Source organism: Camelus ferus, chromosome 1 (assembly GCF_009834535.1).
Source record: "Camelus ferus isolate YT-003-E chromosome 1, BCGSAC_Cfer_1.0, whole genome shotgun sequence".
Lineage (NCBI taxonomy): Eukaryota > Metazoa > Chordata > Mammalia > Artiodactyla > Camelidae > Camelus > Camelus ferus.
This window is the reverse complement of record NC_045696.1, coordinates 48,244,504-48,316,592: the sequence shown is the minus strand read 5'-3', so window position 1 is coordinate 48,316,592 and position 72,089 is coordinate 48,244,504. Positions and strand designations below refer to the sequence as shown.

The following is a 72,089-nucleotide window of genomic DNA, read 5'->3' as shown; positions in this document are numbered from 1 at the left end:
AAGGTCCCAGAACTACATAGAGTTCCAAACAAGGTGAACCCAAACAGGTCAACAGCAAGGCACGTTATAATTAAAACGACAAGAATTAAAGATAAAGAGAATCTTAAAGGCAACAAGAGAAAAGTAATGAGTATATACTAGAAAACTTCCATAAGACAGTGAACTGACTTTTCAGTAGAAGCTTTGCAGGTCAGAAGGGAGTGGCAGGATATAAAGTAATAAAAGACAAAAACCTAAACCAAGTATACTCAACTAGCAAAGCTATCATTCAGATTTGAAGGAACAATAGAGTTTTATAGACAAGAAAATCTAAAATAGTTTAGCACCTCTAAACCACCTTTACAAAAATTCTTAAAGCAACTTTTCTAAGGAGAAAAAAAATACAACTAGAAACATAAAAATTATTAAACGAAAAATCTCATTGGTAAAACAAACATATAGTAAAAGTAGTAGAAAAACCATTTATACAATGAGTAGAAAGATCAAAAGACAAAATTAGTGAAATCATCTACATCCACAATAAGTAGTTAAAAGATACACAAAACAAAAAATGTAAAATATGATGTCAAGAATTTTAAATGTTGGGGGATAAAAATGCAGGATTGTTAAAATGTAATAGAACTTAAGAGATTATCAACATAAGATAATCAGTACAAAGAAACAGAAAGATATTCTGTGTTCATGGGTTGGAAGAATTTATATTTTTTAAATGTCCATACTACTCAAAACAATCTACAGATTTAATGCAAACCCTGTCAAAACACCAATGGCATTTTTTCATAGAACTAGAACAAAGAATCCTAAAATTTAGAACCATAAAAGAAGTCAAATAGCCAAAGCAATCTTAAGGAAAAAAACAAAAACAAAAACAAAAACAAAAACTAGAGGTAGCACACTCCCTGCCCTCAGACTATACTACAAAGGATAGCCATCAAAACAGTGTGATACTGACACAAAAATAGACACAGAATAATGGAACATAACAGGGAGCACAGAGATAAACCCACACATACGCAGTCAATTATTCTATGACAAGGGAGTTAAGAGTATACAATAGGGACAGACAATCTCTTCAATAAATGGGGCAGAGAAAACTGGCCAACTATACGTAAAAAAATGAAATTAGAATATGTTCTCACACCATATACAAAAATAACTCAAAATGGATTAAAGACCTAATCTTGTAGAAAAGAAACCATAAAACTCTTATAAGAAAACATAGGCAATACACTCTTTCACACAGTCTTAGCAATATTTTTTTAGATCTGTCTCCTCAGGTAAAGGAAACAAAAGTGAAAATTAACAAATGGATAAAGAAGATGTGGTATATATATGCAATGGAATATTACTCATCTATTAAAAACAATGATTTTTTTAAAAGAAACATGTCTTTACATGCAGACTGAAAGGAATAAACTTTATTCACTGTTTGAAAGCTATGCTTTCCACAACTTCATTCTAGCCTTATATATACTAGTACTACAATTCACTGAATGCAGGACTCACAGAGTATAACTTCTTATCACTATAGGAACACTTGTTTCCAGTTTCTTTCTTGCAGTACGTAAGAAGCATAACGTAGGATCGAGCCTTCACATGCCAATGGTAAAGAAGATCCACTTATTTCGTGATTTGAAAGCCAGGCTCTTTGCCCCTTCAAAGTAGCCTTATAAGCACTAGTTCCACATGTCTGTTATACAATTTACTACATGTAGTAGTCCCTGAGGATAACTTCCTTTCACTGAAAGAACACTGTTTAAATGTTCTGTAAGGTAGTTTGTGAGAAACATCTATTTACATAATGTAGAATCAAGCCTTTGCATGTAGATGGCAAAGAAGGTACCCTTCCTTCCCTGTTTGAAAGCTAGGCTTCTTGCAGCTTCAATTAGCCTCACTTGAGCTACAGATCTGATAAAAATAATAAAATTTTGCCATTTGCAACAACACAGATGGACCTGGAGGGTATTATGCTTAGGGAAATAAGTCAGAGAAAGACAAATACTAGTATGTTTTCACTTACATGTGGAATCTAAAAAGTAAAACAAATTAACGAATATTAGAAACAGAAACAGACTCACATATATACAGAACATGAGGAAAGGCATGGGCGAAGGGCAAAATAAGGGTAGGGGATTAAGAGGTACAAAATGCTATGTATAAAATGTACTATACTAGGATATACTGTACAGAACAGGGAATATAGCCAGTATTTTATAATAATTTTAAATGTAATATAATCTTCAAAAATATGAATCTTTATATTGTACACCTGAAACCAATATATTTTGATAAATCAGCTATGTTTTAATTTGTATATGTAAATGGACTAAATGTTCTAGTCGAAAGGCATAAAGTGGCTGAATGGATAAAAACCAAGATCAATATATATGCTGCCTACAAGAGACTCACTTCAGATCTACAGAAGTGAGTCTACACACAGATTGAAAGTAAGGGGATAGAAACAGTTTCTCCTTGCAAATAAGACAAAAAGAAAGCTGGGGTAACAATATTTGTATTAGATAAAACAGACTTTAAAACAGACTGTAACAAGAGAAAAAAAACCACATAATGTTAAAAGGATTGCTCTAGCAAAAAGATACAACAATTGTAAATATATATGTATCTTAAATAGCAGCACCTAAATACATAAATCAAATATTAACAAACATAAAGGGAAAAATGGAAAGTAACACAATACAGTAGGGGACTTTTAACTTCCTACTTATACAAAAGGAGAGATAATACAGACAGAAAACCCAAAAGAAAACACTGGATTTAAATAACACATTAAACCAGATAGAATATATACAACGTATATTTATGTGTGTGTGTGTATATATATAACACTAGCTCCAAACATCAGCAGAATACACATTCTTTTCAAGTGCACATGGAATATTGTTCAGAATAAACCACATGCTGAACAAAAAAAAAAGTCTCAATAGACTTAGAAGATTAAAATCCTAACAAGCATCTTTCCTAACCACAAAAGTATGAGACTAAAATTCAACTACAAGAAAAAAATGCAAACAAAAACACCTAGAGGATAAAAATATGTTACTAAACAACCAATGACTCAATAAAGAAATTAAGGAAGAAACTTAAAAGTACCCAGATAAATGAAAATGGAAATACAACAATCCAAATTTATAACATACAGCAAATGCAATCCTAGGAGAGAAGTTTATGGTGACACAAGCTTACCTCAGGAAACAAAAAAAAAAAAACTCAAGTAACTAACCTAACTTTACACTTAAAGACCAGAAAAGAATAAATAAAGCCCAAGGTTAGTAGAAGAAAAGAAATAAAGATCAGAGTGAAAATAAATAAAATATAGATTTAAAAATAGGAAAGATTAAGAAAATTATGCTGGTTCTTGAAAAGATAAACAAAATTGTCAAACCATTAGCCAGAGTCATCAAGAAAAAAGATAAGGTCCAAATTAAAAAATCAGAAATGAAAGAGAAGTTACAATTGACACCACAGAAATACAAAGGATCATAAGATATTACTATAGACAATTATACACCAATAAATGGGCTTGGTGCAGCCATTATGGAAAACAGTATGCAGATTCCTTAAAGAACTGAAAATGGACGTACCCTATGATCCAGCAATCACACTCCTGGGCATATATCTGGAGGAAACTCTAATTCAAAAAGGTACATGAAACCAATGTTCATAGCAGCACTATTTACAAAGCCCAAGACATGAAGGCAACCTAAATATCCATCAACAGATGACTGAATAAATAAGTTGTGGTAGATAGATACACAGATAGATAGATAAAGATATAGATATATAATGGAATACTACTCAGCCACAATAAAGAATAAAGTAATGCCATTTCCAGCAACATGGATAGACCTGGAGATGGTCATACTAAGTGAAATAAGCCAGCAAAAGAAAGAAAAGTTCCATATGACATCACTTATATGTGAAATCCAAAAAAAAAAAAAAAAAAAAAAAAAAAGAACACAAATGAAATTATTTACAAAACAGAGAGAGACTCACAGCCATAGAAAACAAATTTATGGTTACCATGGGGAAAAGGGGATGGGGAGGAGTAAATTGGGACTTAGGGTTTGTAAATATTAACTACTATATATAAAATGGGTAAACAAGATCCCACTGTGTAGTGCATGGAAATAGTTAATACCTTGTAATTGCCTATAATAAAAAAGAATATAAAAAGGAATTTATATACGTACAAATGAATCAGTACGCTAGAAATTAACACAGCATTGTAAACTGCTGTGTTAAATTGTAAAAAAAAAAACAATTATACACCAATTAATGAACAACCTAGAAGGAATGGATAAATTTCTAAGAACTTCTCAGGACTATATTAGAATAAATAAATAAATAAATAAACAGATTGATTGCCAGCAATGAAATTAAATTAAAAAATGAACAAAACTCCCAACAAATAAAAGTTGAGGACAAGATGGCTTCACAGGTGAATTCTGTCAAGTATTTAAAGAGTTCACACCTATCTTTCTTAAATTATTTCTGAAAGTTAAAAACAAAGGAATACTTCTGAAGTCATCTATGGGGCCAGCATCACCAAAACCAAACAAAGTTACCACACACACACACACACACACACACACATATAAATCACTAGGTCAATATCGCTAATAAAGATAGATGCAAGAACCCTCCACAAAATATTACCAAACTGAATCCAACAATATACAAAAAGGATCACACACTGGGATCAAGTGAGATCCATTCCAGGGATGCAAGGATGGTTCAGAGTCCACAAATTAATCAATGTGATACACCACATTAACAAAATGGAGGATAAAAATCACATGATCATCCCAACAGATGCCAAAAAAGCATTTGACAAAATTCAACATCTATTCATGATAAAAACTCTATGGTACAGAAGAAACATATCTCAACATACTAAAGGTCATTTATGACAATCCCACATCATACCTAATGATAAAAAGCTAAAAGCTTTTCCTCTAAAATCAGGAGCAAAAGAAGGATGCCCACTCTTGCCACTTCTATTTAACATAGTATTGTAAATCCTAGCCAGAGCAATTCAAACAAGAAAAAGTAATAAAAGGCATTCAAATCGAAGGAAAGAAATAAAACTATCACTATTTGCAGATTATAATATGCAAGTATGTTATGACATATAGAAAACTCTAACGTCCCTATCAAAAAACTACTAGGCTAAGATGTGAATCCATTAAAGTTGCAAAGTACAAAATTAATATACAGAAATCTACTGCTTTTCTATTAATTAGCAAATAGCTATTAGATAGAGAAATTAAGAAATTAATCCCATTTACAATTGCATCAAAAAGAAAAATAATATCTAGGACTAAATCTAACCAAGGAGGCAAAAGACTTGTACTCACAAATCTGTAAAACACTGATGAAATAAACTGAAGACAACACAAACAAATGGGAAGATATAGCATGTTAATGGATTGGAAGATTTAATATTATTAAAATGACCATACTACTAAAGGCAATAGACATACATATATTTTAACAATATTAAGTCTTCCAATCCAATGGCATTTTTCACAGAACTAGGACAAATAGTTCCAAAATTTGTATGGAAACACACACAAAAAAATCCCAAATAGCCAAAACAATATTGAAATGAAGAACAAATCTGAGATATCATGTTTCCTGATTTCACACTATACTACAAAGCTACAGTAATCAAAACAGTATGGTACTGGCACAAAAACAGACATATAAATCAATGGAAGAGAAGAGAGCCCAGAAATAAACCCATACCTATATGGTCAATTAATCTACAACAAAGGAGTCTAAAATACAAAACGGTGAAAGACAGCCTTTTCAATAAATTATATTGTGAAAACTGGTGAGCTTACATGCAAAAGAACTAAACTGGACTACCTTCTCCACTATACACAAAAATAAATTCAAACTGGATTATAGACTTATATGTAAGCTTGTGATGCTTAACATCACTAACCATCAGGGAAATGCAAATTCAAACCACAATGAGATGCCACCTCAAACCTGTCAGAATAGGTATGATCAAAAAGACAACAAATAAGTGTTGGCAAAGATGTAGAGAAAAAGGAATCTTTATGCATAATTGGTGGGAATATAAATTGGTGCAGCCCCTATGGAAAACATGGCAATTCCTCAAAAAATTAAAAATAGAACAACCATTAGATCAAGAAATTCCACTTCTGGGTATTTAACCAAAGAAAATGAAAACACTAACTCAAAAAGGTATATGCACCCCTAATTTTTATTGTAGCATTATTTATAATAACCACAATATGGAAACAACCTATGTGTCCATCAATAAATGAATGGAAAATATAGATGATGTGGTATATACATATATAGTGGGATATTACTCAGCCATAAAGAAGAATGAAATCTTGCAATTTGTGACAGCATGGATGGACCTAGAAGGTCTCTTGCTATGTGAAATAAGTCAGGCAGAGAAAGACAATTACCACATGATCTCACTTATATGTGGAATCTAAAATACAAAACAAACAAAACTAAACAGAAACAAACCCATAGATACAGAAAACAAACTAAAGTTTGCTAGAGCAGACGGGATTTGGAGGGCAGGAGAAATAGATGGAGATGTGTAAGAAAAACAAACTTCCAGTTATAAAATAAATTAGTTATGGGGACATAATCTACAACATTGGAAATATAGTCAATAATATTGTAAAAACTTTGTAAGGTAACAGATTGTAACTACAACTATCATAGTGACCATTTGAAACGTGTATAAATACTGAATCACTGTACAGGAACCATACCACAATAAAAGTGTTAAAAATAAATAAATAAATATTGAATCACTACGATGTACACCTGATACTAATATGCTATTGTACGTCAATTATACTTCAATAAAATAAAAGAATATGTGGATTACAACCTGCTGAATAAAGTGGCACAAGACACCCACACGGGGTCAGCAGGTAGTTCTCTCAGCACCCAAATTTCCATTTGGGGGAAGCAAAAACCCTGGGGTCATTTTGATTGGAGGCACAGTTTTAATATATTCACACAAAGGAAAGAAAGTCACAAGATTACTTACAGATCTCAGAAACAGGGGGTGGGGTATATTTGTGCACGTGTGTGCATGTGTGTGTGTGAGAGAGAGAAAGAGAGAGGAAGCATGATGAATGAACTGAAGTAAGGGCAATCCTTCATCCCAGGTCACAAGTGAGCAGGAGGAGATAGCCATCAGGATAGCAGGCACCCATTATTGAAAGGTGGTTGGGGTAAAGGTCAGTAACTTCACAGGCTCAACTCTGACTGGTTATTTTCAAAGGTGTCCCAGGCAAAGTAAAGCGGGAACTTGTGGCAGGAATTCTAAGCTCAAGTCCTTATCGAAATGGCCAGAAGCTCAATGTGAGCAGGGTGATCCTACCGTAAAATGCCTGCTCAAACAGCAACTCAAAATACGTGTTTTCTGATCAAAGGTCATAAAGACGTAAAGCAGGAGTGATACATTACTTCCTCAATTATCAGTGGGGTAGGGAGGGATGCTCTTGGGGAAAATAAAAATAAGGCAGATGATCCAATACAATTTCCTTAATTTCCTTGTAAGCATAACTGGATCACCACACAAACAGATTGTCTTCTCAGAAAAGAATCTTTACCTTCCGAGTTCTTTGAGTAGGATGCCCCTGATTTAGGGTTGCCTAATGCAAACACACCTAAAATCTATAAATTTATTATTCATGTATCCCTGGAGAACACCACACATACCCTGGGGTATATATGGGATATGTTTCATAACTTAAGTGCTCTCAGTTGTGTGAGGTGACCCTCGAACTTTATTAGATACCTCCTCATTTATCATTCTGATCCAAAAAAAAATGTGTATTCAAGGCAGAAAGCAAGAACCTAGGGAGTCAGGCTATATATAGAAGACTTCTATCCCATATTTTCCCTAAACACTTGATTGTTTGTAATTTTGGTATTAGAAGAAAATTTGATACTTGGGTGAGGGGGTCAAGGGGAAGGGTTGATAACAGGGCAAAACCAAGTGGTTAGAAGTAATTATAGTCAATATATTAGTTTTTGTTTGAAGCTATGATTTCATGGGCACTTACTGCATTATTAAAAATAACTATTAAATTAAAATCACAGTGAGATATCACCACACAACTGTTAGAATGGCTATCACTTAAAAAAAAAAGAGTTAACAAGTATTGGTGAGGATGTAAAGAAAAAGGAACCCTTGAACACTTTGGTGAGAATGTACACTTGTGCAGCCACTATGAAAAAAAAGTATGGAAGTTCTTTGAAAACTTAAAAAAGTAATTACCAAATGATCCTGTAGTCCTACATCTAGGTATGTATCCAAAGGAAATTAAAACAGGATCTTGAAGAGATATCTGTACTCCCATGCTCACTTCAATATGCTTCACAATAGCCAAGAAATGGAAACTAAGTGCCATCAACAGATGAATGGATAAAGAGAGTATGATACACACACACACACACACACACACGGATATTATTCAGTCATAAGAAAGAAGGAAATTGTGCAATTTGCAACAACATGGATGTACACTATGCTAAGTGAAATACTACGCCAGAGAGAGAAAGACAAATACTGTCTGATATAACTTACGCATGGAATCTAAAAAATATATATATTATTTTAAGTCAAACTCATAGAATAGAAAAGTGGTTTTGTCAGGGGCTGGAGGTGGGCAAAATAGGGAGAGGTGGGCAAAAGGGTACAAACTTTGAGTTATAAGGATTAAAGTCTAAAGATCTAATATAAAACATGGTGATTACAGTTGATAACACCACTTTGTGCAGCTGAAATTTGCTAAGAGAGTAGAACTTAAATGTTCTCTCGAAAGAAGGAAGGAAGGAAAGAAAGAAAGAAAGAAAGAAAGAAAGAAAGAAAGAAAGAAAGAAAGAAAGAAAGAAAGAAAGAAAGAAAGAAAGAAAGAAAGACAGACTGATTATGTGAGATGATGAATGTGTTAATTAACAAGTTGAGGTATTCTTTCACAATGTATACATACATCAAATCACCACGACATACACTTAAAATATCTTACAATTTTATGTATCAATTAATCCTCAATAAAGCTGAAACTGAAAAGATAAAATTCAAAGCATGCAAAGAAAAAAGTTATCTAAAAATACACATACATCACACATATAGATGTAAATAAATAGATGTCAAAAGTAGGCTCACCCCAGTACTGTTATCTGGTCACATCTCAATAAATCAATGAAGTAACTAAATAGAAATACACATTTCCAGAATCAACTACAAAAAATATGAAGGATATAAGACAGTATCTTAATTAAGTTTTAATTCTTAATAGTATAATAGATGCTATTTGGTATACATGTCCTTCATAAATGATTGGATTTAGTGGAAATTAACACTTAAGAAGCAACAACCAAATTACAGAAAAATTCAGGGGATGGGAGGAACATGTACAGTCTTCCTCCATCCTCTCTCAAGTTCATTCAGTAAAGTGATGTAATAGCACAAAAAAGTTAAAATGAAGCAATCAACTTCTAGTTAAATATGGCAAATTTACTAAATACATTTCCTTCCATTCCCTTTGGAAGCTATCTTTGAAATATAATAATCTGGCATGATTTATACACTTAAAAATAGTGTTGGCAGCTCAGAAAAAATACCTCTATTTCTGGCATTTAGGATGAATTACCCTCATGAACATCCTGTTAGTAATGGAAGGAAAAATTTGACTATAATACTGCTTCAATCTGAGGGAGAGAAAGATATAAACAAATATCTGTCTAAATAGTAGATTCTATAATGAAAGTGTGATCATGATGATGTAGAAAATTTACAATTAAAATAACTAGTAACCTCAAGACTGGTTATATAGACACTGGAAAATGCCAGCTCAAATAAATTATTCATTTTATAATGAGCACAAAAAATCTGGTAATTAAACAGCTAAATTGACACACACACACACAAACTCATACATGAAAATATTATTTAGGCAATGTATGAAAATGTCAACAATAGATAAAGACTTTCCACAACTGAATTATCATAAAATCAAATAAATAAATAATCACAATATTTAATATTTGCAAGAATGTGAAAAATGTACATTTATGCATTGTCAGTGACAGCATATATTCATATAACTTTTTTGGATTACAATTTAGCAGTATATTTTTAAAATCATAAAATCACTCATATCCCTTGATTCTAGAATCTTAACTTTGGGGAATTCATTCTATAACTACAGATTAACTATTCTACTGCTAAGTTAAATAAACTTGTTGAAATTTCTAAAGTGACCATTAAAAGAATAGAAATCAAGTACATAACTTCCAAAGCATAAAAAAGGAATATGAAATATAATTCAAAAGTCAATCCAAAAGCAGGCAAATGAAATATAGGGGGAAAATAGATAGAGAGAAAGCTAGACCAAAAAAACAAATAAACAAACAAACAAAACAGAAGGTCAGAACAAATGAAAGTATTTCTGTAATCAAAGTAAATAAAATTTACAATTTAAAATAATGTCAGAAAAGCCTTATCAAGACAAAATCCAGTCCCATGCTGTACACAAGAGGTGTACTTGGAAAAGGACAAAGACAGATGAGAAAAAATGTAGAGGCACAATGGAAAATGCCCAAGCAAGCTCCAGATGGTATAGCTACATAAAAACATTAAAGATGGGCTTTGAGACAAAAAGGTACAACTAGGGATAAAAAGCGTCACTACATAAAGAAACAAGACTTTTTAAGTTTGTAAATGCTTAACAGATTCATGTAAGTAAATTACAGAGAAATACGAAGGAAAGATGACTTAAACTAGAAGCTTCATATAGTGACCAGTTCTTGAATCAAAGGTGGGGCAGCAGCAATGGTTACACTGACACTGGAAGATAAGTAGTGGCACCCCTGGTTTTATTACCGTTTATAAGCAGAACATATATAAATACATTCATTTTACATATGATATTTCATTAAAATAGCATCATAATATAACACACAGTTAAAAGGGCAAATCTGAAGGTAAGAGTAACAGTTACCAAATTGTATTAGAATATAGAATACTTGTCTTAGTTTGCATATACCTTGAAAATGAATTCAACCTCCTTCTTACTCCACACAAATTACAAGCACAAGTTTGACATTAGATAAAGCAATATAGATGAGTGATGTCTCTGTTATTAAACAGTCAATGAACGGAGAGCTTTTAGGATATTAGAATACATTTTGCTTTTTAACTTGTTTGGAAATTGGAATTTATGTCACACAATTGCAGAAACCAGAAAACAAAGGAGATCAAGAACATCCAAAAGCAGAAAATGACAGCCCAAATTTTAATAATTCCCACAAGTTTGAGTTATAAAGTTTCTGGTATAATAAGTATCCATATGGTCTTTTATCCACACTTAAGTTTTAAATTCTTACAAATAATAGTACGAACCAAACCATTCCAATTTGGATACATAGTATAGTGAATGTAGAAATGATTTTTTTCAGAGAAGAAATCAAATGTTGAGTACAGATATTTAATTTTTTAATCATTAGTATTTTAAATTTTTCGTGAAAGCATGTACTTAGAGATACAGAATGAAGACATAAAAATTCTTTACAATGGAATTTTCTTCTTTTCAGTGGATGGCAAAAGGTACACTTTGCTTGAGATATAAAATCAATTATATTTTAATACTAAGCGTGCTTCTATTCAACTACAAATACTTAGACCAGATAGGTATATTTATTCACTTTTTTTCTGCTGAAAAGACTGGGGAATATAAACACTCAGAAAGTCTACGAACCTCTAACTAAATATAAACACTTTCTTATGCGAGAAGGTAGCTTTGTACTGTACATTACTGAATACTTTATTTAATCAAATCTTAAATGGAATAGGTGATGAATTAGTGCAACTAAAGTAAGGGTGAAGGGTGGCACTGCATTAACTCTGTGGAATGTAGTTATAAGCATTCTCTATTTAGTATTATTACTTTTCTACTTATTTTCAGATGTGTGGTCTGTGACCTCTGTTCTGAGTTCAGTGTAGTAAAATTTTAAAAAGGATAAAAAATAGTGGAAGGGTCTAACAGAGCAGTATAAAATACATTATGGCCCCTCAGTAATGATGCTGTAATTCTGTTGGAGAAAGCAATTCTATTACAGTCCTTACTTTCAGACACTTCCTTTAAATGTATGGAAAAACAGAAAACTATTCCTTTCAGCTAGGATTTTTGTTCTTGGCATGTGCTCAGAAATGACTGCTATTTCCTGACCATTTTTAAAGAAGAGAGAACACACTATACACACATATACACACATATATACCCTCACACATATGTGCATTGACACACATATATCTCTATACTTTGACAACTTTCTTTAAAACACATCAGTCTTGTCATTTTCATTTTATAAAAGCATAAGGATTATCAGCTTACTGAATCTGAAAAGAAATCTCAAGAGTTCAAATTGAGCTCCCAGACAAGAGTGTGAGTGGTTAGTAGGTTCTTATTTTATTGTTTGAGAAAGATTCATGACCAAGTAGTACAAGTCAACCTCATTTTGGATAAAAATAATTGCTTCAAATTTACTCACTGAGTAACATTTAGCACAGAATCAGTTCACATACCTTCTCATTTGTAACAAATCTTCCAAGAATCCTGATGGGCCAAAACATACTGTAAATAATGAGAATCTTCACTTGTACTATGACTACATTTGATTTCTATATAAATACATGTTTTTTTGGTTTTTTTTTGTTTTTGGTTTTTGGTTAAAGATACTAAATGGTACTTGAGTGCTCCTAACCAGAACAAAGTACCAAGGATTTGTTTACTCATCTGCCAGAATTTTTCCCTCCTAGTCAATATGCTGATTACCTTTAGAACATAAAGAAAATTCCCATCTTACATCCAAGATAAGGTGTGCTCTTTTAGAACAAAGAGATGGCTTTAAAGACCTTTTTCAGTGTGATAAGTCTATGGAGCACCTATAATTCTCTATAATTCTCTAAGATTGTATTTGCAAAGATCCTATCAATGCTATTTCTTTACAAGGACCCAATAACAATGTGTTCTGTCCACTGACTAACTCATGCCAATGTTATTTATAAATAACAATAATTGATGAATTTTGGCCTGTTTTTCTTTTTTTTTTAAACAGTAGTGTTATTTCCTAAGATCAGGATTCATGGGTGTCATTATGGTAGTTGATTCTGTTCTTTTCCTGGATACTCTGCCCAACTAACTACTCAGAGATAGTGGCCACCATAATTCAGCTACCTGGTAAAACACATCAAAAGACTGAGACTACTAAAGAAAGTCAGTATTTTAAAAATCTTTATATTTTACAAGAGTTAACACATGACAGGAATAAGTCAAACTTATTAAACATGGCAAGGAACCTTGTCAAACATTTAAGAACAACTATGTATCTATAGGCATCTATGACATGCTGGAATCGTATAAAAGGCAGGAAATTTTGGAATCAGATCTGGAGAGAATCTGGCTGCTTTACTTAAGATGAGCTATACAGCTTTCCTGAGCCTCGCTTTCACTCATTTATAAAATTAGATAATAATGCCTAGGGCTAAAGGAGAAAAATAAATGAGATATGCATATAAATTAGGGGTCAAATAGTAGGCCCTGGACAAAATGGTAACTTTCCTGACAACAAAGATGAAGAATTTAGTTTTGTAAGAATGGATGAAATAGAATAAGAAAGTGTTAGAAAACCTTAAATTTGGAAGCTCTTCAGTTATGATTACTGAAGGAAAATACCACCTTCAAAAGAAGAAAAAAAAACCTGATGGAAGAGATTATAATTACAAGTATATATGAGATGAGAATGAAAACAAAAATGACACAAATCTGCTGTAACATGGGGGGAGTGGTGAACAAATCTTGAACTCACTAGCTTAAAAAACACACTAGAAGAAATAAATAACAGGCTTAGTGATACAGAAGAATATATAAATGATCTGGAAGACAGAATAATGGAAATCACTGAATCAGGCAGCAGAAAGAAAAACAAATTTTAAAAACAAGTGTAATATTTTTGAAAATAAGAAGAAACAAAATTTGAGGCAAGTCCAAAAACTGTCCCCAAAGAACTGGAAGATAACCTCAATTGAAATTAATTTCCCAAACACAGGCCCAGATGTTTCACATACTTTCCATAACTTCACCTCATCTATTGGTTCCTAGTGTTGAGGAAATAAAATTAATTCTACAGTTACATGTAAAATTACATCTAATTTATCCTTCTATATTTTAGCACAGGCATTTGAAAAATTGAGGCAAAAAATGAGTGAGACTAATGCAAATATGAGTGCATGAGAATTGAACTGACACACAAAGTACTGGGGATAGGTGCGAAGTAAAATCTACAGTTACAAGTATCATGTGTATAACTTTTTTCCATCTTAATCAAGATGTACTTTGTAATTCAGTTCATTTAAGAAAGAATATTGCATCCAGTATAACCAGTGGCTCATGGTTAAGCCTGGTGTAATTCTCAGCACTGGAATTAATAGTGAGGAATATCATTGCGGGTTAAAAGATAATTCCTTCACCAAAATGACTGCTGTAGCTTTAAAAGCCAACATGACACCCACCACTTACAGGTTTGTAGTTGAGCCTAATGGCCAGTGCTATGCAAAAAGCATAATCCTTAAAATATTAAGGATGTTAAAACTGCCCGTCGGTGCTTTGTGAAACTAATGACAATGAAAGTTCATACTAACACATATGAGGAAGGTTCATTTATTCTCAAGCAAATATAATTTCTCTTTTTCTGACTGAGTTAAACTCCAGAAACTCATCCACAAGTGGGAAAATTACCTTGTTAAAGTAATTTGGTTGAAGAACAGCAGTTATGCTTACTCTGAATATTTGATTCGAATCTCTTCAGTCATTTACTCGTTTATTTGACAAACTTTGAGTCCCTATTATATGTCAGGCATTGAGAATGCTAGTAATTAAAAAAAGAAGCAAGTTGTGTTAACTTCTCATTAGGTATTGAGCAAAAATCCAACTTACCAAACAGACTAGCTGGCAGAATATTGCTTTGACACTTTTACCTCAAGTTCTAAGCTCATTTCTCTGCTAGACATGTTAAAATAAACCAGGTATGATAAACATGATAAATAAACTAGGTATGATATTTAATTATTAATTAGTATGTAAGATATATTAAATCTCAGATCTGAGAAAACAAAAATATGTAAAATTGATTAGGATGTGAAATACATAAAATATCTGACTGAAGTAGCCACACACTGAATTTAGTCATCAGATCACACAGCACTGATGAGATTTATTATTTAATTAATTATACTTTGAGACTAGCACAACTCAAAAATATAAAGAAAGGTGGCATTAAAGAAGCAGCGGTAAATGACCTGTTTTGGATGCGGGGTGTCACCAGATTTTAGGAACCTTGGTGTGTTAGATCATAACAGTGCCACTGAAGAGTTTAGCATCCAGTTCTGGAGAACAGGTGCATAAAAGTGTTACAAAATTAAGACAGTATATCTTAAAAATATTGAAAGAGTTGTATGGATAATTGCTAAACAGCTCTGAATGAATAGAAAGTTCACAAAATGACAAATATGGTAATTTAGTCTTAAAAATGTAGGTGCTGAACTTTTAATCCTAGGAATTTATTTTAATAAAAAGTTGGATAGGACAGATGGAATCACTCTAAGGTTTTCCTTAGAGTAGAGGATGGAAACTCCAAGGTTTTCAGGTAACGACTAGTGCTGTTAAAAAAAAAATAAATAATTAAGAGAAGAAAATAAAAGATAAGTTAAAAATTTTAAAAGCCACAGATACTTTTGTGAGTGTGTGTTACAGGAAAGAAACAGAGACTGGAAATGGGGAGGGCACTGCAGTAAGATTGGTTTGGTTTTATATTTGAAGAATTTGAGGTGCCCTGCAAGCAGTTAGGAAGATGGGTATAAATTAAGACTCCAAATAAGTATGTGGGCAAGTCATGAGAGATTTAAAAGGTATGCCTTGCAGAACAAGAGGATGCTAAAACTTTGTAATAAGATGCTTACAGGCAGGAGCCAAGAGTAGAAGTACCCAGCAAGTTTTACAGAGATGTCAGAGAGAAAGAGGGCTAGAATGTTCCATTTTTCAGGGAACTGTGGGGTAATCACTAAGAAGGCAGCAGGTATATGGCAGTGGAGAATTGCTAGCAATGGAATTAAAGGGCATGAAAAATTCTAGGTTGGCCTCTGACGGAGATGAAAAGGTGTGCATAATCATGGTAATCACAGCCGTTTATGCCAGCTTATATAAGCATTTAATTAAAATAAAATGGCATTTATACATGTATACGTGTGCATCCTTGTATACGTGCACACATTATCTTGCTAGGAATCTTAGGGAAAAGCAGAGAAAGAAAATGAGAGACATAACAAAACAAAAATGTGTACCTTACTAGCCAGAATATTTTAGAACCTGGTATGTCAGTCATCCAACCCTCTACCTCCAATACAAATATTTGTTGTATAAGCCTGATCAGAGAAATAGTCCATCACGACTTAGCTGGAACGTTATTTAGAGAAGAGTAAGACGAAATTGCTGCTCATAGGAGCCAGGAAGGGGGTGTTCTTCCAGCATAGCCCTCACCTTTGCTTTGAAGACATTGCTCTGGACTTTCTTTCCTATAGCAGGGATGGAATCCGCCCCCCCGCCCCGTTCCCATTTTTGTGACTATTGAAGAAAATGAAGTCAGGGGATATCCTATAGATTCCACAGAAACAAAAAGGGAACAAACACTTGTGGAGCACCTTTTATAACTGCTGTGTGCTAAACCTGGGTTGTCACATTTCATCCTTACTACCATGCTGTGCGGTGAGTAGGATTAGATGAGGAAATTGAGTTTAGAGAGATTATATGAAATGTCCAAGAGAAACAGTCAAAAGCAGAGCTGGAATTCAAAGCCAAGTCTCTGTCTTATTAAACATCCTTCTTTTCACGGCCTTACCTCATTAAAATTAATTCCAGAGCCCCTTCCAGGCAAAATCTAAAAGATGGAGCAATGAAGGATTAACCATTTGTAAACTGCAGTGTTTACCTATCTCTTTTCCCAGCCTTGAGGTCTGGCACTTGATTAGCTATGCAAGTTAATAAGTGTCACCAACTGTTATTACTCCTTTTCATTTCTAAAAATCCAAAGTCCTTATAAAATATTCTTAATTTCAGTGAGATAAGATTATCTTGCCTAAGGACAAGCCAGAGATGAGAAAACGCCACCTTCACTGGAAGGTTTCCAACATCAGGCTAGCAGCTTAGACCTGCCTGCATATAAATATACCTGAAAGAAAACCCCTTAGAAATAATGACACCTAGATAGCGTCTAGGTCATCCTAGGATAAAGGAGCAAAAAATGTCCAAATTATATTTTATAACTTAGAATTCTCCCTAGATGAATTAAAACCTCAGATTTCAAATCTCCGGTTTCATAAAGCGAAGCGTAATTAAATTTTGAACATTGATATAAACTTTTGTTACTGAGCTACCTGAACTTTGCTACCTGAAAACAACAGACAAGCAATCTAGTAGCTAGCTAGACACCTCTCATCCATAATCAAGCATACTGTAAAGCAATGGAGCAATGGTATTCAGCGATCCAGATTACTAGTCATGAGATGCTCGATCCTTTCCACTTGGGAAAATCAGTGCTCGCTCAACAACTTGGCACAGTGTCAGAGTTTCATGCTAACGCAACAGTATTATCTTTAAGTGGAATATATTAAATTCCAGGCTACTGAAGGTTTAGCATTTTGGATGAGGATAGAATGTTAGCACTTATGTCTCTGTTTGCTTGATTATTTATTTTTGCTAACTCTAATCCTTCTTTCAAGTAAAAGTTAATTATTCCTTCCAGAACTATGCCAATTGCTAAAGTCTCATTCTTATTGTCTTGCTTTGTTTCTGAATAGGTCCAACATGTAGAAAACATACAAAACATAAACTTTGAGCTCTGTCATTCAAGTGACATGGCCTTGTTTTAAAAAACTCAAAGACATAGTCTAATTTAAAATTAGACAGCACTAATGGATTTGCAATTCCAAATGATTCAGCCTGCCATACTGGAGCAATAACTGCATTTTTCACATACAAAGATACAGTAAGGAATAATGAATTCATTACCTGAAGAAGAAAATCAAAAGGTCTGAACTTCTGTGTGGTCTCCTCCCCACGACTCCTTTCAGGACGTCAATCTATTAGACAGATATAGATGAAAATGTTTTATTCTTGGTAGCACCTAAATTACAGCTAAAGGTAGAAATTCTAGGTTTTATGACAAAATATTGCAATTTCAGTTTCACAATGCTTCTGTTTTTTTTTGGTTTGAATTTACAGACTATTAATTTTTCCTCTTTGTGTTTGTCACAGTATATTTTTCTCATTTCTCATTTTCCACTTTGAAGACTTTGACGATAGTTCTAGAAAACATTTGAGCTCTGAATTTCACCTTTTTCATAGCAAATAATTAATGTAACTTTTCTAAAGCTATGATATTTACATAATCACTTAAAGACACAAAAAAGTTAAGAATAGTTTCATGTTTAACATACAATTGAAAACTTTACAGCAAAAGCCAAAATAACAGAAGTAAACAAACACACTTGACAGGTCACAATTTTTTTTTAAATCATTGCTCTTCAGTCCATGGGTAGAAATTTTTGTTGGTCTGGGATGAAGGAAGAGAACATTAGAAATTTTAACACTATACCTTTATTGAAAATTTATAATTAACACGGCAAATAATTCACCCATTTAAAGTGCTGAAAACAATTCAATGTTTTTAGTATATTCACAAAGTTGTGAATCATAACCACAATTAATTTTAGAACATCTTCATCCCTCCAAAAAATTATTTTACTATTTAAGAATCACCCCCAATATCCTCCCAAACCCCCAATCCTACACCACAGTGAATCTATTTTCTGTCTCTATATGTCATACAGAATGTGGTATTTTGTGAGTGACTTCTTTCATTCAGTGTAATGTTTTCAAGATTCATCTGTGCTGTGGCATGTATAAGCACTATATTCATTTATATTGCTGAACAACATTCCATTATATGGATAGAGCACATTTTATTCATCAATTGATGGACATGTGGGTTGGATGGTTTTTACTTTTGGGCTATTATAAAATGCTGTTAAAATAAATAAATAATGCTGTCTTGAGTACTTCTGTCCAGTTCTTGAGTGAACATGGCTTTTCATTTTTCTGGGGTATATGGCCTAAGAGTGGAATCCTTGGGTTGTTTGGTAAAGCTATGTTCAATCTTTAAGGAACAAAAGGACTGTTTACCAATGTTCCTGTATCATTTTACATTCCTATCAGCAATGCTTAAGGGTTCCAATTTCTCTAATTACTTTCTTTGATTATACCCATCCTAGTGGGTCTGATATGGTATTTCATTTTAGCTTTGATTTTCATTTCCCTGTTCTTGCTTTGGCAGCACATATACTAGGATTTTCATTTTCCTAAAGTTTAATAATGTTGAGCATCTTTCCATGAGCTTATTGAGCATTTTTGTATATTCTTAAGATAAATGTCTATTCAGATCCTTTGCCTATGTTTAAAATGGACTGTCTTTTTGTTATTGACTTGTAAGAGACCATCATATTATCTAGATCTAAAAATCTCATATCAGATGCTATTTGTGAGTATTTCCTCTATTACATAGGTTTTATTTTCACTTTCTTGACAGTATCCTTTAAAGCACAAAACTTTTAAACTCTGATAGAGACCAATTTATCCATTTTTTCTTTTTCCACCTGTGCTGTCATGTCATATCTAAGAAGGATTTGCCTAACTCAAAGTCACAAAGTTTACTAGTAAATTTTCTTCTAAGAGTTTTATACTTTTAACTCTTATGCATACATCTATGATCCATTTTGAGTTATTTTTATTTATGGTGTAAGAAAGAGCTCTAACTTAATAATTTTTTATGGCAGTACTTCCTTCTCTTTAATGGTTGAATGGTATTTCAACCAAAAATGAAAAAAAATTGTTTTGTTTCGAATACATATTATATATATATATATACACACTACATCTTCTTTCTCCATTCATCTGTTGATGGACACTTAGGTTGTTTCCATGACTATTGTGATTTCATTTTTTTCAGACATATATGTAGAAATAGGATTGCTGGATCATATGGTAGTACTATTTTTACTTTTTTAAAGAACTTCCATACTGTTTTCCATTTAGTGACTGTACTAATTTATATTACTATCAACAGTTCACAAGGACTCCCGTTTCTCCACATCCTTACCAACACTTGTCATCTCTTTTCTTTTTGGTAAGAGCCATACCAACATGGCTGAGGTGCTGTATTATTGAGTCATGATTCAGTAGGTATGGAGTGGAGCCTGAGACTCACCCTTCTGCCCAACCTCCAGGTACATGCTCATACTACTGATATATGGGCCACACTTTAAGTAGCAAGTTTCTAACCTATTAGTAAATCATCTTTCTTTCTATTGCCTCATTGGCTACAAAGCAGGATGCTAATGTGTTGCTTCTTTATCCATAGATTTCTCTAGGTGTTCATACTAACTGACTTAGGATAAATAGGGTGATCAGAATAAGACTTTACAAGAATATCACATTCCCTAATAATAAGATGAGTTAGTAAATGAAAATATTTTATAAACTAAAAATTATTGTATGCAGTTTGTTGTTCTAAATGTTGATACATATTTGAGTAACATAATAATTACCTATGAATATAAAAGTAAAGCAAGGTTGGCTATGTCCAGCTGATACAGGTTTAATTTATACTGAGAGAGTTAAAACTTCTGGGGCAAGATTCTACTCATCTCTTGTATTAGTGGGCTGTCTGCCATAACACAATACCACAGACTGAGTGGCTTAAACAGCAGAAATATATTTTCTCCCAGCTCTAGAAACTGGAAATCTAGGATCAAGGTGCCAGCAAGGTTGGTTTCTGGTGAGACTTCTCTTCCTGGCTTGTAGATGGCTGCCTTTTCACTGTGTCCTCACATGGCCTGTCCTCTTTGTACATGTACTTCTGGTGTCTCTCCCACTCCCTATAAGGACACAAATCCTATTTGATTAGGGCCCCATTCTTATGACCTCGTTTAACCTTAATTACCTCCTTAAAGCCTCTAACTCCAAAACAGTTACATCAGGTATTAGGGCTTCAACACATGGATTTTGGAGAGATACAGTTCAGTCCATAAGAGATATCCTTCTGTCTTTCTGTTTCAATCTCTTTATGACAGCTTCAATGCTTTCTCTCTGATTGTAAAGCCAAATACAGGACACTTATAGCAGACCCCAGTGGTACAGATGAAAAATAAGAAAAAAAAATTTTGTTTCATTCTCTTAGCAGTTTTCCCTTTATCCAATTGCATAAATTATTATAAGCTACTCTCCTTTTATTAGATAACCAGCTAATAACTGTTTACTAATTTATAACATCTATATAAAACCAACCCTCTATAATTTTGAAACCTGTCCTTAGACACAGCTAGCCCTCTTTGAAAGAGAGCATGACCCTTTCTACAGAATGAGACATTTTAAATAACATTAAACAAAGCATAAGAAGATTATTAAGCTCTGATAGAGTACTCTACAATTACAATTTTCTCTTAATTATATGCTGCTCTGACACTCAATAGAAAATGCAGATGAACCATTTAATGCATGCATAAGATCAAATTTGAATATCCCCACTAAAGATGCCAGTGTATCTCCTATTAGCTCCTTGCTTAAGTCTTGTTTTCTTCCTCACCTTCGGCATAACCTTATTACTGGAACAGAGATACTGGCTTTAGGTTTTTAATACTATAAAGCAATCAAGAAAGAAAATATCTAAAACATCATTCAAATAATCATTTTTGAATTGTAAGCTTATCTTGACATTATTAGAGTCAGGCCAATAGAATTTTGCTCCAAGATGATAATCCTTTTTTCAACACAAAGTCTACATATTATAATTTGTGCATTCTTAATCGTGAAATAACAACCATGGGAGGCACTGGTCTGATTAAAAGACAAGTGTATAATCATAGAAAAAGACAAATCCAAATTAAGATTAATTTTTTTCTTCAATGTCTCCCTTTAAGAGTTGTCTTTAGAAAGAGTCACATGGGTACATTTTGCAGGTTCTCTGATGTCTGAGGTTCAAGGCAATTTGAAAGGAAGGACGGTGCCAGGATGACTTCTGTTCAAATGCAAACACACACACACATACACACAACACACCCATTTCCCTGGAGACCAATTTCTTTAAATTTTTTATTTTTAACTTTAATTTATATATATATATTAGTTCCAAAATGTTTTCCTTGAGGTGGTTTTGTTCTCTCAGCTGGCATACTCTTTTTTTGAAAAGTCATTAAGGGTATAAATTTGGAAATCTACATTTGAAAAGAAGCACCAATTTTATTTACAAAAACTTGTTTTCATCAACGCTAAGCAGCAGAGTTGTGTTGCCATTCCAAACATATTTTTGAAGAATTAATTACATCATATATCTATTCTTGGAAACAGTAAATAATAGAAAGCAAATACAAAGGTCTCATCTTTGGTCTTTTATGCAATGATATGTTTGTAAATTAGGTTGACAAATTTACCTAGCCTTCTTTCTTTTCTACTGCTTACTGTCAGTATAAGAATGAATGACAAATTGGTCTTAATCAAAATTGAAAGATTCTGCTCATCAAAAAACACCATCAATAGACCTAACATGTGACCCAGTCATCCCACTCCTGGGCATATATCCAGACGGAACCCTACTTCAAAAAGACACCTACACCCCAATGTTCACAGCAGCACTACTTACAATAGCCAAGACATAAAAACAGCCTAAATGTCCGTCAACAGATGACCAAAGAAGATGTGGTATATTTATACAATGGAATACTATTCAGCCATAAAAAATGACAACATAACGCCATTTGCAGCAACATGGATGTCCCTGGAGAAAGTCATCCTAAGTGAAGTAAGCCAGAAAGAGAAAGAAAAATACCATATGAGATCGCTCATATGTGGAATCTAAAAAAAATAAAATAAATAAATACAAAACAGAAACAAACTCATAGACATAGAATACAAACTTGTAGTTGCCAAGGGGGAGGGGGATGGGAAGGGACAGATTGGGAGTTCAAAACTTGTAGATACTGACAGGCATATGCAGAATAGATAAACAAGATTATACTGTATAGCACAGGGAAATATATACAAGATCTTGTGGTAGCTCATAGCGAAAAAAATGTGACAATGAATATAAGTATGTTCATGTATAACTGAAAAGTTTTGCTCTACACTGGAATTTGACACAACATTGTAAAAGGACTATAACTCAATAAAAAAAAATGTTAAAGAAAAACAATAGGCACCTTTCTAGTTTAAAAAAAAAAAATCAATCCCAGCCTAGGTGGAGTTTACACTTTAGGAGCATATTTATAGCAGCATGGTAATAGCAGAAAATCAAATAAAGAAAACAACCATAGCCAAATCAAATGTCCATACTTAGGAGAATGGATAATCACTTTATGAATATTATACAGTGGTAAAAGTATACAGACTCCTCTATGGGCAACAATTTTAAGCCGAAAAGATCACTTGTAGCATGAAAGAATTTTTATAAAACTCAAAAATAAATCAAGATAAAATAAAAATCTTAAAACATAAATATGTGATAAAACTATCAATATGTGGTTTAAAATATGTGGTGAAAAGACATAACAGTTACTCATATGGAAGTGGCACAAGGATGGATTATGAACAACAAACAAAAGTAGTTTCAACATGAGAATTCAAGCTCTTGCCCTGAGGTTCTTTAGATCAGATATTGGGTTCATGGGTGTTTATTTTATTTTCATGCCCTGTTTTCTAAACATATCAGCTATTACACAACATATGAATGAAGGCAGAAATTAATGTGGTTGAGGCTCTTTACAACTGTTTTTAACTACTGATAAATTGAGAGACAAGGTAGGTTTACCACCATCAAGGAAGAACTGTAGTACTTCTCTCTAACGTCAAGCGCTGCTCCCCACAACTCACTTCACTCTACCAGGTGTTCACACATCTACTCTTTTATTTGACACCAACTAATTGATCACTACATGCTGGACAGCAGACTAAGTGTTAAAATAAACATTCTTTACAGTTATTCAAGACCAAAAAAATTGTCTTAAACACAAGTGCCTTTTCATACTCTCCCTTAGGACTACTTTGAGACAGGATCTTCTACATTTTGCCTCTATTTTAATAAAACAAAGCAGTAGATTTGTTTTTAATTTAAAGTCTTATTTTTAATTTAAGTAATCCTTATTGCTACAAAATTCACTCTAAGTCATTGAGGAAACTGCTACTTCTTGTAACCAAGACTCTTTCTATTAATCTCTTATTGCCCTCAGTAGCCCAATATGTAGTCTGAGCTGTACTTTATTTGTATGCCTTGCCTCATTCCAAAACACATTTGAAATTTAATAATTATTGAATAAACAACAAGACATAAAATTGAGCAATATTTCTTTCTGCTAGCTGGCATACAGATACTTTTTATTCTTTAGCATATGTAATATTTTTCTTTGTAAAGAGACACTCATTAAACAAACACGTTTATCATTAAAATAATAAAGCAAAAGAGACTTAATTGTGGTATTTTTTACATTTAATGGTTTTAGATTTGTTATAGAAAGTCAAAAAGGCAAAAAGAAAAATTACCTGACATTTTTCAGATTTTCAGTCACTGTGATAATTTTAAATATTCTGTCCCTGATAAATTCATCTTTCTTATCAGAAAATATGTGCTGATATATGGATTTTAAAAACCTGTGCTCCATGGCTTCCTTACCACTGTCTCCCTCTCTTTTTCCTTCCCTGATTCAGCATGTTCCAGAATATTCTCAACAGAATCAGATGCATTCCACAGAAGGCATATCTTTGTATTTAGAAATTTTATAATGTATACATTTATTTTTATACAGTAGAAATATTATTATTATTTTTAGTATGGAGATCTTAGGAAACTAGGGAGAAGCTGAGTTTAAATTTGTGAAAGAGACAGAAATTAGTGCGTTCATTAATTGGGATCATCCTCCCATTATCAACACTGTGTTTTAGTTTCTTACAATAAAGTGTTTCTTCATTCCAGTAATTACCACTTATCTGAGACAATATTCTTGAAAAAATATGTAAATAAAAATCAATTGCAAATTTCCTGGTATCACAGTGTATTAATTGCTCCATTAATGACAGTCTTAAAATACAGGGGAAAAACAGAAGCTAAATTTCTATCCTGCATTACCCATCACAATAGAAACACTAGACAAAAAAAAAAAAAAAGACAAAACACTAGGATGATCCTAACTGATGGATTTGCTGAGAGTTAACTTCCTATTTATGAACAGTATCCCAAGTTTAGTCTTTGCACGTATAATATACATGATATGCTTTCGTGTTACATGCCCTGATAAATTTAAGTGTATTTCTATGCAGAAAATGTAGAAAGAATCCAGTATCATAGTTAGCAACTGGAGTAAGAATATTCTGCTTATGATAGGATTTAGGAGTAAGAGAATGGCAGTAAGAAGTAACTTAGAATTAGAAAGAGGAGAGAGGAGGAGGAGAAGGAAAGGCAGACAAAGACTGAGAGAGGTGGATATTTCATCAGCTTAATATGCATAATCACACTGTTGCTGTGACAAATATACTAATTTTTAAAAACAATTTCAGTTTCTTAATGACAATATGCATTTTTGCCCTCAATTTTTCCCCTGCTGAGAAAATAAAACAAAACAAAAACAAGTGAGATTACTAACAGAGACTGAACACTTCCCAGTCTTGCTGTTTTGTGTTGTGTTGTGTTGTGTTGTTTTGTTTTGGTGTGAGGTGGGGTGTGGGAGTGCAGCAGGAAGTGCAGGAAAAGGCATGAAATTATCGATATGGAAAGACTTAAATGGGTCGGTATTAACAGAAAAGAAGATTTCTATATAAAACTTCAATACGTGAAAAAAAAGGAAAAAGTTCTTTTTGCAGTACAAATAGAATGAGAATAAGAGGAAAAACTGTTTGACACATCTTGTCTGGACAGGATGTAAGACTGCTGGAGTTTCATGTGGCTTGCTAGTTTGTTTTGTGGTCTGCAATGCTCTTTATCTCTGTCCTTTAATGAGTCTAGGCGATAGGTATCTAGAAGAGAATGACTAAGAAGGTGAGATGTCCATGTCCTAATAATACTTAAAGGACCATGGATGTTTCGTACGAAGAAGAATTAGGACATATGCCAGCCAAAGTCAAGTTGCTGTAGGGGAAGTTTCTATTGCTTTCTATGCCAGGAATGCATTACTCAGTAATTACTTACTAAGTATCTATTCTGTGTGAAGCACTCTGCTAATCACTGTGCATCAATGGGTTGGTGACACAGGCCATCACATTTTCCCACCCTCATGGAGCTTTTTCTCATAACCACGTCTCCTCCTGGGAAAGTTCCCACTAGCAAATATTCATAAATAACATCAGGAATGATGAGCAGACCTGGCATCTTAGATCAGAAGCGTGAAGGAGTCCAATGAAGGTCAGTAAGTTTCTCCAACATAAACTGAAAGAAAGAAAGCTAGGAGACTGAAGATTCTGAACCAGAGTTTTCGAATACCATCCAAAGAGACAATGCTGTGGGACAGTTATATTAATGGGAAGAAAGTAACCTCAGTTAAGAATCAGAGAGCAGCCCCTGACATCTATAAGGATTAGGAGTCAACTAAAGCTCTTCGTGAATTCTTCTGACAATTAGAACCAGAATCCCTCACTGCGGATACTTCTCTCTGCTTGTGCTTTTAGAATTTTCTCTTAATGACTTCTGGCATTAATTTATCTTAATAATGGAATTAATAGAAAGAGCAATAATACACTTAATGATAATACATGTAATAACTATCATTTGCTGAACAGCATCTACGTTCCAGCCATTGTACTAAATGATTTATTTGTACTTTTTTGAGGTATACATCAACCTTCTGTTGTAAACATCATTTCCTCCATTTTTACAAACAAAAAAAATTAAAATTCATAGGGATGAACTGCTTTTTCTGAAGTTCACACTGATAGTTTTGAGTCTGGCTCTGCCATTTACCAAGTCCCTGCTAAGGCCGATGCTTTTGATCATTTCCAAATAGCCAGACAGAAAACCATCGTTTGTGTAGAGTAGGATACCAGGAGCAAGAAATGCTTGCAAGTGCATGAAGAAGTAACACTGACTATTTCTGAGGAGGAAAACTGGAATGGAGACAAGTTTTCCTTTACAATGTATACTTTTTTGAATAATTAAATTTTATGTTGTCTTCATGTACAATTTTTATTTTTAGCACGAATAATTCATTCCTCTTAAATTCATTCCTTTCTGTCTAAGTTGTGCTGAGATAGTCCAAGGGAAGGAATTTTCAGGGGGGTATTGCTACGTTGGCAACTTGTCACATTTGAAGGCAGGGATCATGCAAGAGTGAGAACACACCTGCAGAGGTGTCAGCACCCAGCCTCAATATCCAGCCTGGACAAATCTTCTGAACTCCTTTCTGCTAAAATCTTGGACTACATTTTAATTTTAATATTGGAGGTTATAGCCTTAGTGGCTCTTGGGGCACGCGGGGTGTGTTATAACAGACCTCAGCACATCACAAACATAACTTTCTAACAATTAAAATGTTCAAGGGTGAAAGCTCTTCAAATATTCAACTCATTATAAATGTTTTCAAGTTAAATTAAGAAAAAACTTAATAGTTAGGCAAAAACTAAAATTGATGCCAGTGCCAAATGCTGACACAGTTTAAATGGAATTTCTGGGCCCATTATCGTTGGTGGCAGGGTAAGTTGGTTCAATCACTTTGAAAAAATTAGCAAAATGACTCAAAAACCATAAAACCATCCATAGCCTTTGACCTAGTAATCTCACTTCTGGCACTTTGTCCTCTGAAATTATAATGTTGCCACGTCAATTGAGAAAGTTATGTTTTTTAAGCATGTGTGGTTGGACCTATAAAAGCTTATTGTAAATGTTTTACATTTATACTAAAATAAAAGTATAAAGGCAGCGCAATAAATAAAAAGAAAATCAATAGTTTTCCCTAAGTGAATACTGTATGTTAAGTGCTGAGCTAGAAGCCATACACACAGAAGCTCATCCAAAGTGATGCAGGAGTCCACGAGCCAAAACCCTTTATCACTAGGCAATTTTGCATTTTCATAGTTCAAGGACAAATGATGCCATGAGATAATCCTAAACACAGTGAACACATTTCAAAAGAACTTTCTAAGTCATCAAAGAAAGATTACATTTAGTTCAAATAGTTATATATTTAAGACTATGTGAACTAACTGGGCAGCGAGTCATCAACATTTACTGCAGAATACTACTATGACCCATTTACCCCAAAACAAGCCATCTTAAGGAAAGATATTTTTAATTTCTTGAGAACAGGGATCCCTTCTTATTTTTGAGTCCTATTGCTAACCATGTAGGACAACTGTGTGACATTTTTATTTGGCTAATATTAGAAACTGAGTTCTGAATTCATAACTGCTAGGGAATGGATTATTGTGAACCACTGAGGTTTAACCCATTTCCACACAGCAACAGACCTTAAGTGACAAAAGCAGAAAGAGTGCTGTATACACACCACATTAGCAGTCACGAAAACATGCCTAAGAAAAAAGACTAGAAAGAAAGAAAGAAATACAAACTAGAAAAGCAAGATGGAATACTGGCATTATGAACGAGTGATTTTACTTCTGTCCATTTTCCAAAACGTTCTTCCAAGCAACAAACAGTTGGGTCTTCTTTTTTTATCCAGACTGACTCTCCCTTATAAATCAGGAAGTTTGGACTATTAACATGTAATGTAATTATTGACATTAGGTTTAAGTCTATCAGTGTGTGATTTGCTTTCTATTTGTTTCGTCTGTTCTTCGTCCCCTTTCACCTCTTTTCCTGTCCTTGGACTGATTGTATTTGATGATTCCACTTTCTATCTTTAGCTGGATTATTAGCTGTAACTCTTTGTGCTATTTTAGTGATTGCTTTCAGATACATAATATACATCTTTAATTTATCTTTATTAGTTTACCTTCAAGTGATAGAATGCCACTTCACATCTTTATAACAAATTTGTAACAGTATTCTACCATATCCTTGCATTAGTATCACACTTGTCACACATTTTACTTCTGTATATGGTTCAAACTCCACAGTACAGTTTTATTTGCTGTAAGCAAAAATTATCTTTTAAAAATATTCAAATAATAAGAAAAAATAACTGAGTTACCCATATGCTTATAATTTGATGCAAAGTAAATGGCAAAATACAAATATACATGTATATTATGTGTATATACATACTGTGTGAAGAAGACAGAGTGGTGGAATTTTGTTTCCTTTCCTCTGTTTTCAATTTGCTTTAATGAACCTATATTAATTTTATAAGGAAAGAAAAGTTAGTATAACGTTGGTTCATTCTAAGTTTATGGGAAGTATAAAAATGTTTGGGGTATAATAAAATGTTAACTGGAAAGAGAAAGAATAAAATATATTATATGGACAAAATGACTATTACCTTCAAAATAAAAAGCAATCCTTATGAATTTATACTATATACAAAATCAGGCAGTATCACTTTACTGAGATCCTGCAGACTGGGAAGGGATGAGGTGGAGTGGGGCACTAGACTACAGAAGTAGCATCATCTCAAATCCTAAAGAGCCAATTACTCTTCCTGCCATAAAATATCTAAAACATTCACCTGTTCATTTATATGGAGAAAGAACACTGCCTGAAAAGAAAATAAAACGGAAACATTCAGAGAGCAATGAGGTTAGAGGGGGAGTGACAGCATTAACAGAATAGAGCAGGTGTTGCTAGGGTGCGCAGAGCATCAGACCGAGTCCTACAAAGCACAGAGGAGGAAGCACACCAGGTAACTGAATAAAGATTTTTTTGAGTACTTTGACTGTAATGTGTTCAAAGATTAAGTAACAGGTCTTAAAATATTTTGTCAAATAAAAGTGTACATCACGGCATAAATCAGCATGATGCACAAATAGTGTGAAGCGTATCAAGGAAGGTTAGTAAAATCTGGAGGAACAGGAATCCAGAATGAAGTATAACAATGATTGCTTTCTTAGCCACAGCTCTTGAGGGATTTCCATCTGCTTCTTGGTCATGAGGAACGAAAAGTTTACAGCAAATTCTTTTACATATCTATTACAGTTTATCAAATACATTTGTACCAATGTAATCTTCATAATAGATATGCATAGAATCATTCCAGGGTCTGTGTTCAGTCATTTGCAATAGATTCTTTTGCTCTGTTTTTAAAGCCCCACATTGAAGTAGCCTTTAAAATGCAGAGAGGATTACTGGCTTGCTGGACTCCCTGGGACTATTGCAAGCAGAGCGTTTTGCCCAGAGAAGGACAAAACAAATGAGGTCTACCCTGTATGGAATGCTACTTTAATAAGATTTATTTTTGCTCAACATAACAAAATATTGGGAGATAGTCCAAAATGTTAATATAATTTGTTGTCGAAAGATGAGCTTTTGAGTATTTCAGCCTAATACTCACTTTTCCCCAAATATTTCTAATAGTTAACTTTGATATGAAAAATAAGCATCTTTAAAGGGTTAGTAAGGAGATTATACACAATATATTTAAACCCTCCCTTGATGTCTAGGAGTCATTCTTATGATTTTCAGTATACCTTCTCTGGAGAAGTGGTGCTTCTCTTAGAATAACTAAATTGTGCAGAATACAGTTTACAGACATCCTGTTAGGAAGCCATGATTCTTCTGTCTTCCTCCTCAGTTATAGCTGAGACAATCCGTGTGGCAACTTGTAACCTGGCATTTGCTGTATGACAGACCATCAGTGGTCTACTAGTACAGCTTCTTAAAACACCTTATTTTACACATAACTCTGATCCAATAGTATATTCACTGAGGTATATGAATACAGATATATATGTTAACAAAAATGATTCTTCTTAGTGCTAAAGTCTCTCTCTCCTCTCCTCTTCCTTTCTTTCTCTATCTCTGCTTCATCACCCCCTCTTCCTTTCTCTCCTTTTCCTCCTATCACCCTTCTTTCTCCTTCCTTTTTCTTTCCTTTCTACTTCTCACCCCCTCCCTTTCTCCTTTCTTTCCTTCTATTGAAGGGGTTAGTTTTTGACTCCAGAAAGGAGAAGCTGCTGCTAGTCTGAAGAACTGGAGAAACATTATTTCACTTACTTTAAGCTATCAGTATCCCTTTAGCCTATTCCTGACTGATGAACTGTATCTACAGACCCCAGCATCCCAGACACTCAGATCCAAGAAACCCATCTGAACTTTACCTAGCTGGCAACACAAGGTCCATAGCACCCTTTCCCTAATTGTATTGGCCAGCTGTTCTCATTGCTCAGTTGGCTGAGAAACACAAAAAGGGTGGGCAGGGATCTTGAGAGGCAGCTCCTTACTCCCCCAGCATGCTGGCTTGCAGGCAGCTCCCCTGGATCACTACCAGTTCTTAGGATCTGACACTTAGTTCAAGGGCCACTCAGAGTTCAGAAGCATTTAGGAAAGCAATGGTGGAAGCGATCGGAATAGTTTTCTTTATGGGAGCTACATCAGCTAAGAAATGTTGAAATGCCTGAAAGTGAACTGTCTTCTCATATCACTGTTGATGGGTTAACTCAGATTCTCCCAATGCCCTGAATCGTCCAATTCATTTAACCATGAAGGTAGATTCCCCAGCTTCCTTGGTATTTTCTTTCCAAATAGAAAACCACTGTATCTTCTCAGAGCATTTCCTCATTTGTAACAACATGCAATTAAGAGGAAGAATAATAGTACATGCCTTAGTTCTCAACAGGGGATAGATGAGAATTACTAAGACAAAATTTCAAAACTCAGATTTCCTACACAAAGATATGCCCTGGTGAAAAGGGGAGCAGGAGAAGGGGAGAGTGTGCCTGCTGTGCACTTTGACGGAGATTCCCAAACGACGCGTGCCCTCTCCTCCATCACTGGTTTGACGAAAAAAGACTGCACTTCTGAATTGGGAAATCTAGGTTTTAGTCAGAGCCCTGCCATTCTTCATTAATTTATTCATTCAGCTAATACTGAGTGAGTATTTTCTGTCAGGCACAGGGCTAAGTTCTAAATATAGAGTGATAAAACAAAGAAGTTCACTGACCTTTTGGAGCAGAAAGTCTAGTTGACAGATATTTAGCAGATGATCATCTCACATTTAATTGAATTTGAGAAGTACGCAAAGGGAAAACACAGTGTGCTCTGAGAACCTTAGCTGTGAGACGGTAGAGAAGTAACCAGACCTCCGTGCCTCAGATGTGCCGTCTGCAAGATGGCAGAATCTGGACTTGACAAATGACCTTATAGGTATATGATAAGAATACCAGACAAAATAGACGTGAGATTTACAAAATGTCATGTAGTAAATAAATATGAATGACTACTATCTGTTAGAGAGATTTAAAAAAAAAAACACACAGTAACCTATAATTTCCCCATTAGCTGGCAAATACATTGTGGCGGTGCCACCATCGAAGAGAAGGCAGGCACGGTATATCCAGTTACCCTCAGTAAGTCCTGCAGTGGGTGTGGAATTACTAAAGTAATCGTTACCTGATGACTAGATACAAGCTGTTCCAATTACCTATTTGGTCAACAAACTACCCCAAACTTTAGTGGATTAATACAGTGTATGAATTCGGGAAGGGCTGATCTGGAAAAATGTTCTGCTCCCAGAAGAATGGAGCATCAGTTGCAGTCACTCAGTAATATCCAGCTGGTGGTTGGGTTGGTCTGGGAGGTCCAAGCCTGACTCCTTTCAAAGAGACCTAGAAGACTTGGCTCTGTGGGCACCTTTCCCCTTTCATGCACTCACACTGTTTTCAATGTTACCATGTTGGGCTTCTTATGTGTTAGGTCGGGGATACAAGAGGGAGAGTTCCAGGGAACAGAAAATAATAGCTGCCAGTGCATTAAGGCCTGAGCCTAGAAAGAAGCATTGTGCCACACCCACAATATTCTATCAGTCTAGGTTTTCAGAGACCCTGACCAAATTCAAGTGAAATAAACCTCACTTCTCCACGAAAAGAATGCCATCGAATGTGCAACCATTTTAATCTGCCATAGGAACACTGGTAAAAATCAGCCCTTTTCTCTGTTAGCCTCAGCCCCCAATCATCCATCCTTGTTTCCACAATATATATAGATCAAGCAAGTTTCTTCATTTATATAATAACAGGGAGGTAAAACACAGGAAAAAATCTTTCCCCATAGACCCCCATTTATTGTGCAAAAAAGGCAAAAAGGCCCATTGAAACATTTTGAGAGTAGGGCTGAGAAGCAGTGGGGAATGACGGTGCAGGTCTGTATTCCTTATTCTTCACTGAACCCTTGGCAATGACCCCAGTTCCTGGCACATAGTAGATACCCAATAGTATCACATTAAAGAAAGGAGGGAAGGGGATTGTGGGGGCCTGATGGGCTTTGTACTCTGTTCAAAGTACTCTGGATGTTACACTGAAGGCCACAGGGATTCACCAGGAGGATTTCAAGCGGGGCCAATGTGATCAGATTCCTCTGTTCTAACCATGCATCTGACAACACCCTGGGGAGAGACCTGGAGCAGACCCGGCACACAGGCACAGAACAGTTGCGGGTCTGTTACAGTAATCTTCCTCTGGTGGGCTGCGAACCTTTTACAAAGATTAAGGCAGATGTAATACTCTCTATTTTACCTGAATCAGAGAACTCAAACTTGTTTCTACACTTGCCTTAAGTATGAAATTTAGACATGTGTTAAGAGTACTGGTCAGATCACAGTATATTTCTACTGATCTGCCTGGTGCTCTCCTGACTAACAAAACTCTCTCCTGATGAAGTCACAATTTGGCTTCTAAGCACGTCTTTGCTGTGAGAAGATGTGTGAAGCACTGACCAACAGAAAATGCCTTGTTTTGTAGGAACTTTTTTTTCATGTCTTTTCAGCTTCTTTTTGGATTTTGCTGTAAGCTCTGGATATCAGTAACCTCTCACACTCAAAAGTTCAATCGAAGAAAACACGAGTTTGTACATGATTCTCATCATGGCAAAATGGCATTATCCGCTTGAGGCTGTAAGACTGTAGATGAAACGGGGACTGAACATCAAGTCTCAAATGTATCTGGCTGCCAGGCAGAAAAGGGCAAGTGGTCAGTTGGATGAAATGACTTACAAGCCTCCCTTACAAAGTCAAGTATTTATCTAGAGGTGGTCAGAAAATAATCTTGACCCACCCAGTCTTACCTCTAGCTTTTCACTTGCTTGAACCACAGCCATTCATTCAATGAACAAATATCTCTTGAGAGCCTACTTTACTGGAGACCCCATTCTGGGTGTGGGAAGTAAAATGCTGCTTAGATAAAGACTAGCCCTGTTTTCACTGCATCACTTCTGGGCAATTTAGAGTTAGAGCAATCTTCTCACGGCTTGTGAAATACAGTCTAATTAGTCCCACTCTCACACTTGTTTTGTGCCCTGATTATCAGGATAATTCTGTTGTTCAAAGATTTACTCTTAATCTATCTCTTCTATGGATCTTCCTTATTATTCTGCCTTCAAGTAATTTCTTTGCTTTATACCTGTTTCAAAAACTTTAACCCTTGGTCATACAATGTGTTACTCTCTGACTGATACGTAACCTGAAAGTATATACAAAGACACATTAGTATAGAGATATCACAGCATAATATCCATTTGCACCACAAACAAAGATGAGTGTTTACAATGAATAATGTCTTTGAAACACCCTCAGCAGGGCTGAATTCCCACCAGTTCATATGAACTTCACAAAAGATCAACTTTAAGTGGCTGCTCCATCCTTCAGGTCAGAATCCTGAAGGATGAAGAAGTAAGACCAGATATGTCCCCCATTCAACGGAAGGATAATATTAGTGCCTGGATGTGACAAGTCACGTATTTCAACCGTGAATTTTTAAAAGTTGTCGTATAAAGAAATGAAGAAAAGAGAAGAAAAGAAATTCTACTGCTCATCATCCTCTAAAGAGTACGTGAAGCTGTCACAGAGGGGAACAATGCAATCATTCTCTGCCCTCCAGCTGAAATATTCCAGAAACAGGAGACAAAAATGTGATTTGATCCTCAATGCTATGCCTGAAAGTGTGCTGTGGATTTTATGAACAACTGGCAGTGGGGTCAGGTTTAGAACACAGTCTCAATACCTTTTCTATCATCATTACCTATAAACTGCAGAACACAAAAAAGGAAGTGAAGCCAAACAGGACATGGAAAGCTGAGTAAATACTGAGACATTTGTAATGTAAAAATTTTTACTCCACTTCTTTCTCTCAGTTTCCCATCTACTATCTGAACACTTTCCTCACCTCCCCAAAAGACTATAAAATATTTCCTCACTATTTACAGGGTAAGATTTTCAACCTCTTTTCCTCTTATACCAAAATATCAAAGGATTTGCTGTCTTTCTACATTGCGATGTCATATAAATACTCAAAAGGAAAAAAGAAAGCTCTGCTTTATTTTAAGTAGTGAATTCCCCTCCGTCCATTAAGAGTTGAACAGAGATTTGCTTGATAGTTCTGAAAAGGTCAGATATTATGGAGGCATACTGGATGTATACGTTTATAAAACACTCCATTTGTAATCACAAAAATTCATTTCCACAACCATCAACCAATTCATCTGAATGTTTTGTAACCTATCCTCCATCTCTGAAAAGTACTTCAAATTACTGTTATTTCTAACTACAACTCTAGGAATTTTCACATTATACATAACAAAAAAGCTTTTTAATATTGGCACAGATTAATAATAAGAGTTCATTTTCAATTAGAAATTAAACATAAGGATTATTTGAGACTGTTCTCACTTTCATTAGGTATGTCAGTAATTGTAAGTGGGGATAGGTGGTAAATTAAACATAAATTGAAGTGCATGGGGTACACAGTAGTCACTTAAAATAAATGAATGGATAATTATTATTTTTCAATAAGTTTTGATGGGAAGAAAATTGGACTAAAATTCCTTGGCAGTGTAGATCTTATCCCAAATGAATTCAAGTCAGCTTCCCTCTGTTCCTTATGAAAGAAAATGTGCCTGCCTTGAGTAGAATTTGGCCCCAAGCATGGCGATTCTTCAATTAGGCACAAAATCATCAGCAATGACTGACCCCAGGCCACCCTAGGCAATGTGCAAAAGGGCAATGCAGGAAAAAAACCACATGAGATTGATTAAAGTTGGGGAGTAGTGTTATTTCTGGTTGCTTATCTATTTGTTATTTACTCAAGGGTGAAAAAAAAGCAAAGAAACAAATGATCACCCACATCAAGTCTAGTTACCAGTTGTCACCATACAAAGATATATTCCATAATTACTGACTATATTCCTCACATTATACATTTCATTTATTTTTGGTTTTGGTTTTGGTTTTCTGGGGGGAGGGGAGGTAATTAGTTTTTTATTTATTTATTTATTTAAATAGAGATATTAGGGATTGAACCCAAGATCTCATGCATACTAAGCACACACTCTACCACTGAGCTATACCTCCCTGCCCTAATCCCATTTATTTATTTTATTTTTTAATAGATTGTTATTTTTTTAGAGCAGTTTCAGGTTTATAGAAAATTGAGCAGAAAATACAGAAGTTTTTAACCTCTTAATCTCCCTAATCTATTATTCTCCTTCCCAACATCCTCTCCCCTCTGGTAACCACTTGTTTCTTCTCTGTATCTATGACTCTGTTTCTGTTTTGTTATGTTTGTTCATTTGTTTTGTTTTTAGATTCCACATAAAAGTAACGTCATATAGTATGTTTCTTTCTCTGTCTTACTTATTTCACTTAGCATAAGACGCTCTAAGGTTGATCCAGGTTGTCACAAATGGCAGAATTTTAATCATTTTTATGGCTGAGTAATATTCCATTGTGTATGTATCCCTAGGTATACCACATCCTCATTATCGATTCATTTGTTAATGGACACTTAAGGTTACTTCCATATCTTGGCTAATGTAAATAATGCTGCTATGAACACCAGGTTGCATGTATCTTTTCAAATTAGTGTTTTCGCTTTCTCCAGATAAATACTCCAGAATGAAATTGTGGGATCATGTGATGGTTCTCTTTTTAATTTTTTGAGGAAACTCCATACTCTTTTCCATAGTGGCTACACCAATTTACATTCCCACCAACAGTGCAAAAGAGTTCCCCCCTTCTCCACATCCTCACCAACACATGGTATTTGTTGTCTTTTTAATAACAACCATTTTGACAAGTGTGTGGTGATATTTCATTGTGGTTTTGACTTGCATTTTCCTGATGATTCGTGATGTCGAGCATCTTTTCATGTGCCTGTCAGCCATCTGTATGTCTGCTTTAGAAAAATGTCCATTCAGGTCTTCTGCCCAATTTTTAACTGTGTTGTTTGTTTTTATGATGTTGAGTTGTATGAGTTCTTTTGGATATTAAGCTCTTACCAGATATATCATTTGCAAATATCTTCCCCCACTCAGTAGACAGACTTTTCATGTTGTTGATAGTTCTCTTTGCCACGTAAAAGCTTCTTAGTTTGATATAGTTCCATTTGTTTATTTTTGCTTTTGTGTCCCTTGCCTGAAGAGATATATCCAAAAAATATTGCTGAGATTGATGTCAGAGAGCATACCTCCTATGTTTTCTGTAGAAGTTTTATGGCTTCAGGTCTTACATTTAAGTCTTAATCCATTTTGACTTTATATTTGTACATAGTGTGAGAAAGTAGTCTAGTTTGATTCTTTTGCAGGTAGCTGTCCAGTTTTTGCAGCACCATTTATTGAAGAGACTGTCTTTTACCCATTGTATATTCTTGTCTCCTTTATTGTAGATTAATTGCCCATATTAATGTGGGTTCATTTTTGTGCTCTCCATTCTGTCCATTGATCTATGTGCCTGTTTTTGTGCAAGCATATTGTTTTGATTACTGTAGCTTTCTAGTATATTTTGAAGTCAGGGAGCTGGATACCTCCAACTTTGTTATTTTCTCAAGATTGTTTTGGTTATTCTGACTCTTTTGTGTTTCCATACAAATTTTAGAATTATTTGTTCTAGTTCTGTGACAAATGCCCTTGGTATTTTGATAGGGATTGTGTTGAATCTGCAGACTATCTTTAGTAGTCGTATGGTCATTTTAACAATAATAATTCTTTCAATCCACAAGCACAGTATATGTTTCCATCCACTTGTGCCATCTTTAATTTCTTACATCAATTTTGTATAATCTTTAGAACATAGGGTTTTCACCTCCTTAATTAGATTTATTCCTAGGTATTTTACTCTTTCTCACGTGATCATAAGTGGGACTGTTTTCTTAATTTATTTCTCTTTCTGACAGTTCAGTGTTAGTGTATAAAAATGAAAGAGATTTCTGTTTATTAATTTTGTATCCTGTATCTTTACTAAAATCATTTATGAGTTCTACTAGTCTCTGGTGGCATCATTAGGATATTTTATGTATAATATCATGTCACCTACATACAATGACAGTTTCACTTCTTCCATAACAATTTGGATTCCTTTTATTTATTTTTGCTGTCTGATTACTATTTTAAGACTTCCAATACTATATTGAATAGAAGTGGTGAGAGTGGGCATCCTTGTCTTGTTCCTGATCTTAGAGGAAATGCTGTCAGCCTTCCACCACCACTATTATGTTAGCTGTGCACTTCTCACGTGTAGCATTTCCTATGTTGAGGCATGTTCCCTCTATACTCTATTTGCTGAAAATTTTTATCATAAATATATGTTGAATTTTGTCCAAAGCTTTTTCTCCATCTGTTGAGATGAACATACAATTTTTATTCTTCAGTTTGTTAATGTGGCATATCACATTGATTGCTTTATGGATATTGAACTGTCCTTGCAACCCTCACCACATGGTAGGCTAAGAAATGTCATCCTCACTTCAGAGCAGCCTGTGGGGTTGGCTGAGAATTCAATAAGGCTGCCTCAGGACCATCTTCTCCCTCATTTGAATCCATCTTCCTTTTCTTGCATAGGTGTTGATCTGAAGAGCATTTCATAATAAACTTTTTCCAGGCTAACCATCACGTCAGACTCTGCTTCTTAGTTCACCAAACCTATAACACATATCACCAGAATCTCCTCCAGTTCTATTTTTCTGGTACGGTTTAAAGTGGGTTTCCCATAAAAGATTACAGAAAAAAATGTAAATGCAGCCTAGTCCAAAAATGAAAACGAAGCCTGGAGGGAAAAACATTTTCCTGAGCACACGGATATGCCTGGATTCTAGTTTCATTTCCTTCATATGCGTTTTTTTCCCTAACATTCTTTAGTGGCAATATATTCAAATCATTCCACAGAAATATCCTCAAATTAAAATATGCTCACTGCTAAAAAACTTCATGTAAGAAGAAACCAAGGCCCATTTTCAATAGGAAACAGATTCACAATAACTTCAAGAACTCTGAAAACATCATGCCTATTCCTGTCTCCTTTGTTTTGTTCACTCTCTTCCCTTCTTCCCATTCGCCTTTACTAAAATATAGTCAATGCTACCTTTCCTTCAAAGCCCAACTAAAATATCAATTCTTTTATAAAATCTTCTTTGTCCAACTTTATCTTTTTTATCTGTAGAGTCTGTGTGTACTATTCAATTAATGCACTGAGAGCTTTTGAGTTCTATAGTTTATACCTTTGAATGTCTTATAAGTTTTTAGAGACAGGGAGTAAGTGTTGCAGATCTTTAAACCCTTCAATGGGCCCAGGACCTTGAATATCACCTACTGGACATCAAATGTACATGTATATAAAAATTTCATAGTTAGAGAAATTTCCAATGAATGTCAACAATGATGATTTTCTGCTTAATTTTCAGTGTTATTTCAAATTCTGGCCATCTTTATCTGTTACTAAATACATTCAGGAAGAAGTTGGGAGATCTTTTTTGTATTTTACGAGACACCATTTTAGACGGTAACTTCAAATAGTTTTATTTAAATTTGAAACAGTAATGTTATATATGATATTTTCATGTATTAATCAAGTATGGCAAGCTGTATTAAATACCAGTGAAGTACAATTTTGGAGATAGTTCCTAACATAATACAAAAATAATTGGGTGCTCATTGCCTGTTATGTTTTAAGAAGGACAAACACATACTTCCTGAAATTTTTCTTTCCAAATCTTAAGCAACATGCAGAATTCCTAGATCAACATATAAGTTTCAAAACTTTATAAAAAGAAAACTTAGTATCTGTGAAATTAGGTGGTTAGAAGGAAAGGGGGGGGCAGATATACATAAAACACATTAAATTTTTATTTGTTAAGTTCCACTAGTATCTCTTTGAGTATACTTTTTGGATAGCTAACATTGTGAATACTATTATACACACAAAACATTTTTTAATAGAGAGCAAAATATGCTTCATAAAGATGTAAACAAGGAATACCTAATAGGAAAGCTCAGCAGACAAAGCACTTCTGACGGCTGTTTTCATTAACCATATTAGAATCATAGTACCAGTATTCTGGTGCAGTAGCTAAGAGCAGACACTTCAGTGTAATATTGGGCAAGTTATTTAAGGTTTCTGACATTCAGTTTTCTCCTTTGCAGAGTCCACAAAATGTGGTAGTACTTGGTGTACAATAAACACTTTAAAAATGGGGTAAGTTTTTGTAAAAAATAAATTTTATGGATTGACACTCTGAGACATTTTTCTTTTCATAGATTTAGATGTATAAATCTAATAAATGTGTCTCTCATCAGTTTGTTTGCTCAATGCTATAAGGACTACCTGCTCCTACTTGCTCACTGGAACTAATAAAGGACATGATGTTGATCTGACTAGACAGCCAGGCACTTTATATGCCTAATTCCTGGAATATTGTGAGTGCAAAATAAATATTTGTTGAATTAATTAATACCGAAAGTTAAACCAGCCCTTTCTTATTTATTAGAACCACTTCAGTTTAGCCTGTAGCACACCTGGGTACTGCTTAGATTACCAGGTATCTCCAAGCTGCACCGTCCAATACTAAATACAGATGAAGGCTACAGATACAGGTAATTTATCCATTCATTTAGGGGTTGGGAATCCTTCCCCCATTCTTTGGTAGAAAACAATTTAGACATTCTTTATGAAAGGATTACATCCACTTTTCCTTAAAAATAGGCAATGGAGGCAATTTGTCCCAAGGCCTCTGAGAGGCTTAACTACTGGTAGTGCCAGGTACCAAAGAAGGGCAGTGGACAAGGGCTGAAAAGATAGAGTCTAATTGAAAAACTTTATACAGAACAGTTAGAACACCCCAGGTCCCCTTCTCCATGCCTTTAGCCAGAGGATTATTCCCCACATCCCCCTGCACTGGCATGACAACAGCTGCCTGTTCTCTGTAAGATTCTAGATTTCATGACAAGAGCACATTGGGGGAGCAGGTAAGTGTATAGGAATGAAAATGAGATGCAATGTCCTGCACACTGTTGGAAATTCCTCTCCTTCTCCTGCTCCTAGAAATTGTATGTAAAGATCTTCTCTCTGTATCCTGCCACAGGGAGCTGGCAAAAGAGCTTCCTGGGTGTAACTCTACAGCCTGAGAAAATAAGTCCTCATTGTGACATTTGTGGTCCCTCAATCAAAGGTTGGCTTTCTGCCTGCTCACTATAAACTTAACTAATCTACCAATTAAGAAGTCTACTCTCCCACAAAAGCACTTAGCTTCCAGTGAGCTTTTTGATGTCTCTGGAATATGAATGGACAGATCAAGATCAGCTGTTATTTAAAGAATGTTTCCAAGGAAAAAAGAGAAGCCAAAGGAATTCAAAACAAGAAAGAGAGAGAGAGAGAAAGAGAAGAGGGAAGGAAGGAAGGAAGGAAGGAAAGAAGAAAGGAAGGAAGGAAGGAAGGGGAAAAGAAAAGAAAAGAAAAGAAAAGAAAAAAGAAAGAAAGAAAAAAGAAAGAAAGAAAAGAGAAAGAAAGAAGGAAGCAAGGAAGGAAAGAAGGAAGCAAGGAAGGATAAAGGAAAAGGAAGGAAGGAAGGAAGGAGGGAAGGAAGGAAGGAAGGAAGGAAGGAAGAAGAAAGAAAGAAAGAAAGAAGAAAGAAAGAAAGAAAGAAAGAAAGGGAAAGAAAAATAAGGAAGGAAAAAGGAAAGATGGAAGGAAGGAAGGAAAAAACTAAGTCAGAGAAAAGAAAAGGACAGATGAAACTGTATATACTAAGTCTACTGTGAATCAAAAGAAGACACAGTGTCTAAAAAATAAACAAATTAAAAATAGATAAATATAACTGTTATTAGGAAAGAAATATAATAAATAGGCCTTTAAATGAAAATATTATTGAAATTAAAAATTAGAAGTGCTACTACATAAACCCAAGTAAAACACTCAGAAAAGAACATGAAAGAGATAAGATAAAGGGTAATAATCTTTGAGGATCAATCAGGAAGGTTCAAGATCTAACAATTATGAAATTTCACCCCCACAGTACCTCTGAGATAAAGAATTGAAAAATTAGAGAGAAATAAATTATGCATAGGAAAATTTCTCAGAATGGCTAGGCTAATGACTTAAATAAAAATTTCAGAACAACAGTCATAAAAGGAAACTTTAAAATCTTCCAGGAAATAATGCAAAAACAAATACCAAAGTCAATCAAAGGAAAGGGAATCATGATAGTAGCATTTGGAACTTTTATCAGTCATACTGGATGTCAATAGACTGAGGAACGATGCCTTCCAACTGTGAAAGAAAAATCAAAATGGAGTCAATGTTGCTAAAAGCACTCTCTAAAATGGAGCCAGGGGGCCATTAAGGAAATGTAACTTACTTAATGTCTCTGCCTGAATGGAATCTGACCTTTGACCTGATGAAGTCATCCAGAACACCTGCCAGAAACTTAAGACACTATTTGGACCCTTACCTAAAATAAGTCATGACAGTCTATCTACTTAAGAACACCTACCCTAAATCCTAAAACAACTCAGATTCCTTAAGGACAAATATTTTCTGACTCTTGTCAGAGTCAATCATAATTCTTGCCAGGTAACTTTAAACAACCATGTGACTTTTTGTCTTTATAAGCCCCTTATTCTTACTCTTCTTCTTCCTCAGGACACTATTAGAGTTACCCAAATTTGTGTCTCCCAAAATGCAATTCTTAAGTCCCCAATTAAACTCTTTTCTTATTTGCAGCCTCCTGCCTTTTTTTTTTTTTTTTTTTGGTTGACACAACTTGTCAGGGAAAATGATTTTCACCCTAGTACTCTATTCTCACCCAAACTACTGGTCAAGTGGGAGGGTAGAATAAAGATATTTTCATACACCTAGTAATTCAAAAGGTTACTACTCTTTTCTCTCTTCGTGGGAGGTTACTGGGTACATATTTCAGCAAAATAAATAAAAGAGAGAAGCAGACATGGTACACAGAAAATTGAGGGTCCAATGTGGAAGATTTACCAAGAAGTTCTAAGGCAGTAGCGGTGCAGCAGGCCTGGAGAGCAAAAGTCCATGTTACAGCATGAGGTTAGAGAGTTGGGAGAGGGCGGTTTCCAAGAACGACAAATGGAAATACAGACTATCTGATACCTTTGAGTGTTTGGGGAGAATTATTACGAGGCATTTCCCAGATCTGTTGGAATGTTCAGTAAAGGATTATTGATAGGTACATAGAAAACTAAGCAAAACAAAAAGCAATTGCCGACTCCAGAACAAACTAAAGGTAGTATACTGTTGACATAATAGTGTATTCTTTGGTTCAGTAATCACTAATACCTATACAATCATAATAATGTAAACACTGACTGTTGATTTAATTAAAGTTGTGGTAAAATCGTTTTTGGAAGACAGAGAGCAGATGGTGGTAACAGTCTAAAACTCAACTAGTCAATAGGTCATATTTAAAATAGATGCATTGATAAATAGCAGTATAAAATATTACTTAACACATGGAAGTATAAAATAGAACTTATAGCTAGAAGACTTATATGAAAATAGAGTTGTGTATAAAAAGGGATAAAAAGGGGTGAGAGACAAGGAACTACTGATTTTTAAGTAAGCCCTTTAGATCTATTTGATTTTTTTAAATTGTATACTTGTACCACTTTATTTTTTTAAAATCAACATTAAAAAAAAAAGATGTTTAGCTGTTCTAAGAAAGAATTGAGAATAACTGAAGCAGATCAAAAGATACAATCAAAACTTAATTAGAAAAAAGTTCTATGCTTAAAAAATACAGTGAACAAGGCAAAATTGTTTAAAATAAATTGACTCTTAAGTACATCATGGCAAAGTTTTTTAAATAACAACTTCTAAAAAAATTTGAAATTGCCAGGCTAAAAAAATATATAATACATTGTGGAATTTTGATGGTAAAGGCTATAATTCAATGATTTAATAGTGACACAAATCTTTGTTCCTTGTATGAAAGCAAATGAAACATATTTTCAAACTTTAAATTATTCAAGCTAAAATACTGGCTAACTAAGTAGCATTCTTAAAAGAAATTGCTTGAAGTTTTCAGACAATCAAACATGATTCAAAATCAACCTGAACAGAATAGAGATGTTATGATATATGTTAATAAAATATTCTTGCCTCACTGTAGGAAAATCAATAGTCAGAATGCAAATTAATTGTAAGAATCCTGAGGAGAGTGGTTTCCTAAACAAATCTTACCAAAATGATATCAAAACTGAAAAAAATGTGGAGGTGTTTTTGCCATCTTTCCCTGGTACATCCAGCTGAAACTTAAATGCAAATAGTGCCATTATTAAGCTTTAGCTCTTGTAATGGCAAGAGCTCTGTATTTAGACCAAGAAATCCCCAAGGAAACAGCTACACTTTTTGAAGTCTGACTAAAATTGATTTTCATCTCTTTTTTAAAAAAGCAAACTATGACATGGTGGATGATTTTTTTGTACTGTTCATATTTTCTAAATCTTCCTAAACAATGAGAATTTATTTTATTTATGAAAGAAATAAAATGTAGATTATAAAGAAAAATTCCAGAAACAGAAACAAGAATATACTGAAAGAAACCTGGAAATTATGCAATTGTAAAAACATAATTAAGAGAATTCATTTAAATGTTTATAGATAATTATTTTGTGTCAGGCACTGGCAATACAGCATATACATGAGTTTCCTGCTTTCCTGAAACTTTCAGTCTAGCAAGAAAGAGAGGCATTGACTATATAATCATGAAACCTGTTAATCAAAGTTTAAAATTCAATTAATGTTTGCCATTAATTTATATTTGTTCAATAAAGAGAATTATTTGTTAAAGTGGTAATCTTGGTTCAATTTTTATTTACTTCCTTTACCTCTGATGTATGAACTATGAAAAAATGGACACCATATCTACCCCAGAGGTGACTGAGATATGGACTTGAAATATTGGAAAAGATATGAAGATTCCGGTTATTTGCTTTGATAAGTAAGAGATTACTTGGCTATCCTAGTTAATCTTTTTTATCTAACATAGGAACTTGGAGAAATCACATCACCACTCTGACTTCAGATTGTTCTTTTATGAAGACATAGATATCTTTCTCATACTGTGTATATGAAGATTAAATAAAACATCCGTATCTGGTGCCAAATACTGTGCTAGAAACTTTACATAGATTATATCACTTAATTCTTACAAAAATTTAAGAAGTCATTAATTATCCCCATTTTACAGATGAGAAAAGTGAGGTTCAGAATGATTAAAAAATATATTACAAGTTGTACACAGGGTCAGGGATGAAGTTGGGACATGAAACTAAGTCGTTCTGATTCCAGATCATTTTCTCTTTCCATTAAACCTTACCTTATCTCCTAGCTATTTAGATTCTAAAAAATATCTTTACAGATAATACACAGTCCAAGAGATGAGGCTCTGCTGGTGAAATGGCTGTTGCCATGGCATGCAAATGAATGTCTTCCAGGACTGGGTGTAATTCTGTTTGGGAACAACAGGAGTGACTAGGTATTTATTTAAAATACTTCTCAGGCCTAAGAATTTGTGTGTGTGCTTGCATGCATGCATGCGGCGTGCATGTGTGCGTGTGTGCAGACATAATCACTCCTTCCCTCATCTACAATGAGACTTGCAAGGTCCCCCTTAAAAATCCAAAAGCAGTAGCAGTTGCCAAGAACATATCTTCCATTTGTTTCTAATGCAGGTGGTTGAAACTTGAGTTGTGCTGAAACACAATAGCAATTTATGTGTTGGAAAGCTCCCATGTCTGTCAAAACATGTTAGACATTGCATCAACAGAAGGCTGCTTAAACTGTCACAGTGAATTTCTGAGCTATTTGCAAACTGCTCGGAAGTATGAAAGGGAAGAGTGTAAACAATTCATGAAATTTACAAAACTGTTTCTGCTTCTTTGAAATACAACTATTTTAAAACTCACGTGTCTTAAAACTGAAGTACAAAGAAATGTTAAATTTTAAATACCTAGATTACAAATCATCAGAAGACTAAATCTGGGCTTGGCAGATTTATGTTGTCTTCCCGTTGCAATGAACTTGGGAACAAAGATCATGGCCATTATCCTGCCATTTAGAAACTATGCGTCCTCAGAAAAATTTATTTTGGGTTCAATTCACCAAAAAAAAAGAAAAAAAAAGGCACCATGTACCAATTTATATTTTTAAAAGATTGCCTCTTACTTGCAAACTTCCTTCTTATCAAACTAGTTCTGCCAAACAAAACAAAAGGGAAGGGCACTCTCCTCCTCTCCCTGGCCCAGTACAGTCACTTTGCTCCTGTGATTTCATGACTATGTTAAAATCGGGCCAGAAAACAAGTTGATTAAGACAAAAGAACATTAGCAAAAGTGTTTTTGGGACAGTCTGGACCTAAAAATAAGAATTTGAATCCTGGTTTCCAGGCTTTTTGAAGTCATGACACTGTTTAATGTCTCAGTTTCTCTATCTCTAAAATAAAGATGGTAATATTTGTTCTATATGTTTTCTATAACACACACAGGAACAAAAAAAAAATATCTGTATAACGTATTCTCTAAGTCTCTTTAGGAGAAAAGGATGATTTATGAAATCATCGTTATCATCACCATCATCATCATCAACATCATTATTACTAGACAAAAGAATAAGACAGGTTCAATTCATTCCAATTTTCATAGTCAAAGCTTATCCAAATTTAAATTAACAAGAAAAGATGTTCTGAAACTGTCAGTTATTGAATGTCAGATGCCAGTCAAGTCATTTGAATATCTTTTGTGCATGTTACGTCTGGTTGCAGAGAGAAGCAGTGTGTGTGTGTTTCAGCTCTGAGTGGCACAAAGAACTAGTCATCCGGGAGGACCCACATGATAGCATCTACACTATAGTTCTTTGGTGTCCAGGTGTTGCTCAGAACCCACTCTATCTACCTTATGCTGTAATCCGACCCTGTATGCCATGAACTGCTGTTTAGTGTCTGTATTTAGTTATACCTCCAGGTGTATTTTGTGTGGCTAGTTTCTAATCTAGATCACTAAACAAATAAATCACTCTATGAGAGACAATTGTGTTTTCAAGGTGATGAAAACAAGAGCAGAAGCCAGGTTTTATATTCATCTTCTATCCCCTTTCAACACCTAATGCAATGCCTGGAACCCAATAATAAATGTCTGCTGAAAGGAAATTAAATACCAAACAGAGACTGAGATTGTGAGCATGAGGGGAAAGGTGGTTGTTGCAACTGATGATGGGGGCCCAGAGTCCCAACTAGGGAAATTGCTTTTGTGTTCATTCAATTTCTGTTTATGAGACTGCAGATTGCCTGATAGACAACTCAGTGGCAGAGTGCAACCAAAGAGAGATCTTTTTTGCTTGTTTTCCATTAGGCAGAAACTAAAAACCGCCAAGACTTCCCTGACAAATCCTGATCATGGTGATTCTCGAACAAAGGATGTGAAACACAGTGTCTTCCTGTGAGTCCCAAATACCCGATATTTATCAAAGCTGCACCTTCAAAATCCCCTCCACCCCTGCTGCCATCACCTCCTTTTAGTGCTAATCACACTATCATGAGTCAAAAAAAGGAAAAAGAAAAAAGAAAATCAGAAAAAGAGTGCAGGGCTGCTAATCTATATAAAAGTCCTAAACAAAGCAAATACAGTTAATACCATGTCTTATTAAATTTTACCCTCCCTTACCAGAGTGATAAAAGGTGATAGAATCTATAAGACTGAATTCATTTTATACACCACTATTCAAACTAATCCTCCCTGTGGTTCAACGAACAAAGAATTCTGCAGTGGGGAAAACAGGGGTCCTGCTTTTTATTCTCTAACTCTCCTTTCCTTGCTGGTCAAAGCAAAAGCCATTAATTTAATACTCTGCACTGTATTTAGAGCCACAGCATCATAAAGCAATTGGTGGTCTGACCAACTAGCTATTAAAAAACAAATAGTCTTTCTAGTTTTAGAATCTTCTCACATAGACAGAGTAACCACACAGAAAGCATCAGCAAAAGGTAACACCTGGGCTGAGAGAACTTCTATTTTGGACTTCCGGCTTAGTCTTGAATTTAACTAAAGCTCTTTGAAAAGTTTAAGACTTTTCAAAATGTGCATCTTCTCTCCCTTGTGAAGCTATCCCAATTAGTATTATTTTAACCTGGCAATTAGTATTATTTTAAGTCATCTCCAAAAGATTTATAATAAATCTGTCTACTCAAGCAAGGTCAAACTTTTCCCCTAATACTGAATATTAATCAATATGTACAAAAGAGTACAGTTAGAATAGTTGTAGTCTTATTATACAAAAAAAACAGTATTATTCCAAAATGCAAAATTTTTAAGACACCATTATCCACGGGCTTTCTAAAATGTTTTCAAATTCTTAAATGGCAGTCCTCTTATATTCACCACTCAGCTACCTGACTCCTTAGATTAACTGTAATAAAGCTCAAATTAACCTTTTATTAATTATCAAGTATTGTTCCATGCTAAAGGTATGCTCATTGAAGAAGAGGCAAAAGAACATGAATGAATATGATGTATATCAGAGAGCCAAGGGGGACTGATGCCAAGAGAGAACCAAGACTGGGGCACCCGTTTTTCCATTCATCCATTAACAATTATTTACCTTCAAATTACTTTTACAGCTGTGTGTAAAAATTCAAGTATGAGTTCCTGACAGATGAAGAAAGAGTAAAAGAGAGAGGGAGGGAGGAAGAAAGGGAGAAAGAGAAAATGAGAGCAATTACAAAGTATCCATTATTTAGTGAAAGATAGTTTAGAAAAGACAGTTCGGGACAGGTTAGCGAATGACCATTCTGTCTGGAGGAGAAAAAGTTTATTTATTGGAGAAGTGAAAAAAAAAAAAAAAGAAAAGTAGATTGGAGTCAGAGTTAAGGATCAATATGGAGGAATGACGTCATTGCAGGGAAGATAAAAGTCCCACATCCAAGTAGGAGATGTCCAACACCCAAGCCAATTCTGGAAAAAGATTAAAGCCACTGGCTGAGAAGTAAGAACTACATTTACCACAGTGGTGAATGTAAAGAGTATAGCAGAGAGTTAATGGTTGGATTCTATAATTGACTAGTGTTGTCCATTCCTTTCTTGATCACTTCTATTTATCCTCTTTGGTACTCACCGCTCAAACATCTGCCAATCATTTTCCAATTCTGGGGAGCAGTGGAAAAGCACAGATGAGATAGGAATGGTCCCAGTCTTCCAGGAATTTCCAGTATAGTGAGGAAGACAAGCATAAACACATCACTGCTATGGAACCCCAGGCGCACAATGACAAGTTCAGCAAAAAAAAAAAAAAAAAAAAAAAGTCAGGAAAGCTTCCTGGAGGAAGTGAATGCAAACTGAGTCCTAAGCAGCAAGTAAGAGCCCCAAGTAAGGGGACTACAGTTTTGGAATAAATGAGGGCAGGGCTGTCCAGGAAGAGGAACAATGTAATATAGCACCCAAGTAAAACATCAGGTGTTTGTGTCAGGTAGGGTGCATGTATAAAGCAGGGAGGATTTTAAGGAATTCAATATTACTGAGGCAAAACCTGAGTCTACTAGTTAATGCTGAAGGAAAGTTTGAAAGAGAAGTTAAGGATGGCTGCATATGTCCAGGGTTAGAAGACTATTTAAATGTCCACGTGATCAGCTGAAATAAAAAATCCAGGAGAAGAAGCTGGTTATATTGGTGTTTTCTTAGGATGATGGGGGCAAAATATGACACCTTCAGTTTTGGATATTTTGACTTTCATGTAACCCATTAGAACTCCAGTTCAACATTTTAATGCACAGCTAGAACTCAGGCAAGAATCAGTGTTGGGTGTATAAATCATCAGTAAACAAATAATAGATAAATACAAAATTTAAGGGATAGAATTTCAGAAGGAATTTAATTTTTTACTTTATAAGTGAGATCTGCATAATTTATTTTTATTCATGGCCCTGGTTGGTTTTGGTATCAGAGGAAAAATGCACCAACTTTACTTTCATTTTTTAAAATAACAGAAGAATAATTGAAATTCTATGAGAACAGAAGTGTGCAGACAGAAACATGGGGACACCAAAATTTACAAGGTATCTAGAAAACAATCAGACTAGACAGAGGCAAAAAGGCAACTGTTAGAGAACCAGAAGTGGTTTTTAACTTTATTTTTACACTTGCAAGATGATAAATGGTGCTTCCCTTGCCTTGCTTACTCTTCAACTTCACCTTGCATATTTTTTAAATGCAAGTCAATATACCATGTGCCGAAAGGCTGAGGTATAAGGAACCCTAGGAAACAAAAGTTGAATGATGGTCTAGGTTTATTTGTGCTAAGCTGATTCCTGTGGCATTTCTCCACGATGAATCATAAATTCTGTAATTTTGCAGCTTTCCCTCCAATGAACTCAACATCTTTCTCAGGCATTACAGTCATTATGCAAAAGTCTATAGATGGCTCTTTCACTGTTGTTTAAGTGTAAGTTATTAAATATTTATTATGTTCCTATGCAACCCAACCATGGCACATTCTGCTTCCCCTACAGAAAATTAGTCTAAGGAAGATGTGTATGCCATCTCCTAGGTGAGCTCTGGAAATAAATTAGAAGGTCATGGAGCTTTTCTTTTTCCCCTGGAAAGGATCTGCAGACAAAACATTCATATTTTTATAAATATTTTCATCAATATTTATTTGGCTATTTTGAACATAAGTGTTGGAAGACAGGGGAATGGATCATTTGCTAGAATTTTATGATGACTTCTAGAATGTAGATGCCTAAGTTGACTAGGTTTAAAGATTTTTTACTAAGTTCTAAGTTCATACTTCATTCATCTTGATCACCCCCACATAGTGTCTGACACTGTTTTGTAAATGGTGGATATTCCACCAGTTGCATTATGCTGAAGTTACTGAATTATTTTCAGATATAATATTACATCCATCTTATTGTTGGCTTGGAAGATCCCGGTTATAAGTTTTATAATGTTATCATTATATTTATAATATTTTCACACCTCAAATTTACTGTTGTATTAATTCAAATACTGATCACCCCTGGCTTACTTAAGTAGTGTTTTACTACCTGGTAACATACTTGTTGAAAAAAGACTTCTGACTGGAGGTCTCTTGCTGTCCTCTAGGATTTTGTCAGTTATGCAGTTGACCCATAGTCTTGAGCAGTTGTCTTTCCTAGACTCAGAAATACAGGCAATCGACCAACAATTTGAATCAACTGTATTAGAGTGAAGGGAATATTGGTTTTATTTTCTCCTAATCTCTGTGGAAACTCTTCTTTCTGTCTGTATAATTTTCTTTGTTCATCAACACCTTTATTCATCTGAGAGTCTTTGTACCCTATCAATTTACTTATTCTGACTTTGTGTTCTTACATAAAAACTTCATATATATATACATACACACACATACACATATACATATATATATGACATATATACATATGTCTAAGTGACAGTAATGCTCAGGAGAATTTGCATTCAATGGACAGCAGCTCATATTTTAGTAGAGTGGGCAATGTACTAGTGCTGTTTTTTGTTTCTAGTGTTTCATGACAGACTGAAAAAGAGTAGAGAGGATAGAAGCTGTCAACTCTCAGGAGCTAGTAGAGATGCTAAAGGAAGGAGTGATGGGGGGGTTTCACAGATGAAGAAGCAGCAAACCCAGTGTTACTGAAAATTAATTCTCATGACATCCTTAATACACATGCATTAGATCTGATTACTATTTTACTTTTAAACAAGGCTTTGTAACTTTCAAAGCTATTTTACGTACATTTTCTCTTTCTGGTTCCTAACAGTCCAGTGTGATACAAAGTAGAAAAATGAAGTACTGATTTTAAATACCTGCCAATATGTTACTATATTATTTTTTTCCTAATGAAGTTTCTTTACAGATGAAAATTCTTTTGCTTGTTTTGTGAAGAATTTGCTCTGTTTTAAGTTGCTCTAAAATAGAAAGATGTATCTAAGTCAGACCTGGTAAACATCTCCGTCACTGACTATGTTGCAAATGACTTTTTTTTTGAAGACATAAAACTGAGACAGTTCATAATGGTATTTGGGGAAATGCTAATATTATCTTTGTTTATCTCCTGCAGCTTTTTGTTTGCTTTAGGAACTAAAAAAAAATGGGGTGAGGGAGAGAGAAGGGAAGACAAAGAGAAAGAAAACAAAGTAAATAACCTTATTTAGAATTACTTCTGCAATGCTATCAGACTTATTTTTCAAATTGGCATAGACTTGTTTTAAGCTAAGAAAATCTCTATTGATGTTTATTGAAACAGTACAGCTAAAATCAGTATGTTTCTTATGAAATAATGCAAGGAACACTTGAGTACATGGAGGAAGTTTTCTGAATTTGGGAAGGAGCGTTAGCTGTTATGAACTGAAACAAAGCTAGAACTGTAAATTCTGATTCCTGTTTCTATATCTCTCACGATCTTGGCACATTGTTTCTCTTTACAAATTGGCCAAAATTGGATCTATTTATAAAAATTTAACTGAAACATATAGTGCTTTATAGATGTTATCCTTTCAAGTTATATCCAGGAGTAATTGGATTATTTATGGCCAAGAACTAAACTACAAATTGGAAAATAGGCTTTTGCATTTACATACTTTATAAGTGGTAAAACCAAAACCAACAATTTACAATGGCAGCCACATAACCAGTTACTCCTGGAACAGAAATTTTAATGCATCAAGCTTTTATTCCTCTTCCTTCTCGGGGAATTTAGTAGAAACATGTTTCTCAGACAGAGAAGAGACTGTTAAAAGAAACATCCTTAGAATTACGGTCACGTCTCCCCTAACTAGAGACATCTCTGAGGAGCATGTTTACTGTGGAGGGTAACAGTGCGTGGATGATTCTTTATAGTACTTTGGAATCTGAGGGGCAGAGTGACAAATTCCTCCAGACAACAGCTGCTACTGGTAGTAAGTGTGCATCACAGCAGTAGTACTGGTGATGCCCACACGAACAGTGTCACTCACTGTGCTTCCTTGTGTGAAATAGTAACAGGAAACACACTGTAAAAATTCAAATATAATGACTGTCCATTTACTGTTTTTTTCTTACAGATTATTCCAGATTGTATTTTCTGACTGAATGGCTATTCTGAGAGAGAAAGAGAGAGAGAGACGGAGAGGGAGGGAGGCAGAGAGAGAGAAGAGAGAAGGAAGGAAGGAAGAAGGAAGACAGGGTGTGTGTGAATCAACCTTGTAAGACTGCATCAGTGCTTCGAACTGGTACCATAAATAGGCAGAATTAGACTATTATGATGAAATCAGAACAGGAACTCTGGATAGCATTTCTCTTTATATGTAACATGGGCAAAACAACTGTGATCAGACATCCAGACAGTTGGGCTGTGAGCACCATGGACATTGTCATCAGTTTATAGAGCTTCAGAAATGAAAAATAAAAATAAATAAAAAGAGGTGTAGGGTACAGAGAAAGCACTGTAATCTGTGGAAGATAAAAATGAGTCCTATGAGGACGAGCAAGAGTTAAAGTTTTCACTGCAGGAAGTCAAGCAATCATTCATCCTTTCATCAAATATCATTAAACGCTTCCTGCGTGCCAGGGAGTCTTAATCTTAGGACTTCAGAAGTGAACTATACAAAGTCCTTGTTCCAAGAAACTTATTCTAGAGGGGTAAGCCCAATGTAATTGGTAAATAAATAAATATACAATATATTACTAGGCATTTGAAGTGCTGTGAAGAAAAATAAATAGACTAAGGATCTGGAGAATAACTGAGGCATGTATTAGGTGAAATGATTAAAAATGCCTCTTTGAGGAGGTGATTCTGGGGACAGATTTGAATGAAATAAGGAAGGGGTTTATGCAAAGATACAGGGGAAGAGAATTTCATGAAGAGGAAAGAGCAAGTCTGTAGTCCTGGGCAGGCAGGAAGAAGTATGGCAGGAGAAGACATCAAAGATGTAATAGACAGGACAGATAACGGAGCATCTGTCATTGGTCCTAAGTGTGATGGAAGTCCACTGGAGAGTTCTGAACAGGGGAGACATGATTGAATCACGAGACTGACCTATCTTCTGACTGGGGAATGCATTTTTAGAAAGGCAAGAGTAGACGAGGGACATCAGTTAGAGAAATAATGGCTTGAACTAGAAAAGTGCAGTTGGATCTACAGTAGACATGATGAGATTCTGGATATATCTTAAGGGTGGAGTTCATTTCTGAACATGTTAACTTTGAACAAAATTAATAATGATGATGATAACATATGAGATACTGCTATACCTATATTTCTCAACTTCCCTTGCAGTTTGGTGGGGTCATGTGACTGGATACTGGCCAACTAGTCTTAGCTCTTAAAGCACTTCCAGATACTCTGCCATCTGCTGGCACTCTCTCCTCATCTGCCAGAGGCTGCAGAGGATCTCCTCAAAGACTCCAAGAAAAGGAGATGAACCCTAACTCATTCTGGTAATAACGGTCATAATGAGAATAATGATAATATAGTAAAAAATTTTTATGAAGTCTGTAAGACATTGTCTTATGTTCACACATGTTATTTGACACTTCCGGCGGCACTCTGAACAAAGTGGCATCGTTACCCTCGCCTTACAGATGAAGCTGTCTCCAAGAGACATCTCCGGGAGCCACTTAGACGTAGGGTTTAGGCAGTGGAGCGCAGCAGCTGAAGTCTGGACCAGAGTCACGCAGATGTGAGTTCTGATCCTCACTCTGCTGATTACCAGAAGTATGATCTTCTGCAAATTATTTAACTTTTCTGGTTCTTGGTTTTTTAGCACCTGTAAAATGAGAACAATAGTATCTACATAGGTAGTTGTGAAAATGGAATGATCTTTATGCAAATTGTACAGATTTGCCGAAATTGCTTCATAAATAATAATTGGTATTATTATTGTTGTTTTATAAATTGAAGATGCCTTTAAGAACAAAGCAGAAGCTCAGTGACATGATTTAGGGCAACATGGCAGAACTAAGAGGCCATCTGACTGTATCTCCTTCAAATAACCCTGGCCCATAGGAAAGCAGCAGCTCAAAACATAACATGGACTTGTGGGAATCAGGGAACCAGGAACATGCATCCTTCCAGCTGTCGACTTAACTCTTCCCTACTTCTGCCACTTGGAAAAGGAAAGAAAGATTATCTTAATTTTGTTTCCCTGAAAAGAGGGCCCTGAGATGAGAATTCAACTTATTTGGGAAATGACCTCAGGAAGCAGAAGTGAAGGTAAGAAAGGAATGGGAGGGAACCTAATAAAGTGTAAGTTATTGAACTGGTTACCACTCTGGGCAAATTAACTTGGGTCCACTGAGGACCCTCTGAGGAACTGTGCAGACTACACTTTAGGATTATCTACCCAAAGGACAGAGTGCAGGGCATTCATCTTTCACCTTTTTGGCTGAGAGTTGCTGCTCGCAGGTTAATGTCCTCTCCCAAGCCTCTAACTCAGCACTTTCAGAACCCCCTGTGGTTTGGGGTGAGCGATCTAGCAGACGTCACAGAAAAGTCCTAAAGTGGGCAGGAACTTGGAGTGCCATGCTGTCGGCACACAAAGGAGCTGTGTCCCAGAGCCACAGCTGATGTCACAGGTGCACCAAGGGCATCAAAAGAAATGGATGTGGAAAATCAGCGTCTTCTCAGGATCATTTGTCTTTAAGTATTTAACCTTCTGTATTCAACATCATACCTATAATGGGTGAAGGATAACGTGGCTCAGTGAGTTGAATCTGAGAGGAAACTAATAATTCACTTGGATCCAGATTTCTGAATGCTTTTGCACAAGAAGGTGGCATATCGAAAAGATTCCTTAATCGAATGCATTTTAGAAATCTTAAAAATGTTAAACAGATATTATTACACTGGAATTTTCTCCTCCATTAGTATGAGAATACTTACAGTGAGCACTCAAGGGGATACACTGTATTTGGCATTTTTAAAATTTAACTTTTAACTTGTTAACTTTTCATGATGCACTATTGACATTTCCCAGAATGGTGTTTCTGAGAATCTATTTGAGGAAGTATTCAACAGGACCATATTGTGAGATAGAATAATTTAGACAACCTTCCTTGTGATGTAAGTGGGAAAGAAGCTCTTAGAGATTCACAGTCAAATTATTAGGTTTGATAAAGGTGTTCCCTGGAAATATGGCTTGTGATGTATGACTGCCTCAATGGAGGACATCTTCCTGCTTTCGTGTTAGATCTGGCCTGGGTGTGGGGAGTGGAGAAGGGCAAGCACATCCACTGCTTTTCTCTTTCCCTCGCTTTTCACTTTTACTTAGACTTTAACTCAACATCCCAGCTGATGGCTCCCAAATTTTGACCTTGCCAGAATCTTCCCATGCGTGTGGGAGTCAGACTGGACCTTACTCCAAGAATTCAATTCTCTTTACATCAGTTCCTAAATAAATGCAATAAGCTTTAAAATGATATAAAGTGGGAAAATGAGAAAAATTGTAAAAGACAAGAAGGCTCTCACAGGAAGTCTAAAGAGGACTTTAAAAAGCGATTCAGCTTGGGAAATTGAAAATTAATACAATGAAGAGAAATTGAGAAGGATGCAAAGTTTCAAATGTCAGGAGAACCTTAGAGATCAGTAAAATTAAAGAGAAATGTGTCTGCAGCAAAGGAATAGTAGAAACAGTTTACAGTATAAAATGAAAATTCTTTGCCAGGGTTACTTTGACCACTATGCAAGGAATAATATAATGAGAAACATTTGTGTAACTGGGAATTTTGTTTTAAAGATCAAGCTAAAGTAAAAATTTCGAGATGTAACTACATGAAACAGTCATATAGCTTAAGCCCATGTGTTCATACATTTGCCAGTAACATCACTTCTGCTAGACAGAATCACTTATAATTTGATGCAACTCAAGTGAGCAACAAAAGTCTAAATAAGCACACTAGAGCCTAAAAACAAGAAGAGAGGGAAAAAAGTAGAACAAAGTATAGTATCTGAAGCCTGGTCAAGGAACAAGTCACGAAGGAACACTGGAAGTTTGAAAATAAAGGATAACCTCTGGAAACCTTTCAGTGAGGATCAAGATTTTTTATCATGTTCTGACTCAAAGAAAGCCTGCTCATGAAAACCACTGAGAACAAACATCATCATGATTTCCAGCATCTGGAATACTGTTCCTTCCTAGGCTGGCACGGCGCCAGCAGCTCGCAGCTTTGGTGTTGTCTTCTCAGCAGAAGGGAGCTGGGCTTCCCATGGCTCTGAGAGGTTTCTTCCCCTCTGTCACAGGCTTTAAGGTCTTACTCATTTTCTCATTGAACTGTTACCTACTTGAAAACAGGGTCTGTGACTTTTCACCTTTTGCATGCCTGGCAATCAACAGAGTTAAGGCTCTTAGTAGATACTTAATAAATGATTAGTGATAGAGGAAAAGAATAATGGAAGAACAATTCAGTGGTGACTGGAATTAACAGCAGACTTTGGGAAACATGTGAGAGACACGAGCTTCTAAAATAGAATTCAATTAAACAAAACAAAGTACAAAGATTAGTTTTGACTGAACAGCTAGAAATGATTTTGTTTTCTTTTCTTTATTTCACTTGAAATAGCACAAAATATTTAAAACTACTAAATACAATTTTTAAATAAATTATTCATCACTTCTATATCTTCTCAAAATTCACACTTTAGCTATTTTCAATATTTCAATATCTGCTAATTTATTTTTTTAAATCAGGTACTTTTTTTAATGGCCATTGATACTAATAAAAAATTAATCTCTGATAAAAGGTCTTACTGGAAAGGGAGTAATACATAGTGGTTAAGTGTGTGGCCTCTAGAGAGACTGTCGGAGTTAAGCGTGGGTCTGTCATCTAATGGTTGTTTGATTTTTGACTGATTATTTAGCCTCTTTATGCCTGCACTTTTTTCACCTATAAAACAAAAATAATAATGATACCTGCCAAATACAGTTTATGTTAGAATTAAATGAGATAATACATATGTTGATATAAATAATCAATAACCAATCTATCATAAGACTAGAAGAGAGTTGTATTAAAGCCAAACTGAGGACTATATATTCTGCCCAGGAGACAGCCTCTCAAATAGCTCTAAGGAACTGTTCCAAAGGAGCATGGTTTTCAGCACAGTCTTGTATCTTGTCAGAAGAAAAAACATCAAACACAACAGGGTACATCCCTTCAGAGTTTAAAAAAAAAAAAAAGACCAGCATGTACACAGGACGGGGAGTCAGCATAGCCTTGGGGCCTGGGAAGGGAACTTTATCATCAAAGGACGTCCCAGGAAGGGAGGCATTTATTTCTGTCCTCAAAATGGACATTCTTCTGGATGGTGCACCCTTCTCTTCAACAGTTAAAGGAAATATATGGTTAATAGGCCACAAAACAGACTGTTCTAGTTAGCATAAAGTGTAAGTCCAGTCCTGCATAGGCTAGAACGACTTCCCCAGACCTCACTTTGTGACGATTTCTTCCATCACATGGAAAACATATAGTTCTGTTTCTAATATACCTTAAACATTCAATAAATACTAGTACCACTTGACTATTAGTATAATTAGTAAATGTCTACTGCAGTATTTGCAAATGTTGTATTTATTATTTGGAAAACCTAGAAACCAAAACATAAAATATGCAAATTCTTGCTGAGCTGCCCTCTCTCCTCGGTGCTCTCACAGGCTAGCCCTGCTGTCACACTGGGCCATCACACACGTGCTCTCTACTTACTGGTCCTGCTCTGTAAGTTACAATGCTGAAACCTGAGGAAGTCCTTTCCCCTAATCTAAGTTAAATTCTGGTGTTAGGCCACAAGACACAAATGCTTTACACACCCCAAGTTTTGCTATGCCTCCAGTGATACTACTTTTTCATTTAACTTATACTTTAATACATTTTTACTTTCTTGACCTTTTATCAGTCCTGGGAACGTGAAATACATAAAGATAATTTTGGTCAGAACATAACTGAGTGATGGTGCAATGCCATGCCCTCAAGTAAGTCCTCCTGTTGATCGCAAACTGGATTCCCATACTTACCTTGTTTCCCTGAACTCTTCCTCAGTCCTCCTAGTGGGAGGCCGCTGTTCTGAAGTATTAGATGGTCTTAACTCAGGGCCCAGCTTATAGCCAGAGACCATCTCATTAGGGTCTGTCCTATCAGGTTACAAAGGCCCCTCTGGTAAATGACACTGGAGTCAACATGGCCAATAATCCTGGATGTGCACAAATTCCAAATACATATAAAGCTTAGGTCCTGACTATGAATTATCTCTATATAAGCATTTTACCATCCAACCTGGTGCCATTAGAAGCATAATATAATAGGGAAAAGATAATAATCTGGTATTTGAGACTTGGATCCAAAAAAAAAATCACCTCTGTCACAAAATAGAAATATAATACATCAGTTTTTCTATTGTGATTTTCCTTTCCTTATTGCTAAAATGAGGACATTCATTTGTTTTGGATCAATTTTACAGAATTCTCATGAGAATCAAATGAGAAAACATAAAAAATAATAAAGCTTGAAAATGTAAGACGTCAGCATAGTAGAGTAGGAGGAACATCAGTCTTCAAGTGAGAGTGACCAGAGTTTGTAGTGACATTCGCAGGGGGGTGGAACTGAAACTGGGCAAGCTCCCAAGCCATGTAAGACTCACTTGTAAAATGGGAGCTTAAGTGGCTTCCTCTTGTAGTTTCATGACATTTAAATGAGAAGTACTAGAAGCACCAGGCAAAGTTTCTGGGACTTAGAAGGCACCCACTAGCAGCTGACTGTCTCTCTGTCTCTTCCTCCAAAACAAGCAGTTATACAAACACTAAATACACTTTTTCATTATATAAATATGCCAAGAGTACAAATGCACAGCCTTTAGCTACACAGTGTGTTTTATTCTGATATCTCATTTGAAATAATCATCCTTTGAGGTCATTCTTTTCAAGTCTTTGACTTATCTGGTCATATTCCCTGAGCAAAACAGAAAATCCAATTTTTTTCTGTTTATTTTTATTTTTCTGTAAACACATTCTAAATAATTCTGTTACTCCTTTTCAGCTTCTACATTTCCTTCAATGTCGGTGTTTTTATTTGACCCACAGAATACAGCTTTTCTACATGATGTTTTAGAGACTGTACCCATAAATTCCCAAGGATCTCTTGTGATATCATTTGTTAAAACTCCTATCTTTCAGCAGTAGAACACATTGTGCCTTTTTTTTTTCCTTTCACCCTCTTCATGAGATTTTAATTTTTCCTGCTTCAACTCTAGATTCTTGATGTGGTAACAGTTAAAGAGAAGGAACAATTTAGTATTTTATTGAGCAAGACTTCCCAAACTTGAAGTGCAAAGCTATTTTTGAGAAATATATTGTTTTTTTCTTATAAAGATATTCAAGGTAGGGGTCATATTCTATCCTTCTATGCAATGAGGAACTTTTTGTCTTTTTTTTAATGTTTCAAAAATAATAGCATAGACACATGCTGGGTTGTTAAAAAGAATCATGGTATCAATGTGATTTATTCTGTGGATTGTGAAAATACACTGAAAGAACTGTATCACAATATACGTGATTGAGTATTCAATATATACAATATGCTTTTCAAAAACATCTTCTTTGTTTCATAGCTAACCTTGTTGATGCCATGCATCCCCCACCAGGAACGTTCTTTTGTCTCTCTATATGAACCTTTACAACCTTCAGTAGCTATACACATCAAGGAGGTAAAATACCTTGAAAACAGTACACTTAGTAGAAGGTTATATGCCTTCCTATGCTGCAATCTCTCTCAGTCTCTTTGAAAAGTTTCATTTAAATGTCTATATTAATTATGTTTACGTGTGGGTGTCTTTTTCAATTTCAGGGCAGCTGAATGAACTTTCTTAAAGGTACTAAAATTCAAGTGCAGCTGAGTTAAGGACACTGGTAAATATAGTATGAATAGAATTTATGAAAAGGTTTTCACTCAGCTGTGGCTTGAAAACTGTACTTTTGATGCAAGATATTTTCTCATGAATCTATGCCCCTACTGATACAAGGAGAAACAAAAGTCTGTTCTCACAATGAAATGAGCTAAATGCATTTTGTAATGTTATACATGCATATTATACATATATCGTCCATACATATTTGGTTCAAAAGGCACACAGGGGCCATTTCTTATTATCACTTAATAGAAAATGCTTTTATATTTATGTATTGGACCTTCCAATTATGCTTGTATTCATTGGTATTAAGCAGGAACTTTAAAAATCCAGTACTAGGCCTTAAGTGGAATATTGGTTGGAACTGTACAAACTTAATGACTGGAGAGAAAGCAAGCCATGTCTGTGTGCCATATGTTAATGGAAGTTTGCAGAGATCCTTGCAAGAATGACCCACATTTCCCAAGTTCTTGTGGAGCAAATGGTCTATTGTATTTCATCTTTGACGTTAACCTAAATCATGATATGTTTTAAATATGCCAGGGCAAAACAAAATGGTGGATTTCAAAGACAGGGGAACTGATTTACATAAGACAAATAAAACTTAACTCCAAATGCATTAACATTTACCATAACTTTAAATAAAAGTTAGCTTTGGAAGCTTCACTGGACACCAGAGAGAGGCTCTAGGTCCACACACAGATTATTAGTCCAAGCAAAAGTCCAGGCACCCACAGTTAACTTGAGCTTCTGTATTGAACACATGGTGAACTATTGCTACAGCATGTGATGTATTCCCAGGAGACAGGACCACTCAGAATAATAGGGTTTACTGAATTAAAAAAAAAAAAAAAGATTCAAACTCTTCTGATCAGTTAACAAAAATACCAGCATTACCCAAACCATAAAATGATAATGTGTGAGTTTTCTCTTTATTTGGCTCCTTAGGGTCATTTCAGTTGTGAATGTTGAATTTTGAGGAGATTCGTAAAGCAAATATCGTCCTTCCCAGGTGTAATCTAACTGCAGGTGACATCAGCCAAGGGGTCGGCAAGAAATATCCCTCATTTTTACTTTTAATGACACTCTCCACATTGTTTTTCTTATAACTATAGAATAAACATCATAAAATAACTGGACTCATAGGTCAAAACTGGTATAATCTAGGACACATATAGATAGATGGATGGATAGATAGATAGATAGACATACAGACAGACAGACAGATAGAACAGTCCGACAAAAAACAAACACTGTAGTCACAGTTTTCGTTCTGTGCCCTATTGGTCAGCACAGAAGTAATAAGGCCAAAGACCAAAGCCCTCTAGTGATTAAATTCTGCATCCTTGCGTGCCAGCATACATTTCTCAAGATAAAGTGTCAGTGACAAAGTGGATCATCCTAGCAAGGGTTGGTAAATCTCTCTCAAAATATTTTCCATGAACACACACACACACACATTATATTAGGTCAACAATTTTCGTCATTTTTCTCTGACTCCGTGTCTATAAGAAAAATCATTGACCTTAAACCAATGAAAATCTATATATGGGGAGCTACAGAACATCAAAACAACATGTTGGATCTTTGAAGATAAAGTGAATTCAATCCAGCACAACTGTGTTGACATTCTTACCTTAGGCTGTACCTTCTATTTGTTATTAAAAACATGAGCTCTTGGGATGTGCCAGTTGGTATCCCCAATAATGAAGTAATTTTTTACTTGGTAAGCAGACCAAACTGTTGCTTTTGCAGTAGAGCATGACTATAAAAATGGAAATCAATATAATAGTAATAAAATAATATTTGAGTTAATTTAGAAACTAGGTAATATCTTTCATATTAATTCTATCCCATATATTAAAACCCAGGTTTTATTTTTAACCTGGAAATAACTTTTCCTAATCATAAATGAATACAAGCTGGAAAAGTATGTGATTCTTTTTAAAAGAAGAATAAAATGAAAGTAAATAAAAGTCCTCTTCTACTCAAGCAAGCACTGACCTTCTAACATTGAACTGAGCAGAAGATTGGCCTTCAAATCAGTGCCCTAGATGGCCATGTGGTATATTTCAAAAGAGTTTATCAGGACTTCTCATCAGACACCACCTGTGAAGGACAAACATCACACCTTGTCTCATTTCTTTGTGTTGCACTCATTCATTACAAGAGATTGAGAAAGAACAAGGAGTGTTGAGAAATTTTAAACATGCTTTTCCATTTGCTATTAAGAGTTTCTTGTCAGTCTATCTATTCAGGAAGCATTATTCTGCCTCATCTTTATTTCATATGTTTTTAAACTTCTTTAGTTTTCTCACATGCTTTTCAACAAGCTCTGAAATATTTCACTGTGAGATGGTATCACTTTTCTTTTCCCAGGAATGTATCATTTCTCTATCATTTCTATTTTACTCTTGGTCCTCTTTGTTTCTCATGGTGAAGATTTGCAATATCAATAAGGACTATAAAATAACACTTCCATTAACAATAGGATGTTTATCAAAGAGCAATAAGACAACCTTCTTAACAAAGGTTAATTATCACAGTTTCATTTAAAATGCATATTTTTAAAAAGTTCAGAGAAGAGACATAAGAACTTAGCAATAGTTACTAGAAAATGATTTTGTTGAAGAACAGGGAAAAGCCAAGTTTCACTACACCATGAGTTCCCAATGGAGACACCAATAAATAATTATCTTAGCTCATTTTTCTCCTACATTACAGTGATCTGCTATGTGTTCAGATAAACTCCCTTCACACATCCAGTGGGAAAGCTGTTCTGCCTACATGCTTGCCTAATCTGCACAGGCTACTGTTCCCTAACCTTTATTCAAGGGAAAAATCTGTTGAGAAAAGACTTACCAAAGTCAGAGGAAACACTTACTTATTCTAACCATTATAGTTTTTTCAGTCACAAAGAGTTACAAGGTATATAAATATTATCAATAATGTGAAGTAGGACATATGAAATAAAGGATCCTAGTAGAAAAAATTTAGTCACTTTGAATAATATCTTAAATTATTATCACAGGTAACAAAGAAAAAAACATCAGAAAACAAGGCAATCATTGTGACTTTATACATATGGAGTGAGTGGTAGAAAAGAGAATGTGGCTGAAAACCAAGTTAGTGATTTTGATTTTAAAGACCAGTTATAAGATGGTAAAGTAAAACAGACACAGAGAAATTGAGGGGGAAATTATGCAGATTCCAGAAAGTCTGACAGCCTTTTAAAAATATTTTCAGAGGAGGAAGCAGAAACAATGGAGAGAGGGTCCAATCAGAATACAATAGAACATTCTCCTAATATGAAGAAATTTCAGACTGAAAAGACTTGAAGGATTTTTGAGAAAAAAAGACCAACTCCTAGACACAGCCCTATGAATTCTAAGGATAAAGAGAAAATGCTGAGAACTTCTACAGAGAAATAAAACTTACCTGCATAAGTGGAGGTGTTCATTAACTACTCCTGGACCACCTAAGTGAAAATCATATACCACTGACAAAGATTTTCTTATATTAAGCAAGGGGTGAAAGAATGTCTTCAAATTCTTGGTGAAAAATATTTGGAATATTACATTGTCTACCCTGCCAAATTACCAAGAAAATGAGAGAGCAATACAGAATCAGTTTTACATTCTAGTTTTATAATGCCAGAACTCAGAAAATTTACCACCCATGCATTATATATTATCCAGAAGGCCTGCAGGAAACAGAACAGAAAAAAAAGTTTATTTGACATTAACAATTGAAAGGGTCTTTTTTGAAATGTGAATTTTTTATTCGTTAGGATCATATTTTATTTTCTATGGGTCCTTTCACGTTCTTGACTTCATATCATAAAATATTTAGAAAACTATACTGTAAATGGTGCCTCTTAGTCTTTGATTATTTGTAATCAATCTAAACATAGCAATGGAAGCTTAATGTTTAAAGAACAGAATGAAACTCTATGAAGTTTGGCAACATAAAAATGGTAATAGTGACTAACAAAAACTGAAAGGTAAAATGGAGAATTGAAAGAAAAGTTGAGTATACACAAGTTCTTATTTTTATGGTAGAGAATGCTCAGGCACTGTATTAATTTGAAAAGTCAATAAATCATATATTAAATAAGTTTATTATCTGAAATTTGAGGGGCAATTAAAAGAAAAGTGAACAGTTAACAGCAGTTTCCTTTGGAAAATGAAATTGGCTAGGGATGGATATTGGAAAGGGAAGAAGCCAACTAGATTTTATATTTTATTTAATTCTCTATATAGTGTGAATTTTTCAACCAATCAAATGAATTGATTTTATAATGAAAACTTTAACAAGAAACACATTAAAGTAAATATTGCCTCTGAATTTTGCAAATAAGTAAAAAATAAGGTATAATTTTGCTTAAGCATTAAAAAGTAATAACCTCAAAAGTGCCTTAAGATCATTAATACGTTGAATGATAGCTATCAAATAAACAAAACCATTTTAAACCAAAGGGTCAAAAACACCAGTAACCATACAGACAGTCTATTTATCATTCTTTCTTCACTGCGCTGTGATATGTACCAGGTTCAGAGGATAGCTATTTGGTAAAACCAGAAACTATGATCTTGGGCCAGACATAGAGCCTGAATAACCCAGGAACGGTCAAAGCTCCCCACTCAATAGCTTACTCTGATGTTCCATTGGTGGTCCCTCAGTGACAAAGTAAAATACAAGATACGCTGCACCCCTCACCTATCTGCTGAATGTCATGCAGAGGGAAGAAACAAGCCTCATCAAGGAGCAAATGTCACTGTAGTTCCAATTGTGCAAAACTGTGTCACCTGGCGCTGACTATGTGAATGTTCCTCTCCTCTTAGGAGGCAGTATTTTTTAAAGAAAAGAGGTATTTGAAATCAGACAGCCTTGGGTTTGAATTCTGACTCTACCTTGTGAGCTGAAGCATCTTGATTAAGGAAACTCTTTCAGATACCACTGCTCTCCATTCAGTTTCTTCATTTGTAAACAAACAGCAACTGCTCAAGGTTGTGTTATAAGCCGTAAATGAATATGCTCTTATCTAGGATCTCCCGTGATTATTTTTACGGTTTAGAATCAGCAGATGAAAAGAATAATTACTGTGAACATGTTCATTGTCATCACTAAGCCTAAACATAATTCAAGGCATCACTCTTTTTTGAGAAAATATTAAAAATGTTAAATTCGGATTTTAAATGGTAGTACCATTCATATGAACTAGAGGTTTATAAACAATTATTCATCATAGGTCAGATTTTAGAGAACCACATAATAAAGGTCAGAAAAAGTATGTAACATTGTCATCTGAGCTTTCCTAATCAGTGAAGAATTATCTGTTGGGTGACGAGAGGTCCTAGTTTTTGTTTTACTGTTACTCTCTTTTAATAGCTTGGGTCTAGGGACTGTATAATATTGTCTCTTCAACTAGAATGACATAAAGGACCAATGACTCTGTTAAATTTCATACTTTGATTTTTCAGATGCTGAATATCTTACAATTAAGGGATCATTTCGTCAAGCATACAATTAAAGGAGGTTAGTCTACAGAAAAGAGCAGACTTTAGAAATGTCATGAATGCATAAAAAGATGAGCTATCCAAAATTAAACTGAGTTTTCCTTATCTCATATATTCCTTTATTATTGTAACTCAATTCTCTTTCTGACCACATGCATCAACCATGCACTAGTGACCTGGTTCCAGGAAAAAGACTACACTCGAGGGAAAAATATAATTCAGCATTTCCCCTTTAAAAAAAAACTGAGCCATTTATCAGGTTTAACTTGCTTTTACATTTACAGTGAATGGAATAATGTACATGTTGACATCGAGCTTTATAAACTGGTTTTCCCATTTATTACTTGAGGGACTTGTGGTAGATGTGCTGAAGGACATGCACAGTTAAATACATCCGAACTTTCCATTATTCAGGCTGCAGTACTGTCTCTGTGCTCACAGGTCACTTATACTTAAGGCTTATCTGCAACGACGTTCATGCTCCTTTCTACCTCCTTGCTAGGATTCAGTATGCATTTAAGTCCTACCCTGTTCAATTCATTGATTATCTGATGAAGAATATGTTTTCATTCATTTTTCTGAAGGTCTAAGTAACAGAGATTGGACTTTGTTTTTGTAATAGCAATGATATCAGAATGATTTCTCTACTTCTCCATCCTCAGATTATTCCACGGAGACCATTATCTTGTTTGATTTCTTTTCCTGGAACTTCCTTTAGCATAGACTGTCTCCCCAAATCAAAGTTTTTAATTATTTACAACAATAAGTGTTTCTAAGTAGGATTAATGTACCAGCACTCCAAGACAATTGCCTGGCTCCCCAAGGAAACGCTCCTCGCACACTGCACTTGGCTTGAACAGACTATGAAAGTATCTGTAGTTAACTATACTTGGCCCCTCAACTTTTTTGCTGTTATCTTTTTTCCTGTTTATGTCGGGAAATGAGGATATAACTTTTCTTAATATTGTTGCTGAAATGCACTCTTCTCTACTACTTGATTGACTTTTTGGAAAGGATTCTGAGGAGCAGTCAATTGAGGAAGACGCTCTACTGGAAAAAACAGACCTTATGTACAATGAACTCATCCTGTTTCAATCTTGCGAATCTTTTTATCTTCTGTGGACTCTTTACAACATGGACAAAAAAACACTATCTATTCAATGTGACATGTGGAAGAGCTGCTTTAATTGTATTTCACACTTTCTGCATAGAATTTTTTTTTTAGAAATACTAAAATCTAAAGAATTTACCAAATGTCAAAAAAAACCCTCTTTCTTTTCCTAATGTTCTTTATTCAGCTTTCAATCAAGACCAGGAAGTTCCACTGCATCCCCCAACTCAAGGCTGAACAAGAGCCTAAAAGAGTTTATTCACTCTTCTTCTACTCCTTTACTCACATGGCTTCCTGCTTGTTCCGCACTCCTGTCCTCCCTGCCAACCAGCCCCAGACTTGCCTGGACCAAATAAGTCTTTCTTTATTGACACTATATCCCCATCACTCTTGCACTTCCCAAGTCCCTGTGCCCCTTACAAAATGTTTGCTCCACTGCCCACTGTTTGAGGATGTGTTTTGACCTTATGTTAAACTGCATTTCAATGAGACAAAACTATATTTTGCTTGTTTTATTCACAGACCTCAAAATGTGAAATTGCTTCCATATCATCAAAAAAAAAATATTGACATAGATTCAGAACACTTGGTTCCAACTTGATTTTAGATCCTTCATCCCAGCCAAGCTTCCAAGTGCCGAAAGCCCCAACCTATATCTCATAGTAACCTCAGGAGAGACCCTGAGCCAGAACACTCTGCAACCAAGGCACTTGATTACTGACCACCCCCTCCCCAGGAAACATAAAAGATCAATTATCTATGTAATTTCAAGCAACTCAGTTTTGGAATGAACTGTTTTACAAAATCAAAGTAAAAATACAAATTTTGTATTAGGAACAGGGTGCCACAGAAATAAAACCTACAGATGTCAATTTGGGATTGAGCAACAGACAGAAGCTGGGAGAACCTCAGGGGAATATGAGTGAAATTCTAAGGGGTCTGGACAATGTCAACAAATTCCTATAGCTCTAAGAAGTCTGTGAGCTAGGGCTTAAAGAAAAGTGATGAAATGTTATTGGAAGCCAGAGAAAGAGGGTTTGTCGTTACACAGTGACAGAAAATTGAGCAACACCATCGCCTGTAGTAACATGGGAAATATAAAATGTACTTAATAAACAGCATTATTTAGCTAAGATATTTCTAAGCAGAGTATTGGAGGTGTCACCTGGCTTATTCTTGCTGCCTATATTAAAATGAAAATTTTAAAAATTAAGCAAAAAGAATGATTAAATATATAAATTATCCAGAGTTTTCTGTGTTCAAAATAAAATTATACTTAAGTTTTGCCTTTTCTGGTGGCAAACAATGCTAACAGTAAGGAAATAGTTTCTAGGAAAAGACTAAAATCTAAGGCATTGTCAGGAAAACACTGCCTAAAAATGAAGGGTGTGACCATAAAATCCTTCATCAAGACCTCAGAGATATTTAAAGTGGTATGTAAAAACAGAAAAAAAAAAAAAAAAAAAGGGCCCTTTAAGGATCTTAGAGGCAGACCTCACAGACTCTCTGCATTAAACAACGGGACTTCTGTGAATCTTAGGTGTGCGTGCCTATAGCAGCCTCACATGAAGCCCAAGGTAAAGTGGGTTTATTTTAACAAAGTGTGTGATCATTGTAGCATTTTGCTAATTGAGTGAACCCTCAATATGATTCACAGGAGAACCAAAAAGGTTTTTTTTTTTTTTTAAGTGAATTATATCTGTGGAAATGCTGCTAGCCTGGACTAAAAGGAGCAGAGACAATAACAACAGAAAAAGATAGTCTTGAGCTCTGAAATTACTGTAGGCTTGAAGCAGGCTGAAAAACTATTCAAATACAAGCTACTTATTATGAAAAAGAGAAAATGATTCAGAATATGGAATCACCATCTCAAATGCTCGAGTTAAGTGTCAAAATGAATGCTCTCCACGCACCAGGCACGCACCTTAAACAAGAGCAGGCATTTGCTGGCTGATGTCAGAACTACCTGGGAAAAGTTGTTCCTGTGGGCCTCCGGTTTACCTTTATGAAATGGAGCATTTGCGGCACCTGGCCTATGTCTGTTCCATATGATGAGTATGTTGGGGGCAGATAAGTCCTCTTTTTAGTTCACAGGGCTTCAGAGCAATAGGAATCTCCCTTGAAGAAGTGTACTCCCTGAACTGAACCTGAGCTACCTCAGTCACATCCGGACTTGATTTAGATGGGGAGACGCTCGCCTACAGCCTGGGCCTGAGGCATAGAGAGATGCGCTTTAGAGGGCAAGCTGGGGAAGAATGTGTCTTGAATGGGGGGAGGGTATCTCCTGGGGCCGCAGGGCAGACTAGGATAGCTAGCTTCAAAGAAGGCCCCTAATGACCCAGGTTTCCTGGTAGTTACATCTTTCTGTAGTCTATTTCCATAATAAAGCAGGGATGCCCCTGTGTGATGGACAATGGAAGTTAAAGTGTATGACTTCCTATCTACAGAGATCCATGGAGAGTAACTGAGGCCTCTGGCCAACAGCAGGTCCAACTTACCGGCTACATGAATGAGCCACCTTGGAAGAGAATCCTCCAGCCCCAGTGAAACCTTCCAAGTGATAACTCGTAAGATACCCCAAACCAGAACCATTCAACTAAGAAATGATGAGAGACAACAAATGACCATTATTGTTTTTAACCACTAAATGCTGGGGTGATTGTTAAACAGGAATAGATACATAACACAGATTATCTTAAAAGGCATGAGATTTGTGTGAAATCATGAAGTATAGAAAATATAGAATAAAGAGAACAGGTCCAAAGACTGATCCCAGAGACACTTCAATATTTAGGGATCCAGAGGATGAAGGTAAATCAGCAAACAAAACTTGAGGCAGTGGCTAGAGAGAGAGAGAACCAGGTGAATGTAAAATCCTGGAAAACAAGAAAAAAACTGTTTCAAAGAAGAGGAATGACCAATGTTGTCAAATACTGCTGATGGGCCAAGAAGGATAATAATTAGCATTACATTTAGCAATATAAAGGTCACTAGGTATCCTGCTAAGAACACTTCAGGGCAAATCTGATTTAAGTTAGCTTTAAAAAGCCTGGAGAAGAGAAATCAGAAGCAGTGAGTACAGGCCACTCTTTTGGGAGTTTTGCTATAAAGGGAAAGAGAGCAATGAGGCAGTGACTCGAATACACTCAGACCTCCCTCAAAAGATACTGGCTCAGGAATAAAGGAGCATTATCTCAGCCACTGAAAGAAACACACAAGTTCAAAACATACTGGAAAAAGAAAATACTACCAAATTTATATATATTCCATATTTAAAACACTAGGCCAGAACTGAAAAGGAAGTAAGCTCATCAAAAGCAGAACGTTGGTATGATTTCCTAGTTAGGAAACTGATGTACCTGCCAGTCCCACCTGCCACCACTGATTCACATGGTCACTAAATTTCCACAATAAATGGAAACAGAGCCAAAGAATCTCAGTAATCATATGATGAATGTGCTATCATATTGTGTCAGACAACTGTTACATTGCTTCTCCTCATCATTATAAAATTAGATAGTTATTGAAGAAGATGATAATTGGATCACAGGAAAAAAATTCTCCTCATTCTATGCCTCCTGAAATCAGTAGAGAATATACTATTGCCAAGCATTTTGAATATTCAGGAATAAGAACAAATTAGTTTGTGTGATTATTACTAAATTATGAGAAGAAAAAAGTGGAGATGTGCAAAGTTAGAATATATATATCTGGGTAGCATATTTTGTATTACATGGGAACAGAGATCAATGAGTCTATGCCATGAGTGCTGTCATTTGGTAGTGGACATAGATATTTAAATCCTGAATTGCGACTTACTTGCTCGTCATCACAGGCAAATTATTTAAGCCCCCTGGTCTCAGGTTACCTACCTATAAAACAAGGACAATAAACCTGTCTTCAGGGTCATGGTGAGCATCATGGTGCCTACTAAAGGATGGTGGGTATCAGTCAGCTTAGGCTGCCATAACAAACCACCACAGACTGGCTGGTTTAAACAATAGAAATCTATTTTCT

General features: G+C 35.1%; 1 long non-coding RNA gene across 1 annotated transcript; it reads left to right on the top strand.

The window, feature by feature from the left end:
- Nucleotides 1–37,561: 37,561 nt before the first annotated feature.
- Nucleotides 37,562–59,343, top strand: LOC116663305. Its single transcript, XR_004319548.1, has 3 exons — nt 37,562–37,987; nt 54,187–54,190; nt 59,334–59,343. It is a non-coding gene; the product is annotated as an uncharacterized LOC116663305 (long non-coding RNA).
- The last annotated feature ends 12,746 nt before the right edge of the window (nt 59,344–72,089 follow it).